This window comes from Thalia democratica, chromosome 4 (genome assembly GCF_965202585.1).
Source record: "Thalia democratica chromosome 4, ktThaDemo2.hap1.1, whole genome shotgun sequence".
In the NCBI taxonomy this organism is placed as follows: Eukaryota; Metazoa; Chordata; class Thaliacea; order Salpida; family Salpidae; genus Thalia; species Thalia democratica.
Window position 1 is genome coordinate 19,891,455 of NC_139168.1, and position 72,089 is coordinate 19,963,543.

The 72,089-nt window shown below is 26.2% G+C and overlaps 2 protein-coding genes across 4 annotated transcripts; both read right to left on the reverse strand.

Moving 5' to 3' along the window:
- Positions 1-1,904: 1,904 nt before the first annotated feature.
- Positions 1,905-17,337, reverse strand: LOC145835291 (poly(A) polymerase beta-like). 3 transcript variants are annotated; one of them, XM_082942862.1, is made up of 16 exons: positions 17,244-17,337; positions 15,872-16,023; positions 15,071-15,262; positions 14,092-14,145; positions 12,322-12,523; positions 10,928-11,066; positions 10,137-10,317; positions 9,561-9,721; positions 7,000-7,125; positions 5,634-5,799; positions 5,141-5,227; positions 4,736-4,900; positions 4,109-4,372; positions 3,646-3,783; positions 2,958-3,091; positions 1,905-2,363 (listed from the first exon to the last, which is right to left on the reverse strand). In XM_082942862.1, exons 1-16 carry the CDS (start codon positions 17,317-17,319, stop codon positions 2,333-2,335), a joined length of 2,268 nt encoding a protein of 755 aa, XP_082798988.1. In that variant the 5' UTR covers positions 17,320-17,337; the 3' UTR covers positions 1,905-2,332. The 3 variants fall into 3 exon arrangements, with proteins under 3 accessions (XP_082798988.1, XP_082798986.1, XP_082798989.1); XM_082942860.1 differs by having other exon boundaries at positions 2,958-3,097; XM_082942863.1 differs by having other exon boundaries at positions 1,951-1,982; positions 2,958-3,097.
- An 889-nt stretch (positions 17,338-18,226) lies between these two features.
- LOC145833929 (mitochondrial intermediate peptidase-like) lies at positions 18,227-20,832 on the reverse strand. Its single transcript, XM_082941204.1, has one exon. The coding sequence runs from the start codon at positions 20,818-20,820 to the stop codon at positions 18,703-18,705; it is 2,118 nt and encodes a 705-aa protein (XP_082797330.1). The 5' UTR covers positions 20,821-20,832; the 3' UTR covers positions 18,227-18,702.
- Between the last annotated feature and the right edge of the window lie 51,257 nt (positions 20,833-72,089).

Sequence of the window (72,089 nt, forward strand, 5' to 3'; positions counted from 1 at the left end):
CACTTTACATAAAATTGCAGTAAGTAATTTGAACAGCCGTTTTTCATAACTATTGTATTTCAAAACTTAATGTTTTTTATATAAAGACAGAAAATGCTTTATAAGTATTTTGTTTTACAACTAAATAAGAAACTTGGAGTATTTTTTTCAAACACATGAAAATAAATAGTACTTTATTTTAATATAGTATTTTATGTTTGCGAATTATTAACTTATAAATAGTGATCTACGGATCCACTATCTGGATCCGGCAGGATGTTGACTTGTTAACGAATATTAATTTTAAAAAATGGATTCTGTTCAGGCTAAATTTTAATTTTGTGTATCCGATAGGTTACTAGATTTGACATACGTTTTTCTACAGTATGTCTGGATTCAACTGTTCAAAACTAGCAAAAATATATTTTTTTTTAAATAGTCTTTAAACATAGAGACAACCTCACTAAGTTAAATAAAACCTTCTTTCATGACACAAAAACTTCTTAAACGAATTTATAGTATCGGTACTTATAAAAATCTTAATTGATAGATACACATATGTTGTAAATGTATAACTTATTTTTATGTTTTCCCGTAGCTATCGAAAAAAAAATGTTTGATAAAACAAGCAAAGGTAAACTTTTTAATTGCTCTTCATTGATAAACCAAACCATAGTTGTATCAATAAAAGAAAATTGATTGATAATTTATAATCATTTTGCTTCTTTTCTTACACTACAAACCAATTTTAGTTTTCTAAAATAAATTTAGACAATTTTGTTCGTCTGTGGACCCGATTTAGCATCATTTCGTAGACGAGATTTTTTGTATAAAACTTTTGCGGGACGCTTTACTTTATAAGTTAATTATATTTAGAAAAGATCTACTAGTAGAGTGCAAAAGATAGCAAAGCTCAGTTTCACACTTAAAATTTTCTTAAACACTGATTTTAGTATTACGTATTTTTAAAATAAATAACAGTAAAATTACCAAAAAAAAAACTATTTAACATATAGGATAACAAATTAAAATTAATCATGGTCAACTACTTATAATTAAGTTTTTTTCATTTATTTGGTGAGATCAGGTTCCATCCTTTTTCACTAATACCCAGATGCAAAATTTTTTAAATGAATCCAGATTTTAAAAATAGATCGGGATCCGGTAGTTTTAATGTTTTTACAACAAAACCACTAAAGGAACATCTAAAACTTTTGTCCAAAAGAATCTTTTTCAACGAACTATAAAAGGGACTTAACTAAATTCATTTTTAATCAATAATTAATTCAATACTCAAGTTACTTTATTTTTTTTTTTATTCGACATACATGAAGATAAATACTGCTTGGTAGGAGATATATATACCGTTGTGAAACATTTTGTTTTTCAATTTTATAAGCATAACTAGATTTCATGTTGTTCATTAAAACTTATAAATCATCGTTTAGGCTAAAAGTGAAGATGTTAAAAATAATGACAGAATTTAAGGGTATAAAGATTTCTGTTGTATATTTGACTTATAACTATTATGAGTATTATGATAACAAAAGTTTTACCATTCTTCATTTAACTTTATTATAAACTTTATATAACATATTGGTTTTTAAATGATAAACTAAATTTAAATAATATAATCAACTCAACACATAACTTAGCTTTATATTTTTAGAGATATTTTGTTTATTAAAACCTTAGTAGTTTATGCAACTTAGAATAAATACATGCTTAAACTTTTTATTATACCTTTAAGACTTATGTTTTACACAATTTCTGTAATTTAAATTTATGTATCCAAAACATGTTACAACTTCTAAAGAGCTTTCAGTGCTAATATATTAATCTATTTAAATTGTGAACAACTAAAATAACAACTTATATATTACATACAGCTATGTTACATAAAAAACAACAGATTTATTAAAATAAGTTTATTGCCTAAAACGAACGACGAAACATACACAAACTGAAATCCGGGCTGCGAGACGGTGTGAAATTATAAGGAGCTGAAAAATTAATAAAAACATTAAAGACAAAAAGCGCTCGTTTGATCGATCCGACAAAAAGCTATCTTAAACAAAAAAAGACACATTTTTACACTCGGTACTGAAGCGTTGCCTACTTTCAAAAAAAAAAAAAACTAAACGCTCCGGAGCGACTGGAAGTTTCGGCGCGAAAAAAATTGGCGCCAAATCGCCCATGCTCGTCACGCTTCGCTCGGTCTGCCCTCGAAAGAAGTGCGAGATTTGTAAAACTACTTACAACCCGCAATGTACATCTCTTTTTTATTTTCTTTTTATTTTTTCTTTGGTTTTTTGTTTTTTTTTTTCAATCGAAACGAATCAAAAAATTGGAATCAGCGTCTTCGCCTGCTGTGGTCATCGGACCTGTATGGAGTTGGTTGAAAAGTTCGCAGGTTAAATTTGAACTAAACAAGCAAATAAATTTAAAGATTCTTAAAATCTGCAGTTTGTACTTTTATACTATTTTAAACGCTAAATTTCTATATAAAAACTACAAAGAGCCTGCTGCTATAATTATTAAAAACTTTATATACAGATTTAATAAAGAGTATAAACGTTCTTTAGTGTCTTTTATCAAAATAAGAACCACTACAATAAGTACAAATACTGAAAGTGAAATTTACAAAATGACAAAGTAAAACGTTTTAAATGTTATATTAGTTACAAAAAACTTCAACATATTAGATAGAAGTATCAAGATATTAATTTTAACATTAAAGTAAAAGGTCATAAAACTTAAAGAGGAATCAAATAAACACTAAATTATTTAAATATTTTAAAAACATTTTTAGCGTGTTATGTTGATATCTAATTTAAAACTTATTCCTAGGATGTTTATTTAATTTCAAAAAAAAAAAAATATTAACAATCATTCTAAACTCTCAATAGTAACTCTAAACTGCTTGTAGATTACAAGCTAAATATAAATAAACTTATTTTAAACATAATACATCTCACCCTCTATTATTGTGATGGTGTCTTGAATTGTCGTAAGGTTGATACCTGCCCCCCTGGTGGTGGTTACCATGGTGATGTGACGTAGACGAACCGTTGTTGCCATGCATTTGGTTGCCATACCTCTGCTGAATGTTCTGTTGCTATGTTGATTATTTGTCAGTTAGCCGCCAGGGTTTGATTTCAAAAACAAATCGTTGAGAGTTTATTAATTAAGTTTGTCATATAAAAAATGTTAAAAAATATTTTTGGAGCAATTTTTAACGAGAAGATATAGTCTTTAAAAAAATTTTACAATTGTGAATTATTCAATATGTATTAAAAAAAATTTAAACAGCTTTTTAAGATCAAATTATTTTATATATGGCATTGAAACGATTTGCTTTTGAAATCACCCGTTACCAAGAATGACAAAATTTAATTAAACTAACAATCAATTTATCTCACCAATTGTGATGCTCTCAGTGTTTTCAGGTTATTCATTTTATTTTATTTAATATAATTATATATAATTTCAACATTTACGGTTGATAAACTACAGTAAAACTAAATCCAACTGTTTTTATAGGTCTAACCTTAACAAAAGTATACATCTTTTCAGTATTAGGAAAAATAAAATAAAATAACAAACATTTAACTCATGTAACTATTAATTTAAAATGAAATAAACCTAATTTAACTAATTTAAAACCTGGTGGTTGTTGATGTGGTTGATGAAGTTGAAGTGGTTGTACAAACTGTACTGGCTCACCGGAGGTTGGACCTGGTGGGGCTGGTACCTCAGGAAATTCTGGACCTGGTTGTTGAATCCCATCGGTGGGTAAAACCCCTGATTGAGAAAAACCTTACATGTATTGTTCCGTTAGTTAAATTTATACTTATTTATAAAATTTAAAACTTGTACTCACTTTAAATAAAAAAATAGTTGTTTTAGAAAAAAGAAGAATTAACATTGTGCTTGATTTAATTTTTATAGTATTAAGTGTTGAAAAGCATTTTATTTTTTTTTATATAACCAAACAAAGTAAATTATTTTGAAACTAAACGATTCAAATACAAGAACAAATACATTTGTGCTAATTGTTTTAGCAAGTAATAAACTAACATATTAAATGTTAAACAATAAAAAACTAATAGTAGTACAAAATACTAACATTGTTGTTGAAGTTGTGATAACTATTCTGCTGTTGTTGTTGTTGGTGTTGTTGGGGAGGTTTTATCAGGGGGGCCGATTTGAAACCTGCACCCTGGGAGTTGTAGTTGCTACTGACGACCGTCGGTATCATGGAGACCTCCTTCGGTTTTTGTTGTTGAGGGGACTTTATGGGGGATATTTTCAGCTGAGGTTTTTCCCCTCCGATGAGCTCGGTGGATTTTGATTGGCTGCTGGGAGGAGTTGAGGGTGAGACGATGGAATTCTGAAAATAAAAATATTTAAAATTGTCAAAAACATATTAATTAAGTTTATGAGGTAGAAATAAGACATACAATTAAAAAATGTATACAGATTAGTATGTTACTGAAAATTAGAAATGTTTTTTAGTATTTTATTTAAAGTGTATTTTGATAAAAACAGTTGAGGGTGAGACGATGGAATTCTGTAAACAAAAATAATTAAAACTAATTAAAATATTTTTTAATTAAGATTATAGGGTAAAAATAAGACACAAAATTAAAAACAAAGATAAATTAGTAAGTTACTGAAACCTAAAACTAATTTTGGGTATGTTATTAAAAATGCATTTTGATAAAAACAGTTTAACTGAGATAATAAAACAAACATTTTTGTAAGGATGGTATCTATTGTTCTCTGGTTTTTTAGGTTCCTCCTTCACAGGAGTCTCCTGTTTTATTTCGGGGGCTTTTTCTTGGGTTTGAGGGGACTCTTGCTTGACGACGGGTTTTTGGGGAGTTGTGTCGATTTTGTTGACCACATCCAACGAAATCTGTTTAAAAACAATTACTTAAATTATTAACAACATTAGGAAAAAATACCTCTTTTTCTTATTTTGTGGTGTCAAAAACAGTTATTCAGATGAAACAAACTTAAGAACTCTAACAAAATTGAAAAAGTATTATTTGTCTACATAATTTTTAAATAATCTTTTTTGTTAAACAACCAATTATTTTTGTTGGACACTTTTAAATAAATTCAACTCATTAGTAACTTGATACAACTATCAAACCTTTTTGTTGGACACTTTAATGTTTTTGGCGTCTTCTTCGGGCAAATGTTCCGCGATTCCAGTGTGACGACAATATTTGCATGCCAGCTGCAAATAATATATTTATTTAGTTAAATTAGTCGTCAATATTGTAAAAAACTTGTTGGGCAAAAATAAAAATTTTAGTAAGAGAAAACAGATTATATGGTAATAAATTTATGTTTTATGTAAAAATTGTAATATTGCAGCAATAGATTATTAAACTACCTGATAATATACAGGGATGTGTTACTTTATTTATCAGCCATCAATACTTATTTATTCACTATTGTAATTATTTCTTTAACGTGATAAAATCAGAGCTATTTGTGTACTTAATATTATTTTTAAACAACCTGATAAAATTCAGAATTTTGAATATCGTACTAATTCATAAATTTAATATTTTTCTGATAAAACACAGGATTCTTAATGTCATACTTATTAATAACCGTTTGTATTATTATTAATTTACCTGATAAAGTTCAGGGTTCTGAATATCGTACTGGGGGCAGTTGGTCGGATCCATCACGTGATCCTTGAACAACCTGATATCAGGAGTGAGGCAAACCTTTCTCCTCACCCCTTCCTGCTTCCTGAATTTCATGCCTATTATCCATTTCTTAACGTGCCACTCTTTACTGTTAAAATTGTATGAAAATATATTCAAATTCAACAGCTTTATTATTAAAATATTAAATTATAAACATTATTAATATTAATAATATATTACTTCTTAACTTGCCTTTACTTACTGTTAAGAAAATAAGTAAATACAATAAAATTATATAAAAAATTAATATCTTTACTATGTACATACTAGATAAATGAAAATAAATATTTTTTAGCATGCAGTTATTTACAATGAAACAAAATTTTGAAAAAATCTTATAAAGTGTATATTACTTACTAATAAAAAGAAAAACAACAAACTATTTTTTAGCATAAAAATACAAAAATTGCACAAATGTAGAATTTTATGTGATAATTTACAGTTGTACTTTTTAATTTTGCTAAATAAAAACAATCAAATCACTGTTTTAAATATTTTAAACACATGCCATATATTAATACTTATTTTCATTTTAAAGAAAAAATTATCAACTTATAACCAATATTAATATTTTGCAAAAATTGCTTTATAATTTCAACTCCCGAACTTAAAATATTTGCTTAAAAAACATTAAATCATTCATACATGATGTTTACATAAAAATTAACTCCTTTTTATTTCAATATCCACGCTGGCTTATGATAGTAAAGTAGTTTAAAACATTCTTTAAAAACAGTTTGCAGTTTTAGTAGTTACATAAATAACACTTGAAGCAAACGCAAAAACATGATGTTAGATAATTTCTACTTCAACATTGTTTATTACTTAATTATATGAAATCTTAGTTAATATATACTTTTAAACACACAAGGTAAATTTAATAAATTTATTAGAGTCTTGCAAGTAAGAAGCTCGTTATTAAAAATCTTGTAAAACTTTAAAATGTACAAATAAAGACTTTATAATACTTTTCGAGCTACTATTTAAGAAACCACAATACATTGAAAATCTTTTCTTGTTTGTATTTAAAAACTTTATTTTAAATTTAATTAATTAGCAAAAACAAAAAGTTTTATCATTTTTTTACCAAAACCAAAATAGGATGTTTAACTTTAGAAAAAAACCTAACATGTTACTATTTATGACAAAAACAAGAAGTTTAATTTCTTATTTAAACTTCTTTAAAGTTTACAAACTCGGTATCTTGGGAATGCGTTGTATAAGTTGAATTGTTGTGAAGACTAACATTACAAAATAGAAAAAATATATAAACAATAACTAAATTTACCCAGTTTCTTCAGAGTGAGTTGTAGATGTTGGATTGTTGTGCAGATTAACATGTGCCTCTTCTACAAAATCGTTCTGATCCAAGAACTTGATCAACTTTCTCACCTTCGATTCTACGTGGCCCGTCCTGTGTTAATGAAAAATAATGAAAACTTTTGTAAAAGTATTAAAATTATGTTAATAATTGTTGAAATTTATTATAATTTGTTGACAAAAGTTGCAAAAAATTTTAAGATATTGAAATTTGTTGTAGTACTTTTGAAAAGTTATGATGAAATTACTAAATTCGTTTGGTGAAATTGTTATTTTTACCATGGATAAAAAACTGTTCCAAGTAATTATTTTGTAATTTTAAAAAATCGTATGCAATAGATTAGTTCTAGGAGTTCAAACTCATTCAAACTCATTAACTTTTTTGACTATAACAAAAAATAAGATTCACTTTTTTAAAACTTGTTTGAAAACATATTACAAATTTTAACACATTACATAAATGTTACATAATACAAATTATTAGCAACTTATTTGTAAACAAAATCATTATTTTTACTACAGATACGTAAATAATGCGTACACATTACAAGTATGACTAAAAATTATTGTCAACTGACATAAATATGTAAAAGTATTGAACGTATATATTAGAGTTTCAAAGTGTAACTTCAATAACAATGTTTTTGTTGCATAAACAAACCATGGAACTAATGAGGCAATAAATGATTTCACATTTTACCACACAAATGCATAAAACATCAATTTTTAAAGACAACACAAGTCTGTTTACAATTTACACAAAACACAACATAACTGGAAAAATTTTTTTGAAACTAATAATTAACCTTTACTAAATAAATGGATAAATATTTTTTTTAAATTAAATCAACAAAAATTTATTAACTTTTTTTAAGTTAAGTAGATAAGTAAATACATATGAGTATTTCGTAAGTACCATAACAACAACTAAAGCATGTAGTTTTCACTAAACAGATATACACAAAGTAACATTAAACTAAGCTAGTGTTAATCTTTTTAAACTTAAATATTAAAACTATATGGTATTACAATTTAACTAATTTTGTTTAAAACTTGCTATAAAACATTTAAAAGTGATCAATATAAAAACCATATTTTTAAGAAATAAAAACGATCTAAAACAATAAATTCAAATAAAAATAAAAAGTCAATTGAAAGCAGGTAATAAAGTTTAATTAAAAAACAAACTGTTAGTGAACTTAGTACACTGAAAAACATGTGATTAGTTTATTGAGAATTTGCTTGTTACGATACTTTAGAACATTTTCTCTATAAGCACTACATAAACATGGTATGTTTCAAAGAAATAAAATAAAATTCCAACAACAAACTGTCAATTTTCTAACGTTTTAAAATGTTTGTAATTTAGTAAAACTTTCTTTAGAGAGAATTAAAAAACATATTTGTAGTTAAAAAAGAAATACAACTTCAAGTTAGTAAGGGCAAAGTTTAAATATTTCGAAAAAAGTAACTACATCGAACAAGTCTAAAAGTGCTATTTATAGATTTTCTTATTTGTTGATAAGTTCAACTTTAGATTATAAGTGAATATACTAGATAATTTGAAGTTTACAAAAAGTTACTAGTAAAATATTTAACAAGTGTTTACTAAAAACTTAACACTTTTTTAATGTTTTCAATACTAAATGTTCACTAAAAAAAAATAAAAAAATTCAATGAAACAATTTTAATCAGTAACTTTTTTGTGAGCACAAAATTATAATTAAAATAAGTAAGTCTTATTATATTATGAAGGCTTTGCACAAACATTGCGAAAAATTTAAGCACAAAGCTAGATTAGCTGTCTTATCAACAAAATGTATAACTTATTAAAGCTTAAGTTCTTAACACTTTATAAAATATAACTTAAGATCAAAAAAACAACAAAGTGTTTAATCTTAAAACTAAGAAACAAATAAAACTTATATTACTTTTTTAAACTACGTTTTATAAGCTAACAACTACGTTATTAACATTACAACACATATTTTGAACCGAAACAATTGATAGCTTTAAATATGTTACAATTTCTCTTAACTAGGTTGTGACTTTTTAAACTAATATTCAGATAAGTTGATAAAAATGCAGATAAACGTATTAAAAGTTGTTATTACGTTCACAGAACAAGTAAAAACATCTTTTATCAATAGCATTATACGACTTATGCTTAATTAGTATGTATAAGGGAAGTGTATTGGTAAATATACAGTATATAAAGAAAAAAATCACTTATAAAAATATTACCAACAGTGCTTTTAGTACTTAATAATAAAAATTATAATGCAAATGTATTTTTTTTATCTAAGTTTGTTAATTTGGTATCATTTATCTGGCTATTTGTTCTTAGCATAATTAGTCTCTAAATAGTCTACAGATAAAAACTACTTACAAAAAACTAGTACAGTGTACTTTTTTTGCAATAAAAACTACTACTTAGCAATTGTATATTATACAATGTGTACTCTACTGTACGGTAAATACAGCGTATAGTACTATCAGTAGATAAAAACTATAACAATGTCAACAAACCAGAACTCGAAATTTTCCTCATTGTTAGCTGATATGATGATGACAATGAAGTGCCTGTACTCGTTGAAGAAGTCGATCTTTTCAAAAAGCTTTCCCCAATCCGACTTCGTCCCCATCGTTTCGTAAATCTCCTTCGTTATTTCGTACGCTCTCTTGATTTCCTGCAATAGGGGGTTTTATATTGATGATTCATTTTTATTTACAACATTTTGAGCTTTGTTTAATACGGTAAATAAAGATTTTTTTCGAATTTTAAAAATTAGTAACAAGTAAAACTTGTATTAAACACTGGAATACAGTTTATTGTACTTGGTGAACTTTAATGATCTTAAAATCGAATAGCTTTAAACAAAACTTAAACAGGAATTTAATTTGGTGCCAAGAAATAATAGCATATATAAATAAAAACATATTTAAAAAACTGTATTTCTTTAGTTATTACAAAATAAAAATCATAGCATTATAGTTTCCATACGTACTTTATTTTAATTACTAAAAATAATTAAGAATTTCTATTTTTAGCCATTACAAAATAAAAATCTTAAATAATTTCCATAAAAAAACAATCTTACAAACCTTGCAAATGACTTGTCGTGAGGAGTGGGTGATGTTGTAGGTGGAGTTCTGCTGGGGGTAGGCGGGAGTGATGATGGGGAAGAGATCGTTCCGGTCCGAAAAGTTCTTCTTCGGATCCCAGATCTTGTGGCCCATGCCCTCGTCGTACACGTTCTTCAGCGTCACTGGTACCGGCCATTTCCTGATTATTTATTATTTTAAAGTAAACTAAAATGTAATAAGTATGTTATAACTTTGGCAGGTTCTAAGAATTTCCTATAAACAATAATTGCATTATTTGAAGAAAAAAATCTATTTATTCTTACAAATGGTCAAACTTTAATATTTACACCAGTTTTTACCAGCTTGTTAGGAACAAAATTACAAAAATTAATCAAAAAAAATCTATTTCATACAACTTTATTAAAATTGTAACTGAATTTGTATTTTTGTTATAACTTTTTTCTAAATGTTATTTATTCTTTATTGAGTTAGTTTTAATAGTTAAGTATCCTATCTCCAGAAAAAAATATTTGGATAGCAGAAATACTAATAACCATACTTTGCTTTAAAGTTGCTGTTATATACGATTAAAAAAACAAACAACCAATTAATCAAACATATATTTTCTAACATTGTTAATCAAACAAAACAACTAATACATATTTTACAATTATTTCTAAAAACTATCAAACAAACCAATTAATTACTTACTAAATAAAAATAATTAATCAAACATTTATTTTCTAACATTTTTATCAATCAAACAAACTAACTAATTAGTTATTTTTTCTAAAAACTATCAAACAAACCAAGTGCTCATGACCCAGAAGAAGCGGTGCATCAACGTGTTGCTGGAAGCGTTCGGGTAAAGCTGGCAGATCCTCACCACGAGCATGGCGCACTGCACACCTCCCAAGTATCCCATCATGTTGCTGTATATTCCCCTGTCTGTATGATAGTTGTTTATTTATATTTCTCTGTCTGAAATTAATTACACTATATTTCACTGTATAAATTTATTTGCCTATTTATGTTCCCTTTTATAAAGTTGATTATTTATTTATATTCCCCTGTCTAAAATTGATTGTTTTTTTTTATTCTCCTGTTTAAAATTAACTATTTATAATTTTTCATTGTCTAAAGTTATTAATTTATATTCCCCTGTCTGTTAAAATTATTTGTTATGTTCCTCTGTCTGAAATTAACTATTTATGATATTTTGTTATACTTATCATCTCCGTCTGTACTTAATCTTAAAATATTTCTATCAGAAGTTAACTATTTCTTATATCTTTTCTACACATATTAAATATAATTTTTGTTGAGTACATGCATTCAACAACTGTGAAAACCATTTCAATAGTCGAATAGATATTAACACGCATCTTTTGGCGTGCGACTAAAGCAAGTTAATGTATTAAAGATTTAAAACGAAACAAGCAAACCTTAATTCTGAGAAACTAGTAAACAGTAAAATGCGCAAATATTTGTTTTAGGCACACCGTTGATCTACAACTTGATTGTAAAAAAAGAATACAAACTGACAATATATTTTTAATAAATCAAAACAACCCTCAAGCCTAAAGCATTGTAAGAAGATAGAAAACAAGTAACAGTTATTTATTTATTAATAACAGTCAAATCATTTTAATTAAAATATAAAATCAAATTTTATATATTTATAAGCAATACTTATATTACTGAGTAATTCAAATTTATTTTGGGACTTTTTTAATGTAAGAGTATCAGTATTATTAAAAAACTTTAGCTATTTTATTTATTATGAAAGCCTGAAAAAAAGATAAAATTTCAAAACTTATACAGACCTTTAGCCCAAACATAATACATTATAACGGGTTCTTGTTATTATAAAACTTGGCACTGGTAACTAGTACAAATTAACTTTACAACACATTTACAGAAATAACATAATTTTGGCTCAAAATTTCTTAGTTCTCCTAGTATACTAAAGATATGTAGTACTCTAGAACCAAAAGAATACTTAAAAAATTACAATTCAATAGATCTCAAATACTAGTATGAAGTCCAAAATTTATTGCAAAGTAAATATAAACTACAAACTTTTAGCCCACAATTTGATGGTTTTCAATGTAGGCCTGAACTGCTTCTTGTTGGGTATCAGGTACGATATATTATCAAACATATAAAAACAAACATCTACATATAAAATATTAATACAAACTTTTAGCCCACAACTTGATGGCTCTCAACGTGGGTCTGAACTGCTTCTTGTTGGGAATGAGGTAGAGTATTTCCTCGGTGTTCCGCACTCCGTTCAGACTCCTCACGCACTTAAGATCGAGGTTCTTCAGGATCTTGTCGTTCCTGAGGTCGATGTTCTCGGGAACCCTGGAGTCCGCCACGCGCGCGAACAAGATGTCCAACTGTTGAGAAAAATAAAATATTGTACTTTAATGGCTTTTTGTTATAATAAAACTCGACTGGTAATTAAAACAAACAAACTTAAACAATTTACATATAAAACATTATATGCTTTTAGCTCACAATTTCCTGGTTTGAATATTAAATGTAATACTCAACAATACATATATATATAAAAGTATTTATTCAGATTTACCAAATAAGATGTCCAAGTGTGGAAATATTGTTTGATTGTAAACGTATACAAACTAGCTTTGCATAGATCTACAGGCTTTATTTAGATCAGCTTTCAACAATGTTTTCTCTTTTGGGGCTATTTTGGTTATCAGGGGGCAGCAAGTAAGGGGCAGAATATGTATTTATAAAAGGGAGTGATTATTTTTTAATATCTGCCAAGTGAGTGATTACGAAATTAAGTTAGGAAACCCTAATTTAGAGATATTGTTGGAATTTAAACGTGTACAAATTAGTTTTATAATTTATTTAAGTACAAAAGTTTTAAAGTGCAGAACATAGAGTATGCATAAAAATATGTTTATTAAAGCTTGCATATATAAGAAAAAATAAATTGATTATTAACAAAAACATATAAAAATATAAGATCTATCCCAAGTTTAACAAATAAAATCTCCATGTGTTAAACTAATGTTATATTACAACCATATACGCACACAAACCATATTTAAAGGTAGAGGATGTACTTGGAGTTACATGTTCGAGTGTTAAAATAAGCAGTATAAAACATATGTAAATGTATTTAATTGTGTTTAACTAACAAAACAACCGATTTTGAATATAATATAAAAAAAACATATTCTATTTACACAAAAGTTTGTTACACACTTTAAACGATTTTAAACCGCAAAAGTGACTTTTGAACTGTATTAAGGAAAACAAAAGTCACATTTATAGAAAAGTTGAAGGATTTCCTAGTTTGAATTATCAATTTAGTACATGATTATTAGACTTTAAAATTAACTTTTTTATTTACTTAAAAGGCAATTACAAACAAAATTCTATATAGCAAAAACTAAAAATTAAAACTTTTTTTTTCAGTTATATAATTTTTATCAATCAATCAATTTAATTGAGTGTAATATATGAGGAAAACTACATGAATTCAAAAAGTACTTGTTTATAGAAAATTACAGTTAATTTTAATGGAACGAAGTCAATAAACTTCTCAAGTTAAAATAAAACTTACAAGAAATTCACGTTTGCTTGGAATTTAATGAAGTATAAAAATCTTGTTTCAAAACAAAAACAATTTCTCATTACAAAATACCATGCCGTTTCGTGACATATTGTTTTTATTTACTTAATTAATTATTTGCGTTCTTGTAACTAAGTTGCCAGAAACTTTTTATGTTTTACAAGAATTTTACAAATTACAATTGATCTTTTTTCATGTATTGATTTAAACTACTTTAGTTGTATATTTTATTTTTTTTAGTTTTAAAAAGTGATAAAAAATAAATAGTAATTACATAAAAATATTTGTCTTATTCATTTTTAAATGTCTTTAAAAGGTTTGAAATATGCTATTGTGAAAAATAACTAAAACTCTTACCTCTATGTTGTCGAAGACGGTCTTGATGATTGGTACATATGCTTCACTTACAAGCTGAAAAAATAATTTTATTTTATTTGTTATTTACTAAAACCCTAAATCACATAAAGAAACATGAATGAAATTAAATCACAATTTATTGTGTGTTTGGAAAAAAAATCAAGTATATACATAACTATGTTTGCTTAAATGACAATTTAAAGTTTAAACCTGGACATTAGCTTAAAATTTAAACTTTTTTGTTTTACACTTTTATAAGTAAGTGCTACATTTATTTGAATAATAAAAGCTATTAGAATCCAGTCCTAGTATATAAGCTAAAGTTTCTAACAAGGTTTAAATTGAACTTTAGTAAGTTATTTACACGCAGTTGATGTGTTTAATAACATTTAATTTAAAAACAAATAAAAAACTACATTAAAATATTCATGAACCCTAACCAATATTTGCTTGTATGCAATAAAATAAAAACTAAAATACAGTTGGCAATTTTTTGTTTAAACTCTATCTTTGAAAACCTTTACAGTAGAAAAAATAGTTGGTTTCAAGTGAAAAAAAATAATTTTCTGCTGATTTACAAATAATAACTATTACATAAAAAATGACCATGTTTGAACAAAATAGACAAAATACTAAATTATTATAATAATTTCAGTGTAAATGTTTAATTAAAAAGTATACATCCACAACTCGCTGTATATTAGCAAAAACTAGTTATAGGCTTTTTTCGACAACAATAACATACTTTTAGAATATTTCGACACTAATTTTTAAAACTGCACTTACAAAAATATCTACCAACCATGTATATATCAAAGTAATGTATACAACAATTATTTTTAAAATAACCAACTAACCATTAACGTCTACTTTGAAACACCAACAAAACAACTAAAATCCAATTCAGCTCAATTAAATTAAATTTTTATTCAACTGTATAATAGTAATATATATATAGAAAATAAAAACATCAACCAACCACGCACGACGAGGTCTCGGGCCTCTCCTGCAGCATTTGCACGAACGTGGTGTTGAAGTGGTCGCGGTCCACGTGCCTGGGCACCACTATGAGCGTGTCGATGTCCGCGTTGGTGCCACTCACCCCCAGCCGGAACGACCCGAACGTGCACAGCTTGCCCCCCACGTGCTCTATCTCCTCCTCCGGCAAGTTCTGTTTTGTTTGTAATAAATTGTTTAAGATTTATTTTATTTTAAATAAGCTTAAAATATTATGGTTTAACTGGTTGTTAATTGCAAATATATACTAATTACATTATATACAGTATTTAACAAGTTAATTTAAATTTAAAACTATTCGAGCTACAAAATTGTTTAAAGTTTTAAATATTCCTAACCTGTGATGAAGACTAATCTTTAATTATCATAAAATAAAAGAGTAAGTGCAATTAAGTCAAATATATTAAAATTGTAGGACTATTTAAAACATCTCTTATTACAGTGTAATTTTATCTACATTCGCTCTTATTAAATACTAAAATTAAATTGTTAATGAGTAGAATATTATAATTCTAATAAACTTACTGTTAATGACAAGCACTTATTCTTGATAAACAACTTAATTCAAATAGTGAAAAAGGGAAACAAACTTTTTCTATTGACATTTATTACTAAAATTGTAGAAATATTTAACACGTCTAATATTACAGAGTAATTTTTATTTAAATTCGTTCTTATTACATACTTGTAATTGTTAATGAATAAGTGAACAACAACTGATTTTTCATAAACAACTTTATTCAAATATGATACAAAATCAAACTTTTTCAATCGACACGGTCTTGACAAACTCCTTCACCATGCCGTTCAGTTTCTTCAGCACAGCGATCCTGGTGTTCGTTGCTCGCTCGTCCTCGAACGCGGATGTCGACTGGATGAACTTGCACAGCTCCTCCGTCTGCTTCAAATCGAACTCTGCGATTGTTTGATTGTTTAAAATTGCTACTTAAGTGTAGGTAAGCATTTACATCAGCACTTTAATATTTTTGTATTGCATAAAGACTAGTACAGTTTGATTTAAGGGAGATTAATTTTTGTGGCTTTGATTTGAATATTAATTCAATTTCAAATTGAACTCTGCGAATATTTTGTAATTGTTTATACGAAATACCATTTGTTGCGGAACAGGATGAGTTATCGCAATTATATAGCCATGTTTATACAAATTTTTTTTAAAATCAAGTGCATTCACAATATCTAGGCTTACAAAAACTACTGTAGTAAAAAAACTTGAAGTTTTAATGCTTATAATTGCTAAGGTAATTAATAACTTGAAATTATTTACACAACCTCAATTAAGATTTTATAGGATTGTTGTCATTTACTGCTTACTCTTTAAAAATGGATAAAAATTAATGTGTATGAAATACAAACAGTATCTAAAACCTTAAAAGTAAATACACTTTGCTGTACTAATTTATCTTTTTTTCATAAAACTTTCATTGAATTAGTTTTTTAACATTAAATTTATTACACTTGTTTAATATTCAATTAAAGTTTAATAAGCAATAAACAGCTTATTCCTTGTAAGCCATACATATGAACAAGATATCAAAGTTACAGGTTTAAATTTATTTTTGTTACATTTTTACGTTTTATTTCAAAAAATTACTTTTGATTTTGTTATATTTAAACATTTTCTAACATTGCAATTGGACTTGCAAAATAAAAACTCAGTAGATATGATAAAATAAATAAAAACGTAATGTTATTTGTAACAACATTTTAATGTTTATTTTAAATAACTGTTTTCAAATACAAACCAAAAGCATTATTTAGAATAATATTAATAAAACGAACACATAGCTTTCATTTTAAAAATATTTAAGTATCTACTTAAGTTTTATTAAGTTTAAGTATAACTATTTTTTCTAACAGACTAATTATTTCACCTCTTCTAATTAAATTTACAATAATATTAATTATTAATTCAAATCCTTAGAGTCTCACAGAAACAGAAGAATAATTTTAGTATCATTAAGAAAGTATTTATTGCTTTAAGATATCTATATAAAAAAACTATTTGATATTGTTACAATTAAAAAAAACCTTTAGGCTTTTAACATAAAAAATTGCTAAAGCATAACATTAAAAAGTAACTTAATATAAAACAATTTATTAAATAACAAACAAACCATTTGGTTCAGCATATGAAATAGGTTCTGTGATTCCTTTATCGTAAACGTCGCTAACTTCTGGGTTGCTACTCATTATGTAAATTATTTTATGTTATCTGTTTTAAAAAATTAAAAAAAAATAAATAGAGCTTTGCATAAAAAAACAATTTAACTTACTTATAAATTAAAAAATATTAATACTCTAGTTATTTAATTTATTAACTAATAGAGTAAAAACTTGACTAAGTCATTTTTACCTAATCAGTTCTTTCTATTAAACTAATCAAATAAACTAAAAAACTTTTTTCGTGTTTTGTAAAAAAATTAAAGAGAGTAGTTTCAAAATTTAGTTTTAGTTTAAACTAAGTTTATAAAACAATATTTCAAATACTTAAAAAATATACTTAAAACTTAAACAACCATGAAAACAATTCCTAGCTTTGTAGTAAGTCATATAACCAACTAATTCCTATATTATTTAGTTGAAAAATTATAAGTACTTTTCTTCAGTTAGTTTTATTGTGATAATAATCAACACACTATTTGCAAACTTTATTAAGCTTTCAAATAATTCACTAAAAAATTACTTAGCAAAAAACATATAATTTAATAGAAAAACAAATGTATTAAAAAAACTTAAAACATAGCACAAATAGTAAGCTAAAAAATTTAAATACTTTAATCAATGTAACTTAAAAATACTTAACTTATAAATTTTTAAAACCATAAAGTAGTGATAATTAAATCTAATTTTACAACCTTTAAAACATTTTGGAAAAAAAAAGTAAAACGAACTTTTATGATGTATGAGTAAGACTAACATGCCAAAAATAATATTAACACAAAAACATTTTAGATATAGTTTAAACAAGTTCAAAATAATAAAGTTCAAGTTTTGCTGCAATTTATTGAAAGTATCTAAATGTTACAATAGTAAACATTTTCAAAATCAATTTAGTGTAAATAAAAGTTTACTAACACCATTGCAAAATAGCTTGAAATATATAAACTAAAATTTAATAAACGAATCTTAATAAGAGCACATATAAATGATGAATTGTTTAAAAACTTCAGTATAAAAACAAAAGTAGTTTTTTTTTACCATCTAAAAACTAGGTTATTACTATTTTAAATTGTAGTTATATTCAAACTACTCAAAATGAACAAGACGAACAGTATTAAGTGTTTAAGAGCAGCAATAAGAACATTTAACTGAACCATTCAAGTATCATTTATTTCAAGTAACTATTCAAAACTATGGATAATTCATAATATTTTGTAGACAAGTTCATCCCTAATGGATATTTATAAAAATATTATGATTATTTAAATTATTTGTCAAACTAATTAAAATATTCTACAGATGCTTTAGAGTTTGTAAAATTCATAATGTTAGGCCAACAATAAAGCAAAAAATATCTGTCTACAAAAACTTCAAATAGCCTATATTACTAATTTTTATATAATTTATTTTAATTCAATCACTGCAGATATCCTCAACAAGGGTGTCCACCAGCTTACCAACATCAAGCCTTTCTCCAAACATGTTCTCGTACATCTTCCTGGCGTTCCTACCCCCTCCCTGGCTCAGCATCTCCCTCCTGTACCTCTCTCCCTGCTTCCTACAAAAGGGGTTTTCCCTGAAACACTCCACCCACAAACGGCTGGCAATGGCCCTGGAAACCAGGTAGGCGTGGTACTTGGCCCCGTAGGCGGCAAAGTGGTTGAAGCGGTGCTGGTAGGATCCGTGGTGGACCGCGGGAACGCAGCTGTGGTCTTCTTCTATTTTAGCAAGTATCTCTGAGGTTGTTTTGCTGCCGTCAAAGTCACCGTGGAAGGCCTGGTCCATCAGGGAGTACTTGACCTGCACCTGAGCATCCAAGGCCTGCCCGTGCTTGTCAAAGTTTGCCATGTAGTCCAGCAACTTCTGGCTGATTGGTGTGCCTGTTTTGTAGTGACGGGCGAAAGTCTTTAAAACCCTGGGGTCTCTGGCAAAGTACTCCATGAGGATGGCAGGCACCTCAGCAAAGTCAGTGGCACACCTGGTACCAGTGACGTGCTGGTAAGTGGTTCTGGCCAGCATTGAGTGCATGGCATGGCCCATCTCATGAAACAAGTTGCTCAGTGAGTTAGGGGTCAGCAGGGTTGGCTTCAGCATTGATGGGGGACTCAGATTGAGGCATACAGCCACTTTTGGAAGCTGGTACGTCCCGTCCCTCAGCCTCCTGCCGCCTTGTATTGTGAACTGGCAGTCCTGATTGGGTTTGCCATTTCTGTCATACAGATCGCAGTAGATGTAGCCAATCACATCAGTGTCTTCATCCACAACAGCCAGCTTCACCACATCCTCACTCCACAGTTCACCCTTGCTCGCCTTCTGAGGCTGAAACTCCACCCCATATAGCGACTTGAACAGATTGCTCAGCCCCTGCATGCAGTGGCCCAGTGAAAAGTAGCTGGAAATGTGGCTGTTGTCCGTTGCAGAGGTGGCTGCTCTGAGCTTAGCGCTGTACATTGGCACGTCCCAAGCTTCAAGCTTGTTGGATTTGCTCCTTCTCCTGTGGAAGTCTTCCACTTTCAGATCTTCCAGCTGCTTGCACTCTTGCTCAGCAACCGGCTTCAGCTTTGAAGACAGAGTGAGTAAAAAGTTCATTACAGTCTTTGGATTGTCTACTGTTTGAAGCAACAAATTCCTTTCACTCCAGCTTTTGTAGCCAAGAAGCTTTGCAATCTTGTACCTTGTACTCAATATGCCTGACAAAAGCTGCTCGTTTTGGGGGTTGTCGTGGTGGAACACTTTGTAGGCAAACTCCCTGACTTCCTCGTTTGGGTTGCTGTAAAGAGGCGAGGTGACCAGCATCGTCTCATCTTCATAGTACTGGAAGTTGTGGCGCATTGATTCAGGCACCATGCTGCTTGGAATTAGCACTGGCTGGTTGCAGGTGTGCTGGAAATTTCCCAGCAGCTGAAGCAGCTTTTCATGATACCCGACCGCCTTCTCTCTTTTTGCACTCTCCAAATGAACTCCTGCAATCTTGAAATCAGCAAGCAAAAGTTCAGCAACAATCCTGGACTCTTCATCCAGCTTGCCCGAGGGTTCATCAACTGCTTTTTGCAGCTGCTTGAAAAGCTTTACGTTTGTGTTCAGCTGCTCCACCATGGTGGCAATGCTCAAGTGGGCCTCACCTGCTGCGTTTTGATACTTCTCTTCTGGGTGGCAAGTCCTTATAAAGTCTGCCAGGTCCGCCACCCTGCACAGGACATCTGACAGCTCGTCCACGAGCTTGATGGTCTCCACTCCAGGCTCCACCTTCTCAATGTCTTCCAGCAGCTCCTGGGCTTTTTTCAGAGCTTCCTTCTTGACAGTGTTGAAGCCGCCGGGGCTGGTCAGCTGGGGAACTTGGAAGAGGCCTGCGTTGTCGTTTGTGACAAAATCAGTGAACCTCTTGAGTGGGGAAACGGACACAGAAGCGGGGAGAGTGTTGAAGGAGGTCTTCACGAGCTCGTGGTTGAGCCGCCACTGCTGGTAGGTGGATCCTGCCAAGAACCTGCCACGCTTTGATAGGTGCTGCAGCAGCCTGCTTCCATTTTGCATTGTTTAAATTCAAAAGCTGTTTGTTTTATTTATATTAAAAAGTTTGTGGAATTAAGTACCATGACAAATTTAATATAATAAGATAATGTGAAAAATAAGTCAATTAGTTGAAAACTATTAAAATTGTAATTAATTTATATAAATATTTTAAATAATAAATAATTTATTATTTTTGAGAAAAACAACTGCTAAGTTTCACCGCAGAGCGAATTTCCTAATTGTAGATCTAGTAAAATAACAATGGTAAAAATGACATATAATTAAAAATTGGTTTGAATTAAGTTTTTTTTTTTAAACTATTAAAAAAATTAATAAATAAAATAATATTAAGTTAAGAATTATGTTGATGCTAAACAACCTTTAAATTAAAAACTATTAAATTATAGTCCATAAAAAATACAATTATCCATGGTATACAGTGGGGTATTGATACCTAATGGGATTAAAAAACAAAACTTTACAGAGTTAGAAACTATAGAGTTGTAAATTAATATTATTAAGCACATTTTTTTAAGTTAAAGGTTGTTTAGCATCAATATTATTCTTTTTTTTTTTGTTAAAAATCTTAATTCAAACCAATTTAATTTTACCATTATTATTTTACTAGATCTACAATTTGAAAATCCGCTCTGAGGTGAAACTTAGTAATTGTTTTTTCTCAAATATAATAAAATATTAATTATCAATCGCCCTTGTGGATAGATTACTGTGTATTATTTATTTGTTTTGAACTTAATAGTTAAATATTTTAAATAACCTATGACTATTCTTAAATTAAAAATTTATACAACTATGAAGTATGAGGTGAGTATTTAATATAAGTACAAGTAAATATCAAAATTCAAAACATATGAAATTTTACAATAAAAAGTAAGATGAATTAATACTTTTTATTAGAAAGTACATTCTACAGGGTTGCCACTTGTTTTTTCATAAAATTTTCTAGGTTTTCAACATTTCTTCCAGGTTTTTAAAAGTAAACCTTTTTGGGTCTATTTTTAGTTAAAAGTTAAGTCTAAGCTAAGAAACTGTGTTAAATAGTATAAAAACATTGAAAAGATAGTGTAAAGCTACTTTAAATAGTTTATCAATAAAAAAATTTTAGATGATGACAAACTTTTTTATTTATATGATAGATTTTTTGAGTCAAATTTGAGTTACTACTGAACATGTTGTAAAAAAAATTGTAAAAATTCCAGGTTTTTTTAGTGACTTTGTTCAAAATTCCAAGTTTTTCCAGGTTTTTTTCAAAATTTCTTAAGTTCCAGGTTTTTCAAGGTTTTTCCAGGTCTCCAGGTAAAGTGGCAACCACGATTCTGTTTAGAATGATTGAAGATGTAAACTTATAAGATTGAACTTTTTTGTAAAATTTAATAATTTTCACCTTAGTTATTGAGTACTGTTAACATAAATTCAAAACACCAAGCATCATAAGACCCAAAGGTTAAAACCCATGAGCTCTATACTAAAGGATTTTCTTTTTAGCTATAAAAGAAATGATTTCTTTGAAAAAAAAAACTTCACTAAAGCTTTAGCCTAAAAATAAAAAAGACTCTTTATATTTTTGAAGAATATATACTTTTAATTTAATAATTTACCTTTATTTTAAGGGTTATTTTAATCAGGATAGTCACTCACCCAGGAAATAAAACTAGCATTAGGTTATTAAAAAAATTAAAGAAATATTTGTGCATCTTTTGTGCAAGTTATGTATACATTAAGCTTTTTAGATTTTTTAATCTATAAGTATAAACAAATATTATATCTAAATATTCATCAAATAGTATATTTGTTTATTTGTATGAGTAAAATGGCAATATTAAGTACTGAGTTTGTTTAAACATTTTGAAATAAAATGAATGGTAACAAGCAAATATTAAAATTTTTTTAAGAAACATTAAAATTTAAACAAACTTACAGAAAAATACTCAATTTTTATTATGATTATCTACAACAAACTTGTAACAACAGCTCAAACTTCTTTCAATCTAAACTGTTTACTGGTGTACTATTTATATATTTTAAATAAATGAACTATTTTGGCTCAAAACCTGATTAGAATCAAAAACAAAGATATGAGGTCCTAAAAACAAATATTAGTATCAGTCTTTAAATAAAACTTTTTACTAAAATAGAGAAAGCCACAGGGTTGAAAATAATACCTTGTAATTCAAATCATAACAAAAGTTTAGAGTATTTAAAATATACTATTCAAGTAAATTTAAAATAACAAGTATTAAAAACTTAATGACAAAATATTATTAGGTTGAAACAAAAAACAACCTAAGTTTTACAAAATTCATACTAGCTGGAGTTTCAAAAAAAAAACCAAAGCCAGATTAAATTCTTAAGTAACTTTTTAAAAGTTCAAACTAAACTGAGTTTTTCAAAAAGTTCCTAACTAGTCTATATTAACCTGATGGAGTGGCAATCCTGTTTAATAGAATATTTTAACTTTTTTAATTCATTTTAGTTGTCAGAATGACAGTAGCTACTTTTGAAAAAAAAATTGTCCTAACTAGGTTAGTATAATCTATAAGTACACTTAGCTTGACAATTTCAATTAAAATACCTTGAAGCTATGAAAAACATATTAAGATAATTAAGGGCATAGGGGGGTAACACCTTTTTTTGAAACTTGATCTAATTTTACAGAGTTTTTAGTAAGCTACAAGATGCTTTTTACAGATTTTAAAACTTCACAATAATTTTTGAGATATAGCCGGTCAGAGTCGGAGGCAACAGTAGGATCCTTATGGCAGGCGCAAACTAAAATGGCAAATAACTAGAAATCACTAAAAATATATATTCTCCTACGTTTTTTGAGGTAGTTATCTTAAAAAAATGTAGAAGATAGATTTTTAGTGAAATAGCCTATTTTTGCCGTTTTAGCTTGCTCCTCCCATAAGGATCCTATTGCTGCCTCCGACTTTGACCAGCTATATCTCAAAAGTTATTTTGAATTTTTTAAATCTGTAAAAAGCATTTTGTAGCTTAGTAAAAACTATATAAAATAAGATCTTATTTTAAAAAAAAGGTGTTTTTTCCCCCTATGCCCTTAAATTTTTTCTTTATTATTGTAAACTTTACTACAATTTAAACATTTTAGAGTAAAAGATAACCTAATTCAGCATAAATTCATTGTTAAGCCATAAAAACTAACACCTTATATCATATTTTCTAAATATTAATTAGAAGGCTTAAACAACATTGATTTAAAAGAAATTAGAATCAAAAAATCATAAAAAGAGTTATTTAATCAAATTAAATATTGACTTTTAAAACTAAAAGTACATTTATCAATTATCTATGTTTCACAAAATATTTCTATTAAGAAATCAAAAACATTAACTTACCTTAACACCTTCTTCAAAAAAGATTTAGTACCTATAACTTTTACTTTAAAATTTATGTTATCATCATGTCTTAACATTAAAATTCATTGCTTTTTACAAACACTTTACTACTTTCACACATACAATGCTAAACTTTTTAAACTTCTTTAGTCATTTTCAAACTTATTTTAAATGTACTATTTTGGCTTAAAACCAGTTTAGAATCAAAAACATAGATATGAGGTCCTAAAAACTAACTTTTAAGCCTTTAAGGTTTTAGTGAATCTAATCCAATTAAAGGAAACTTAATAAGATTATAAAACCATTCATTATACATGATTAAGGCATAAGTAAATTGACACCATACATTGTTCTTTTAATTAAAGCAAAACTTTAGTATGCAAGAAGTAATATCTAAATTATAGTGAGAAAATATTTTAACTAGAAGCATAAAATTCTAAAAAAACTAGGAAGTATATTTGAAAAATTAACTGCTTTATCAAAAAGGTCAAAGAGATAGCAGATATCAGATAAAGGGTCAGCAAAACACATTCTAACACACAGAAAATCATGACCCTCAACACACTTTTTAAATTAAAAAAAACAACTTGAACTTGACATAACTGAAATTAAGTTTGTTTTATAAATAAAATGTGTCCTTATTTCAATCAGGAAAAAACCTTAATAACTAATAATAACTAATTATTTTGTTAAAATTTTGTTTTTAATCATTTTTATACTGGGTTACCCCTAAAATATTAAAATAAAACAAGAAAATTTTTCATAGGCACTCCATCTTATTTTTAGACACCCAAAATTTTAAAATATACACTTTTTATTACTGAAATAAACTTGGCTGAAGTCAGTAAAAAATATTCTTTAGTGAATAATAGAGAGATAAACACAGTTTTCTGTTTAAAAACAAATTTAGTGTTAAAAACACAATCAGAGTTGTCAGACCTTTAATCAAAGAACTGTCCTGAGTAACCTTAAACTGTCCTGAGTCATTTCAAGTTATTTTAAAATTCATAAAATTCAAGTTTTATAACAAATTAGTTACAAAAGAAGAAAATATTAATATTAATCAACTAAATCTCATTCAAAATCTAAAAAATTATGTCTTACAATTTCAAAAAAAAATCTTAAACTATTCTAAGTATGCCTAGGTTTGAAATAAAAATCAAAACATTCTGAATTATCTAGAGCCATCCTGAAATTAAAAAAAAAAAATATCCAAAGTGTGTGGCAACTCTTCAAAATTGTCAGTAAAAGTTTTTGTAAAAAGGTTTTTGAATAAAATAAATAAAAATAAACATATTTAGTTTCATGGTTTCTAAAAAGCCTTACCCTTTTCTTATGTATACAATTTTAAATTTCCAAATTTCCTTATCATTTATATTTTACAAAACAAAATGATATCTTAAAAAGCAAGGAAGTCCTATAAAATTCTTTAAGTCTAAAATAACTTTTTGTTCATGTTTAAATTCTCATTTTCTGTTTAAATTTGAACTTTTATAACTGATGAGCTCTTTTAATAAAACTTTGCACTATAACAAACACTTGAAAGTAGAACTCTAACCATAAACAGACATATTTAAAAGTATAATATATTGCAAATAAAGTTAACTTTATCAGAAACACTTGTATATCTAAATAGAAACTAATCAACACTAAGCAAAAAAAGTAAGTTCAAGGAAAAACTAAATGTTTTAAATATTTTATCAAATTAAATCAAAAAAACTTTAAAGTTTTAAAAATCAAGGAAAAACAAGAATAGTGGGAACACTGTTTATGGCAATTTTTTATTAGTGTTGCAAAAGAGTATTTTAAAGATTCCCTTTAATTTTAGGGTTATTGACCCCTGTTTTAAATTGAACTATAAAAACTTAATATTTCTCATAGTTACATCACATGCAATATTAGGTTATATTTGTTTATCTAATGATGCTTAGTTAGTCTTATATTACAAGGATATAAATAATAAAATAATATAAGAGTACAATATTATTAGAAACATATATACTTATCTAAACATTCATTTTTGTTTTTATTTTAAGTCATATATTTTATTACATGACTTAAAAATTTTTAAACATGTTTTCAACTTCTAGTACAAGTTGTAGCAAAAAAATGTTAAACATAAAACAAAATTTAAAAACTGTGATATTAATTGTGCTACTAAAGTTCTCATTCAGGTATTTAGTATTGCATATTATTGAACAGGTTAAAATATATTTCAATTTGTGTGGTAAACAAAATATTTTTTTGAATTTTTACACACAGAGATACTGATTCTGATAAATAGTCAAGTAAAGTTAAAAAGAAGACTTATGAAAAATATATTTGGAAGTTCTTTTGATTTGGCATATGCTTTTTTTTACTGTTTCACAGCACTTACTATCATTTGAACCAAAAAAAATCGAGGCCATAGAGGGATAACAACTAAGGATAAATTAGTTACAAATATTGGTTTTTGTTTTAAAGATTAAGTTAAGTACTGTGAAATACTTTTTTTAGACAAAAATATCAAACAAACTTTTGTGATATAGCCAGTTTACTTAAAAGATTTTGATATACATATATGAAATAATAATTTTATTGCCAGTTTTTTTAAAGTTAAAAACACTATTAAAAACAATATTTTTAAATTTTTAAGCAAATTAATTTAAATTAAAAAAAAAGTTTCTTGATTTATTTTTTTTCAATTAACATAAAATAAGAATTGGTACTTCAGAACAAAAAATTAAAAATAAAGTGTTTTAACATAAAAATAAAAGAATTTAACTGATAATTTTTAAAATCCCACACATGATTGTTATTATAAATTTAACAGCAGACTGAGAAAGTTTGAGAATAGCAACTGTAAGAAAAAGATAGATACTAGAAAGACTTTTTTCCCCATTTTTCATTTGATAAAGAACCTATTAAATACTTTTACTTTGTATCCTTTTATCTCAAAAACTAACTTGGATTTAACTTAGGCAAAAAGCAACTGCTAGAGCAAAATTTAAAAAATTTAAACTTGATTTACTTGTAAAAAAGTGCCTTAACCTCTTATGTGGCTTACAATTATTAGATACTCCAAAATATAAGACTAATATTCAGAAAAAAACACAATAATCCATATTCACAGATAGAGTTTTTAGCAAAAACTATACTTGCAATAACTAAAACTTACAACTTTGCAAGTAAAAAATTCACAAGCATACAAACTCTCTTTTTTTTTTAATTGTGAATTATTTGTTTTTAATTTAAAAACTTCAACTTTTAAATGCTTTTTTATGAATTAAAAAAAAATGTCACAATTGAAATATTTAAAACAAGGACCAATATTTGTAACAACATTGTTGTATCACTTTATCAGGATTGGAAACAATTTTACGTTGCTGTTGCAGTAAGCATTTAAAAAAACCAATGAATAAAGTATTTGGAATGATAGGAAAATAAATACCCTAATAGCACAGTATCATTTACTAAATCAAGTTTTAAATTTGTTTTATCTATTCATGTAGCTTGAGAAATTCAAAAATTACACTATTACATTCTAGATTTTCAAAAAATTAAATTATTATAAGTATTCATGATGTTCTGCTCCACCCTTGGTTTTATCACTAGTTATTACTACATGCTTAAAAATGTTTACTGGCACACTCAGCAATTCTAGATTCTATTTGTAATATTAAGCAATACTATAAGTATACAAACTTTAATCAAAATACCAATAGTTTAATTGCACATAAAATTTAATTTTCAAAATTTCCGTTATATATGTTTGTATTTTTAAAATTAACAAAAAGAAATTTAAAATTATAACTATACTAATTAGTTGGGAGTTACAATAATAACAATAACTAATTAAAATTATGAAACACAAACAACATTTTTAAATAACATTTTACCTTTAAAATTATTTAAAACTAAATAACATAGTTAATTTTTGAATTATTAACCTTCAAAAAATTAAGATGTTAGTATTATGATTAATAGCGTAAAAAGAATTTTACAAAATTAGGGTATTTTGTATAGACAAGTGTAAATTGATTAAAACAAAATACTGCACATAAGTTTAAAAAACTTTTTTATTTAGTTGATTTACCATATATTTCAATTTACTACTGACACTACAAATTTGTCATAAAAAATTTAAGTTTGTTTTTTTTTTTTAGTCAGTTTAAATAATTTATTTTTCAAATTTAAACATTAATTAAGTAAAGAATTTTAAATATTTAGCCATGTTGAATAAACAAATAAATACAACTTATACCAAAAATAATTTGTACAACATTGTTCATTTAAGCTAAAAAGCTTGTCTAGAGAAATTGAAATACTTGAATCATATTAAAATAAAAATTTCAAAAAAATAAAACAGATAGCATTTTTATTTTGTTAAAATATAAAACTTTAAATTTTTAATGAGTAGGAGAGTATTTTTGGTTAGACTGAACTTTTTTTTAAATTTTTACTTGCCATTGAACCAATGCTTCTTATATAAAATAAATTATTACTAAAATTTTCAATGATAAAAAATATTTTAACTGCATACTAGCTTCAATAAACTGTAATAGTATTACTTAGCAACTTTTTTAGTAAAGTTAAGTTTTTATTACTCTTTCATTTACATCAATAAGCAAGCAAATTACATTGTTGGCCTCATTTTAAAATTAAAACTTAATGATTTTTTTCAAAAGAAACCTTAAGTAATTTAGCAAACACTTACATGTACAAATATGTAACAATATATTTGTACTTACATGTACAGATATGTAATACAAGATGGGAAATTTTAAACTAGTTTACTAAAATTTGAACCCAAGCAAGTTTTCACTGACATTTAGACCAAAAAATGCATTAACATTAACAGACACTTTTAAGAAACATTAGGTTTAGGACAAATTGTTAAACTAAGATTTTAGTTTCAAATTATTTCGGGGTTGCCACTATTTGAGGCAAAAAAGTTAGCCTGAATGATCAAAAACTAGCCTGAGTTAATAAAAAAATTCAATTAATAAAATGAGAAACAAATGAAGAAAATTACTGTTAGTTAACCTCAATACCTAAAAATAATAATTAAATAACAACAGGATTTGATAACAAACACAATTTAAAAAAAACATAAAAGTTTAAGTCATAAACTAGCCATAGATTTTGGAAAAAATATAAAGTAGCCTAAGTTTAAAATAAACAAGTTTAAGTCTGCTACATTTTTTCATCAAATTCAAATTAGCCTAAACTGACCAAAGTTTTCCAGAATTTCAAACCTGAGTAATCATAAGTAGCCTGAAAGTGTAAGATGGCAACTTTTTTTTAATAAATTTAAATAAAATAATCAAACTAAATCAATGATTGTAAGAAACTAACACAAAAGAGTAATCTAAAAAATTAAATCTGAAGCTAAAAAAGTAAATACAAAAAAATAGAAGTCTACTTAATAAATACATGAAAAGTTATAGAAAAAATTAACAAATTCAAATAAAATACTTAACTATTAAATGTAAAATAATATGTACATTATTGATAGAGTAAACAATTGACTATATTGTACTATTTTCTGAGCAATTTATGTACTATTTTAAAAAACTAAAGACAATATAAAAAACAAATATTAAATAAAAACTAAGTAAATAAAAGTATGATTATATTTAAAAAAAATGTCATTATAAAACATCTTTTTTGTAATTTGTAAATTTGTTTTAAATATTAAATGTGTATGGTACTAATAACAACATGTACATTATTAAGACATTAAAATTACAAATTCAAACATTAAAAACTTTTTAAAAAGTTATTTTTTTAAATAAATGCTTTTTTAAAAGTGTAAATAGTAAATATTATTAAAATTTAAATATAAACCCAAATAGTTACAGTTAACTAAACTAACTTATTTAACCTAAACTAATTTAAAACAAGTATTATGAACAAAATTTATGTTTATTTAGTTCCTCCAAGTTTATTTATTTGTTCTATTCTTAGTAATATTTCTCAAAATCAGTGGCAACTAGCAAAATTTCAAGCAACAGAAAATAAACATTCTATGAAAATAGTTACAATTCAACTAAAACTTACTAACACTATTAGCACTAAAACACTGTACATAGTTTTATACATTATAGACTATGGGTCACAATCGGAGTTGAATTGAAGTACTAAAAGGACTATAATTCATATTACATTTTCTCCTAACTTAGCTAAAAAAGTTAAGCTCTTTTTTTGTTAAAAAAACTAAAAAATTACTCTTGGATAGACAGCTACAATTAGTGCAGTTTTATTTTTATCTATTGTATAGAAAGTCTGATTGGGTAATTTAATTTTAAATCCTAAATTAGAACTGACTCTCTAAGTGTATTTTAATAAGAATGGGAAAAAGTGTTAAAAACTTTAAAACAAGTCATTTATGTTTTATTTTTGTAGATTATTTAGTACTATGATATATTTCTAGACTTTTTGCTACAACCGAATTCGTACATATAAGTTATAATAATTAGAATAACTAGTATTTTTATGAAGTAAAAAAACAATAAAAATTATCATATTTCAAGTATTGAAAAAGCATATAAGTTTGAAAGCCTTAAGGGCTTACAAACTAATATGTTCATTCAATATTTATTTATATAATATATGTTTTAAGTTTTCAACAAAACAAACAAAACTATTACTCTAGTCAAATACAATAATTTACAGATTGTAGAAACAAATTACAATTTATTTTCAGGTTAAATAATTTTAAAATATAGAAAAAATAACTAAAAAAGTTTAAATAAGTAACTTAGAAACTAACTAAAACTTAACTTAGTTTGTAAGACTTATTACATAATTGTTTTTTTTTGTTAATAGGTCCTAGGACCAATTAACTTGAGCTCTTTTTTAATTTTCAATAAATAATGTTTTTAATACTTTCAGTTCTTTATCGTGATCGATACTTTAAAACTGTTAGATCCAGTCTTTACTCAATTATGATGTATATATAATTCGTTTTTTATAATTAATAGATAAATAAATAAAAAACTGATACTCATCTTGTAGGCAACTCCTATTGCAAATTTTAAAAGAATTGCACAATATAAGGCTGTTAAACTTAAGTTATTCGTGACCATAGTAGTCACTCATATTTGCTAAGTCAGCAAAAATAACATCTTTTTTAAATGTTTTGTTTTAATTTTAACTATTTAAACTTTGATTTTTTGCTTAATTTTTATTGTTTTCAAATAAGGTGGAATATAAAAAAATGAATAAAAGTTTCTTTTAAATAACTTTCTGAATCAGCAAAAATGCAAATCAGACTAATCTTTAGGTTTACTTACCCAATATATGTACAATATAGAAACTTAACATAGTTGTTCCTTTGTTTATTACAAAAAATGTTGCACTTCATTATATTTTTAAGAAATTTTACTTAGACAATCAAAGTTTTATCAAGACAGGAACACTGAAAAGTATTGCAACCCAAGTTTCACTATTTATTACAAAAAGTACTTGAACATAAATCGTTTGTTTGATAAAGGTGCTACTTATCTAGTATTTATATACAAACGAAACACAAACTTCTCAACACAAGTAGAGACCAAAATAAGGCAGAGTTTTAAAACAAACGTACGAAAATTTAAAAGAACTTATTGAGTGTCTCATACATGCTCCAAAATCAAAATAACAAGCTTAAAATGATGGACTACAAATCCAAAAATTTGAAACTACTTTTCCACATTATAATATTCTTACCCTTATAAATTTAATATTGCGCTTTTCGAAATTTACCCATTAAAGATGGTAAACTGTCCTTCCCCTGTCGCCGTTTCGTTTTGTTGGAGATCAAGTTAAGATACATACAAAATGTATTCCTACTATAAAGCCTTTAGTTATACCGTATAATTAATTAAATTAACATAAACGAACTAATGTTGTTATATTTTGAAAAGAATTTCCAGATTAAACCAGATTTATCAGTTTGAAAACAATTTTTGATACATAGCATCACAAATATAGTCAGCTAATATTAACAATGTCTAAAATTATACACATCTACTATGGATATAGGTGTTTTTTTATTACTTATATATGTACTAACTAAACGCAACTTTTCTACACAACTAAAAATCAAAATAAAGTAAAGCATTAACACGTACGTATGAAAATAATAAAAACCGAGTAAATGTTTTGCACAATTTCCAAACTCATAAAGAAAAAACGAAAAAATAATACAGAAAGAAACAGACTACAAATAAAAAATTGTTGATTATCGTACGTATAATCAAATCCTCATTTTTTTAGTTACTCTTCAACCATTCAAACCTCTTTCTTATTCATTTCTCAGCTGTACAATGTGGCGATTTCCGAAATTTACCCACTGGGGATGGTACACTGCACTTCCCCTGTCCCCGTCTTCTGCTACGTTGAAATAATACCTCCTTTAGATAATGAAATATATAGTAAATTATATTGAAATAATAATAAATTGAAATAAACAAGTATTTAGAAAATAAAAAAACTGACAATATAAGAAAGTTAAATATAAAACCTCTTCTCTCCGTGACCCGGATGTAGAGTGATAAAATAGATCTTTGTCACGTGACACGCCTTTTCTCCTTCGATCTCATTCATGGCGAACATGAAATTATACTCCTCCTCGTCGATCTCAAAATCCTCCTCATCTTCGTCCAACTCATCCATCTGGAAGGTCACTCCTCGGAGGGAGAAGGACAGTTCTCCCGGGATTTCCATTTCTATGTTTAAGATGCGGGCGGGGATATCGTTTTCGACGAGACCGCATCCGAGGTAGACAGCGTCGTAGACGATCTCCTTGCCTTTTTTGAAGGACTCGATGTGCTCGGTCATAATTTTAGACGCTGAAAAGATTAATACAAGTTTAGTTAGAGTCATATCAATTACCTTTAGTTACCATAAGACATTGTTTACACTTAATAGTAATTTTTTAGAGTAGATTTTCTAAATAAAACTTTATTTTTTATTATACTACTATATCTACAGTTACTATATTTTACTATTAGTTGATTAAACAGCTGCATTTGTACAGTACAAGCAAACTAAAATTTCAAAAAGCGAAACACAGTCATATTTAACCTATAATTCCCAACGTATATAAAAATTTAATATTGTCAACATCAAATCGAATCATTTGAAACAAATTTATCTTATACTAAACTTTGTTGTAACTGTGACACTTTTTGTTAAAAATTTAATCTTTCATGGTAAAGTTAGTTTTTATTTCAAACTGTTTTTATTAAAAGAATTTTTAATGTATATTGTTTGCATAGATCTACATCATAAAAGTGTTACTTATAAAATCTCATGATAGTTTGTTTTTCAGTCTATAAGCAGTATAAAAGAAAAAAAAGCCTATTTTGACCTCAAATACCTTTGAAAGCTATTAAAAATTAAACTATGCTGTATTTATGTACAGTTTTATGTAAAAAAATATTTTAATGTCATATGGTTCTTATAGTTTAATAAGTTATAAGTTAAACTAATATTTAGACTAGTCACAACAATTTCGTATAAATTTTCATTTAGTTTTTTGATTACTGATAAATCAAGTTAGTTATTGTATTTAACGGACGAAAATAAGCTTATTTATTTTATAATGTAAGTTAAGTTAACAAATTTTGTTTAAACCTGATAATAAATTATTTGAAAAAATTTTATGAATAAAGTTTTATATTTTTATAAAAATTTTAATTCAGTTACTATAAACAAATTATTAAAAGGCATTAATAACTTTAAGAAAAAAAAAAACAGTTTTCTAATATATAAAAACAAGCTATTTACATTAAAAACTCTATAAGTCAATATATGCTTCTTCAGTTAATCTATAAAAAAAAACTGATACTTAATTGTTAAAGTAAAACTAAATGTCATATGTACAAAACGTAATTTAATTTGAATATAATTTTAATTATTTTTTGAATAGTGAGTGTATTTCAAGCAACCAAATTTCTACTTTAAACTATACATATTGTGAGTATAATAAAAATAGTTATAGGTCGTAATTATGAGAGCCTCCAAAGACGACAAAAACAAATTTATATTCACAATTATTCAAACTAAATTTTTTAATGTAAAGTTCAGTTATTTTAATTTTTAGAATATTGTTTTTTGAATCAATTTCAAAGTTATTTCGAACAAACAATTAGTAATTCACTACTTTTTATATAAAACTATGAAGCTTACATTAAAAAATACAAATTAAATGAAGCTTAAACGTTTTTTAATTGGTCTAAAAATCTATATATTTTTTTTAAAGCAACATAGTTTTATCTATAATAACTTAAAATATAAAAGCTTGCATATTAAACAAAAAGTTTCTTTTGGGTTTCATTTCCAATTGTTAGAACTTTATTTATTAACTCAATTTTATACACTTTTACAAAAATAACTGAAAATTTACTGCTTAATTTATATTACTTCAAAGGTTCAAAAGTACTGATATTTTAAATAATTTTGGATAAGGTTGAAGCGTTTTTTTAAATTGGTCGAAAAGTCATTGTTTATTTCTTTTTACCCAACAGAGTTTTATCTAGTTAATTCAAAATATAAAAACTTGCAGTTTGAACAAAAGTAGGTACTCGGAAATTTCGAACAAAAGTGGAAGTTTTTTGGGTAAAAAATGCGTACTCGACGGGAAAAGCTCACCATAAAATGTGTTCTTGGAGAAAAGTGATTATTGTTAAAATTAAAGTATTCATAAAAGTAACTAGGAAATTTTAATGATACAGTTTTAGCTATCGATTTTAGTTTGTAATAAGTACTATTCTATTTTTGGTATCACTATGAAGTAGTTTTGTTTATGATTTTTAAGTTTAAGAATTTTTCGTTGTATTTAAAACCGGGTTTCCCAAACTGAATCATAAAGGTTCAGTCAGGTGTATTCACATAAGGAAATTTAGATGACCACGCGAAGTAAAGGGGCTACAGGGGGCAACTAGACCATAACTTGAAACTCGCACTTGATATTCTTGACTTGATGGTGGAGAGCAATATAAAAAGGAATGGTGTCATTAAGGGAAGTTTTGTAACTCATACTAAAAATTATGCAGTTGATAGTATAGCAAAACAAAAAGTTTTCAAATGAATTTAAGGGTAGTTTTTTGAGAAGTATTTTTGGAGGGGCCATAGCTTTTTGATTTCTTTAAAGGGGCCTTATGAAAAAAAAGTTGAAAACTGTGATTAAAAATATTTAAAGATTTTTCTATTTAATTTTATCACTAATGCTTACTTTTAAAAACATTAACCTTTATAACACTTTAAATTAATCGAAGGTTAAGCTTTAACATCAAAAAAGTAGTAATAATTTCAAGTTATTCTAAAACTAATTAACACTTATTTACTAAAAACCGTATAAAATTAAACAAACTTAAGACTAATGTTTAATTGTGTATAGTTAAAACATATTTAGTCTTTTTATAGAAAAAACTTTATATGAAAAACAAACTACATTAAATATATTGTATTAAAACAATGACTAATTTTTCAAAAAACATATTTCTGCAAAAAATATATTGGAATTTTTTAATTAAGTAACTAGTTGTGTTTAAATAAACTTAGAGCATGATAAAAAAAGCTTTACATACAAACTAAGTATTTTTAAATAGAAATAGAAATTAGGAAAAAAATACTACTTTTGTAAATATACTTCTTTACTTATTTATTAATAACATTGATTTAAAAAGTTAAAAAAAAGAAAAAAACAGATAAAAAGTGTGTATGGTTTTTTCTTTACTTTTAAAATATAGTTCTTTAACGTACGTTTTAAACCATTGGGTTATATGAAAAAATTAGATTTCAAAATACTTAAACAAATGCTTTATTTTTTTATTATCTTTACTCTGTTGTAGCTATTAAAAGTATAAACATCATAATGTCGCCACAATAACAAGTTATGTCGTATAATTGAAAACCCATTAGTTTGAATTATCACACGTGACAAGACGACTTAGCTGATCAGTAAATATTTCAAATAGAAATTTTTAAGCAACAAAACCTCAGATTTTCAGTAATACTTGAACTACGAATTGTTACAAACTTTTTTTTTATTACTTTATAAAAAAACATATAAGTGTGTTCTAACAAAGTTCAAATTGTATTTATCAAATTAATTATGCAAATAGCTTTTGAAATATTTAGAGAGTTGATTAATTTTCATAACATTAAACATTTAATGTTACTAATAAAATAGTATTTATACTTTCCGGGACAAAACGTTTAACTGTGTCCGAGTAGTGGAAGACCGGATATAAAAAATATTTCTCGAATATTTTATTTTACTAAGACCAAATCTTTTTGAACGTTATGTTTTGCCGATCAATAAACTATCGCAAGTGTACATTTATCAATTAAGAAATTACAACATATGCTTAATAAACTAATTAAAAAGAGACTCCTTCAAAATAAGACAGTTTATTGAAGCATAACAAAACTAAACACATCAACTTATACTCACTATGTCAATTATCGTACACAATAACAAGACGTTTCAACAAAACAAATAATACATACTGATGCAACCGAGGTTTACTTAATACACAATACAATACGATTCCGTTTTCAGCCTGACACTGAAACAGATTCAAATTTTCATCTAGCAAATTCCCATTGTTATCTTGTTTGGACAAGCCATTTACTTGTAACCTTGAATCATTAATAATACGCTGCTTGACCGCAGCAATCAAATCAAACCTGATAGAAGATAGTTTGCAAGCACATCTTCTTCCATCACGATCGGAAGGCAAAATGACGTAGAAATGCGCCCAAGTAGAAAATTCCCCTGTTGTGAGAATGAGTTCGGCCTTCGGGGTGCCCTGAACAAAACGGTGATTATCTTCGCACAAACTCAAACCAAAACCCTGTTGTAGCTTGTCAGGATAATAAAACAAACGTTGGTCTATAACTGGTACGCCGACAGTATCACAAAACCTTTGTTTGATTTCACGCACAGTGATGGGCAAACTGATGACGTTACATGTAACTGTTTTAACTTCTAAATGTATTACCAATTGCATCTTAACAAACCTTCAAAAATTATAAATGTTTACCGATACTGATTAAAAACTTGATTTACACTTAACTTTATTTACCCTATATGACCTAGATGATAAATATTATAACTTTTTAACTGACATAACTATTAAGTTTATTTAAAATTAAAAGTGTTAACTCAAAAGATGTTATAAAAACTGCTAAAATTTACAAAAACCGTCATTAATACATTACCTAGATTCCACATAATAATTTTGATACTTTTTAAATAAAAATAGTTTTAGGCCATTCAATACGTGATTAGTACTAGTTTTAAGTTTTTTTTCTAAAAATTGTAGATCAAAGCTTCAATAAATAAATAAAAGTAAGGTTTAAGTAGTAGTTTAACTAAGTTAAGATAGTTTTTTTTTCTTTAAAGTAAAAACAAAATTATTATATATTTTAAAAATTATGCTCGAAAAAAAGGTAATAAATAGATCTTGTATTAAAATTATGTTAAATTTTAATATTAATGGAAATATTGTAAATTGTAAGAAATTTCAACAAGATATCTAAATAACTTAGCTGATACAATACAAAGTTAATTTGTGCCAGTTTATTAAAAATTAATAAACGAATGTGTCGTTTGACATATTTTAATCTTAAAACTGTCACTAATGCATAATTTGTTTATACAATAACTATTACCACATTTAAAGTATAAATTATAAGCAAAACAAATTAACAAAAAAATATGTAACAAAATTCTTTTTTTTCAGGATATTTCTTTGACTTTGCTTCTCTAAAAATCCTGTTGATATTTCAAAATTAAAAATTTTCGTTAGAATATATATATATAATTTATAGCAGTTTTGTTTATTTAAAGTCAACTATCGTTTACGTAAAACTTTCATAACTATTTTCTACATGTTATAACATTTTATATAAAAATAATTAATCACATTATTGTTTATTAAACATCGATTTTGAATAAAAGAAAAAATAAAACAAAAACTTTTATTTTGAAAATTTAGTTTTTTAGTTGTGAAATGTAAATTGGTTGATATATTATTACACAGTCTTCTGGCTAAAATATATTTTTGTTTAATTTGTTTGGTATAAAGTTTATAGTTTCTTATTATTGGAACAGTTCTAACATGCACGAAGACATTTTTGCACGAAGGGTCAATTATGCACGAAAACAATTTAACACGAGCAATTTATGTTGCTATGATTCAACAAACTGTTTTGATTATCGAAAATCTTCATAAAATATAACAAAAACTCCATAATATCTAATATAAGTTTATAAACTACCCTTAAGTACACCTGAGAAAATCATGTTTTTAACGAGAGCAAAAATCTCTTAAACTAAATATCATGAACAAAACTACTTACAAAAAATGAAATAGTACTTTAAATTATCTAAAACCGAACACTAAAACTGTGCTATTAAGTACATCCTACTTGCTTCACTAAGTAATTTAATTTTAACAATAATAACCTTTATCTTGAGTACAAATGAAGCTTGATTAAATTATTTAAAGTAAAGTTTAAGTACTAGGTTACTTGATTAAATTATTTAAATTAAAGTATAATTTTAAAAGATTAAACTAAACTATATATATATACTACTTAGTTGTTAAAGTAAAAAAAAAACTTCTTAACTATAAAACGCTCTAAATTATTATTAATATTATTTAAATTTAATTAGTTTTGAATAGTGATTGTAATTCAAGCAACCATTTTTCTATCTTTAGCTATACTTATTATGAGTATAATAATATAGTTGAATATCAAAGTTATGAGTGCCTTAATAAACGAAAAAAAAAAAGAGTTTATACTCACAGTTATTTACAATATATTTTTTAAATGTAAAGTTCAAACATTTTAAAAGTTAGTATAATACTTATTACTTCAATATTAAAAAGTTCTTACAAAAATAACTAAAAATAAATTAACTTATTTCTTATTACTATGAAGCTTCAAAAAGTGTTGAATTTGAAAATAATATAAATCAAAAGGGTTTAAACGTTTTTAAAATTGGTTTAAAATTGATCGTTTATTGTTCTTACTAAAAGCGTTTTATTTAGTTTTTACTTAAGAAAAAAGCTATTATTGTTAAAACTAAATTTTCTAGTGAAGCAACTAAGATTTTTTAATGATATAGTTTTAGCGTTCGGTTTAAGTTTATATGAAGTACTGTTTGATTTTTGGTATCACTGTGAAGTAGTTATGTTTATGATTTTTAAGTTTCTGAATATTTTTGCTCGTCTCTAAAACAGTTTTTTCAAAATTGAATCATTTATAATCAGTCAGGTTTAGTCGTATTACAGAAGTTTAGGGGCCATTAATAATAAAGAGGCCACATGGGGGTTATGATACCATAGTTTGAAACTTACACTAGATAGGTTTGACGGTGAACAGCAAAAAACAAAGGTCTCAGGTGTATACAAGGGTATTTTTTTATAGAAATCGTTCCGGAGATGGCAGTAGCTTATTTTATTTCTTTAAAAAAGTCCTTATGGAAATAAAGTTAGGTAGATTCTAATTTAAAACATTTAAATTTGTTTTCCAACTCTATTTTACTAGTGATGTGCCGGACTTACTATCCGGATCCGGCTGGATATTTCCATTTTTGTCTGATTTCCGGATCCGGCCGTATTCCAATTTGATAAAAAAGTCCGGATCCGGTTTCGGCCGGATTCTAATTTGAAAAAAAGTCCAGATCCGGTTCCGGCCGGATCTTAACATAGATCCGGCCGATTCGGATCTAGTTAGTAAAAAAGAGCATACAAAAAAGTATTTTTTTAAAAACAAATTCTTTGTAAATTAAAAAGAGTCATTTTCGTCTGTTAAAATTAAACACCTACCATGATTGGCTAGATTTGAACACATGACTAATTTACATTTGTTTACATTTAAACTATGAAATAAAAATTTAAGAAATGCAACTCTTTACCTATGTTGTATAATTAAAAACTTTACTACCAAATTGTTAGGCTAGTTTTAAGATTTTTTGAAAAACTCAGGCTAGTTTTCTTTTAGATTTTAAATGAGTTTAAGCTGATCCAGTTTTCAATATTTTGTGATTTTCTAGTTAATTTTGTTCAAGAACTTGATTTTAATTGATTTTAAATTGGTAAGGCTATAGGGGGAGGGGGGGGTCCTCCTTGATTTTTACAAGTTGATCTTATCTTATAGATTTTAATCTTAGCTACCAGATATTGTTCCTGTGATGTACTTTATCTCTCTATCAGTTTTCCTTATACTAAATTTAAAGTTATTCATAGTTTTTTTAGCTTTTATAGAAATGAAATTTTGAAACTACAAATGTAAGCTCTACTTTTTATGTGAAAACTAGTAATGTGCCGGACTCACTATCCGGGTCCGGATCCGGCCGGATATTGCCATTTTTGTCTGATATCCGGATCCGGCCAGATCTTGATATGAAAAAAAAATCCGGATCTGGTTCCAGCCGGATTCTAATTTGAAAAAAAAGTCTGAATCCGGTTCCGGCCGGATCCTAATTTGAAAAAAAAAGTCCGGATCTGGTTCCGGCCGGATTCTAATTTGAAAAATAAAGTCCAGATCCGGTTCCGGCCGGATACAAATTTGAAAAAAAAAGTCCGGTTCCGGATCTGGTACATCAATATTTTTTACTAATGCTTACTTTTAGAAACATTAATCTTAATCATTATTTTAAGGGGTTGAAAGTCAAGCTTTACTACTAAAATAAAAATATAAAAATTTAAGTTTATTTTAAAACTAATTATAATTTAATAAAATTAATACTAAAATGTAGGGACACGTTCAAAATCAACTCGCGATTAAAATCCACCCTCGTGTAAATTCTATCCAATCAAAATCCACCCAGTCTAAACTCGATAACCACTTACTGATCAAACAATACTTTATATCGAATTGTTTTAAACTTTGTATATTTTTTTAGGTTACTTTGAAAAAATCATTTAGTATTATTTGTATTAAATTAAATTAAAATAGTATAGCGTTTAGTAAATGGACTTTATATAGAATTTTCTTAATTTAAAGTCATTAGTTTTTCATGACGTTGGAAATGTAATATTTCCAAACAAAAGTATTTTTACTATCCTGGTAATGACGCTAAGATGTATCCAAGTTGTGTAAGCCTTGATATAAAGAATACTTATCAAAATATATATTATTCCCAGGATCAAATACTTTTGACCACTTTGTTTTGTCAATCAATTAACAATTGAAACTATTATTTAAAGTGTATTTTTATCACTTAACAAACTACAACACAATATATACTTTAATTAATTAAAAAAAGACTCCTCGTAAAAAAAATAGTTTATTACAACAACACAAATACGTCAACTTATACTCACTATGTCAGTTATTAAACACAATAACAAGACATTTCAACAAAACAAAAAATACATACTGGTGCAACCGAAGTTCACTTTATACACAATGCAATATGGCTCCGTTTCCTACCTTACTTTGAAACAGATTCGTATTTTCAACCAGCAAATTCCCATTGCATTCTTGTTTAGACAAGTCATATACTTGTAACTTTAAATCATTTATGACACGCTGCTTGACCATAGCAATCGAATCAAACCTGTTAGAAGATATTTTGCAAACACATCTTCTTCCGTCAGGATCACGTGGAAAAATGACGTAGAAATGCGCCCAAAAAGAAAATTCCCCTGATGTGAGAACAAGCTCGACTTTCGGGGTACCCTGAACAAAACTTTCATCATCTTTGCACAAACGCAGACCAGGACCCTGTTGTGGCTCATGTGGATTCTCAGGATAATATAACAAACGTTGGTGTCTGACTGGCACATCAAAACATTTAAATAATCTCTGTTTGATTTCAAGAACAGTAATGGGCACACTGATTTTGTTAAATTTAAATTTTCTAGCTTGTAAATGTATTACCACTTGCATCTTAACAAACCTTCTAAAATATTAAACGTTTACTAATAATGATCAAAAAATAGCTTCGATTTAATAAAGATAAATTAACTCATAAGTTTTTTATGCCTTTTAGTTAAGAGCAAAGTATATAAGTAAAGAACACTTTTGTAATTTAAAAAAATCTGTTTACATTAAAAGTTCTAAAAAAATCTTTACTTTTTCAGTTAATCTAGAAATAAAACTGACACTTAGTTGATAAAGTAAAACGAAATCTCTTATATATAAAACGCTCCTAATTGTTTCAATGTTGTATAACTTTAACTAGTTTTGAATAGTGATTGTAATTGAAGTAATCAAACTTCTACCTTTGGCTATACTTATTATGACAATAATAAAATAGTTGTATATCATAGTTAGGAGTGCCTTAATAAACGAAAAAATAAACAGGTTATACTCACAGCTGTTTAAATTATATTTTTTTAATGTAAAGTTCCTCGAAAAACATTTTATTATTAGTATAATACTTATTACTTAAATATTAAACAATATTTACAAAAGTAATAGAAAATTTTTGACTTATTTATTATTACTATAAAGCTACAAAAAGTTTTGAAATTTAAAAACAATATAAATTAAAAGGTTTTAAGCGTTTTTAAAATTGGTCTAAAAATTATTGTTTAATTTTTTACAAAAACCGTTTTATTTAGTTTTTATTTAAGAGAAAAGTTATTATCGTTAAAACTAAATTTTTCAGTGAAACAACTAACACAATTAGTGATATAGTTTCAGCGTTCGGTTTTAGTTTATATAACGTACTGTTTAATTTTTGTAAAAATGTCTATGAGTATGACTTCTAAATTTGTTTATGATTTTTAAGTTTCTGAATTTTTTTGCTTGTATCTAAAACAGGGTTTTCAAAAGTGCTTCTAAAAGGGTCAGTCAGGTATAGTCGCATTACAGAAATTTAGGGGCTGTGAATAGTAAAGGGGCCCACAGGCGGCTAAGAGACCACCATAGTATAAAACATACACTAAATATTCTGGATTTGACTGTGAACAGAAAAAATAAAACAAGGTCTCAGGTGTATTTAAAGGTATTTTTTCAAGAAGTCTTTCCGGAAGTGGCAATAGCTTATCTTATTTTAAAGTTCAATGAAAAACATTGGGCAAATTATAATTTAAATTATTTAAAGATAATGTCTAACTTTTTTTTTACTAATGCTTACTTTTGAAAACACTTATCTTAATCTTTTTTTTTTAACTGGTTGAAGGTTAAGCCTTAACATTAAAATGAAAATATAACAACTTAAAGTTTTTCTATAACTAATTACAACTTTAATATAATTAATACCGAAACGTAGGGACACGTTCAAAATCAACCCGTGAATAAAATTCAATCGCGATCAAAATGTACCCATCCTATTAAAACCCATCTAGTCAAATTCGAGAACCGCTTACTGATCAAGGTTAAGGATTAGGAGTAACAGTGATAGTGAAAAATATATTAAAATAAATAAAAAAAATGCAAGAAAATTATTAAATAAGTTTATAAATAAACAAAATGTAAAAAAATATCGGGTTGATTTTGAACGCGGGTAGATTTTGAACGCGGGTGGATTTAAATAGTATACCGAAATGAAAATGCGTATAATTAAAAAGTATCAAGTGTTTGTTGAACAATTTTTTTAATAAAAAACAAATTACACTAAGTCTAATCAATAGAAGCAATAATTAATTTTTCGAATATATATACATCTGTGTTAAAAAAATATGGGAATTTTTAGTTTAACAATTTATGCAGAGTAACTAACCGTATTCTTATTTTTTAATAGAAGTGAATATAAAAGCTAAACCATGGTGAAAAAACGTTATATACTAGATACGTTTTTAAAGGTATAAGTAAAAATAACAACAAATATACTTTTTTATAAATACTTTACTAAATTTATAATTTAAAAGCATCATTTAAAAAGCTTAAATAAAAAAAAGTGTTTAAAGCAAAGAAAAATAAAACATAGTAGTTGAAAATAAATTTAAAGCCATATTGTTATACAAAAAAAAAATGTTTTTAAAATATGTTTGCTAATGACTTACTTTTTATTTTCTTTAAATTGTTGTAATTACTAAATGTACTAACATTCTAATGTCGCCACCAAAGAAAGTATTTTGTTTAAGTAAAGACCTTTTGGTTTTAATTATTATTAGTGACAAAACCATTTAACTGATTAAAGAATATTTCAAATTAAAACTTTTAACCAATGAAGCATAACGTCAATAATATTACTTAAACTTCGAATTGTTTCAATTTTTTTATATTTTTGCTAGAATAATTTGAAAAATTAAACATTTAGTATTATTTGTATTAAATTAAATTAAAATTATAGTATAGCTTTTAGTAAATGGACTTTATATAGAATTTTTTTATTTTTGAAAAGTTATATATCTTTCATGACGTTGGAAATGAAATGTTACCTACTGAAAAGTATTTTTACTGTCTGGTAAAGACGTTAAGATGTATCTAAGTAGTGCAAGCTTGGATATAAAATTTTTTTACCAAACTATATATTGATCCTAGGATCAAATACTTTTATCCGATTTGCTTTGTCAATCAATTAATTATTGAAACTATTATTAAAAGTATACTTTTTATCAATTAACAAATAATAATATATATTATACTTTAAATAATTAAAAAAAGACTCATCTAAAACAAACAGTTTATAAAAACATAACAACACAAACACATCAACTTATACTCACTATGTTACTTATTATACACATTAACAAGACATTTCAACGAAATAAATAACACATACTAGTGCAACCGAGGTTCACTTCATACACAATACAATACGATTCCGTTTTCAGCCTGACACTGAAACAGATTCAAATTTTCATCCAGCAAATTCTCATTGTTATCTTGTTTAGAAAAGCCATTTACTTGCAACCCTGTATCGTCAATAATACGCTGCTTGACCGCAGCAATCGAATCAAACCTGTTAGAAGATGTCTTATGAACAATTCTTCTCATAGGATCAAGCTGAGAAATGACGTAGAAATGTGCCCAATAAGAAAATTCCCCTGATGTTAGAACGAGTTCGACCTTCGGAATGTCATGAACAAAACTGTGACAATCTTTGCATAAACGCAGACCAGGACCCCGTTGTGGCTCATCAAAGTAATATAACAAACGTTGGTTAATGAATGGCACGCTTAACCATTGAAAAATTATCTGTTTAATCTCAGGAACAGTAATTGGCACAATGATGTCGTTAAATGTAAATTTTCTAGATTCTAAATGTATTACCAGTTGCATCCTAACAAACCCTGAAAAATATTGAACGTTTACTAATAATGATCAAAAACTAGCTGGATTTACACTTTATTTTAGTGTATTGAGTTTTAAAAAGTATTAAGTATATTTCAACTTAAAAAGTGCTAACTCAAGTGTCATTTTACTCTACGTACCTACATTATTTTGACAATATTATAATTACTAATTAATTTTTTTACAACAAATTTGAGATGAAAGAATGTTAAACTTTATGTGTTTTTATTTTTATCAGCTTTTTTGTTTTAAGTTTAATTTCACTAAAACAAATAATTTTAACGAATAACAGTTTTCATTTAATGAGTTAGTTAAATTAATTGCTAAGTTGTTTTACAAAGTTAATCTAAATTTATAGTTTTTATTCTTGTTGGACTGAATTTTAATAACTTGTAATTTTTAAAGCGTTTTGTTTAAGCAACTTCGAGATTTCAAGTCTTAAATAATGTTTTTTTTTTTTAAATTAAGAATATCTTATTGTCATAACAACAACTTTAATCACAAGTATGAATAATAGTTAGGAGCTTTAAAAATGAAGAAAAGCTCTTTTAAAATAGAAATATAAACTAGCTTTTGAATCACTTTTCATTACATATTCGAAAAACTGCTAAAATTTACAACCAAATCTCAATAACAACATACTTATATTTCACATAATACTTCTGTAAATTTCAAATTAGATTAACATTAGACCTTTCAATATATGATAAATTATGCATTTAAGTTTTTTTTTTCCATTTCAATAGATAACTTAAAGTAAAATCTAAGATCTAGGTAATTTTAAGTGAAAAATTTTTAAATAAGAACATAACTGAAATATATTTTTAAAATTGTACACGGAAAATAGTTCCGAATATAATTGTAGTTTAAATTTTGTAAACTGTAAGAATTTTAAACAAGACAATTTTGTAACTAAGCTCATACAATACAAAGTTAATTTGAGCTGATTTATTAAAAACTAATAAACGAATGTGTCGTTTAACATGTTTTAATCTTAAAATTGTCACTAATGCATAATTTGTGTATATAATAACTTTATTTATACGAAAAAACAACTTTGACTAAATATAACCTAGTATGTACTTGAATTCTACTCAAAGTTATTTATTGAAACTTTATTCAGTAAGTTTTTGATAGTTTTTACAAAAAAAACTTACAAGCATAATGCAGTATATATTAAAAATCAAAAAGTTTATTTAATCTAAAAATTTACAAAAGCATTTATTGAAATATAAGTAAGGTTTTATGGATATGTTGTTGTATTTGATTTTATAAAATATTATTAGGTTTTTTCTAATTATAAAAAATTTAAGCAGCTTTTGTTACATCTAGTTTAAAACGGTTAAAAAGCTAGTTTATATTTTTTATTGAATTAAGCAAACTTTATAAACTTAAATACTGTTATTCATTTTTAAAGCCCTAAATCAGTGTTATTTGTGATCAAATTATTGTAGCAAAAATAGAATGTTATTACATAGAATAATAGCATTTCATATTTAAAATAATGAAGTTACTTAGTTAAAATGCTTTAAAAAATTTCAAATTGTTCAAATTTCATCAAATGAGTATTAAAATATGAAGTTAGTCTAATTCATTAAAACATTCTAGCAATTTCCTTAACTTATTCATTAAACAAAAGCTATTAGTTAAAAGTAATGATCTTAGTGAAAGTTTGAAATAAAATTTTTAAAAGTGGATTTAGTTGATTACAAATGAAGTTAATCACATCATCTGAAGTCTGTAATAAGAAAATCTAAACAGTAATTACAGTATTGACAATGAGGAGAAACTTTATGTACTGACGCTCTGGTTGTATTTTCAAACTTAAAACAACTTTTAATCATATTCAAACATTAAACTTAATTCATTTGAAATTAATTTTCTTCTAGGTCGCAAAGTAGTAAAAAAAATAATAAGAAAATAAAATTAAGTGTAAATCAAGCTTGTTTTTATTGAGTGTCACTAAACATTTAATGTTTTTGAAGGTTTATTAAGATGCAAGTGGTAGTACATCTAGATGCGCACAGCACATGTTTAACGACATAAAAGTACCCATCACTGTGCTTCAATTCAAACAATCATTTTATCTTATGTTCGGCGTACCAGTAAGACAACAAAGTTTATTTTATTATCCTGACATGCCACAACAGGATCCTGGGCTGCATTTGTTCGAATATCATCACAGCTTTGTTCAGGACATCCCGAAAGTCGAACTCGTTCTCACATCAGGGAAGTTTCTAGTTGGGCACGTTTCTGCGTCATTTTTCTTCCTGGTCCTGATAAAAGAAGAGTTTTTAGCAAGCTATCTTCTAACAGTTTTCATTCTATTGCTGATATCAAGCAGACAACTTTTGATGATCAAGAGTTACAAGTCAATGGCTTCTCTAAACAAAAACATATTGGAAGTTTGCTGGATGAAAATTTGAACATGTTTCAATGTCAATTAGAAAACGCAACCATATTGTATTTTAAGTATAAAGTAAACCTCAGTTGTACTAGCATTTATTTTTGTTTCGTTGATACGTATTTTTTACGTGTATAATAATTGACAATGTGTGTATAGGTTGATTTATTTTTTGTTCTATTGTTTTAATAGACTCTTTAATTTTCGAGTAATCTTTTTTTATTTATTAATTAAACTATAATATTTAAAAGTATAACGTTGTCTAATTTGACCTATAATTCCCAATCAATAAAAAATTAATATTTTTCAATAAGCTTTTGTTTATTTTATACTACACTTTGTTAAACTCTGACATTGTTTTGTTAAAAATTTGATCAATTATGGTTAGGTATGTATTTATTTCTAATTATTTATATCCGAAAACTGTCTAGCTTATTTTATTTACATTGATCTTCAACAAAAATATATTTAAAAAAAAACTCATGATAGTTTAGAAGAAAGCTAGTAAAAAATAAACTAAGCGTTAATTTTTGTAAAAACAAGTTCAGATCTATTTAGATACATTTAGACTTCAAGTAACTAGTTTTTATTGTATAATTTTTAATATTTCAAATTTATTAATAGTATTTAAAAACTTTTAGACAACTCATGACAATTTTATATAAGTTTTATTTTTTACTCACAAAACAATTAAACTAGTTTTTGTATTTAAGTGACGAAATAAGCATATTTATTTATCAAATTCAAATTATTATATTATAATGTTTTCACATGATGAGAATTTATTTATTAAAGTTAGGTGGTAGAAAATTAGTAATCTTTACTATTTTAGCTCCTTACTGGGAACAAAATTCGTAAGATGTTAAACACTTATTCTAAAATCAAATTATATAAAAACAAATGTTTTTCTAATATAAAACCAACTAAGGATCTCTAAGTTCTTAACTACAATCTACACTTTTTGATTTAAATTAAAAGAAAAAATTGATTGTTGAATTACAACTAAGTTTGATATATTTAATATAAAAGTAGAAAATAAATATACTATTTGATGTATTTTTTTTATTTAATAAAGTAAAACTACTAAGTAAAAAAATTTAAAAAAAAATATTATAAAATACGATTAGTTTTTTTTTTAAATAAAGAAATAAAAGTTTGAATGATAACCTTAAATAAAAAAAAATCTTTTACTTTTTACTATCTTTACAATGTTGTAGTTATTAAATGTAGTAACGACGTAATGTCGCAACCAAAAAAAGTTTTATCGTTTAAGTGAGGACATATTAGTTCAAATATTATTACAAGTGGCAAAACCACTTAATTAAATAGAATATATCTCAAATAAAAACTTATGTCCAATGAAACCAAACGTCACTAAAAATATTTAAACCAACAATTAGTTTAAATTTATCTGTTTGTTAAATTAGTTTGAAAAAAAAAAACAATTAAATTTTTTGTCATCTGTATTAGTTTTTTAGTATTTCTGTAGAGTTTTTGGTTAGTAGAAAATTTAAAAATGTTTTTATAAAATTTAGAAATCTTTTAACTTTTCATAACATTGTAATCGAAATATTGTATATAATAACAATATAAGTATTCCTACTATCCTAGTCATGAAGATAAACTGTATCCGAAGGTAAGACTAAATAACAGAAGTATTGTTCGAAATATATAAAAGAACTTTTTCTTAAGAAAAAATCCTTCTAAGCGCTTTGTTTTGTCCATCAATAAAATATTGCATCTATCATTCAAAGTGTATTTGTAACAATCTACAAATAAAATATTTATTGTACTGAAATTAGTCACAAAAAAGACTCCAAGAAAACAAAATAGTTTATTGAAACATAAAAACACAAATACGTCAACTTATACTCACTATGTCAGTTGTTATACACATTGATAATACATTTCAACGAAACAAAAAATACATGCTGGTGCAACTGAGATTCACTTTATACAAAATACAATATGGTTCCGTTTTCAACTTGACATTGATACAGATTCGAGTCATCCTCCAGCAAATGCCCGTGGGGTTCTTGTTTAGACAAGGCGTGAGTTCTCAACTCGTCATGATCAGCAAAAATCCGATGCTTTATCTCATGAATTAAATTAAACCTGTTGAAAAAAACCTTGAGAACTCGTCTTTCATCGCCAGGATAACGTGGAAAACAGACGTAGAAATGCGCCCAATTTGAAACTTCCCCTAGTGTGAGAATAAGATCGACGTTCGGGTTGCCCTGAACAAAACTTTCATCATCTTGGCATAAACGCGGACCAGGACCTCGATGTGGCTGGTCAGGATAAGAAAACAAACGTTGGTGTCTGACTGGAACTCCGAACTTAAGATAAAACATTTGTTTAATTCGAAGCACAGTAATGGGCCCAATGATGTTGGTGAATGTAAACTCTTTTGTTTCAAATTTTATTACCACATTCATCTTGACAAACCTTCAAAAATATTAATACTTACTGGTATTGATTAAAATTTAGCTTGATCTACTATACATTAGTTCTTTTTTATGATATAAAATGAAATTGATTTCGACAGTTTTAAGTCAAATGTTTTAATATGACTAAACGTGGTTTTAAGCTTGAAAAGTGTTACTAAAATGTCGTATACTGTACGTACCTACATTTTTAGTTATTGTCAATATTATATTTACTACTTACTTATTCTTATAACAAATTTTAGATGAAAAAGGTGATTAACTTCACATTTAATTAAGTTAATCCGCTTTTAGAACCTTTTTTCTTAGTTTAGCTTCCCTAAGTTCAATAGTTATAATCAACAGTAGTTTTTATTTTAAAAATAAGTTAAATTGCTAGTTTATTTTAGTTAACTCGCTTAACTTTTAGTTTTTATACTTATCGGACTGAATTCGAAAAATATGTGACTTTAAAAAGTTTTTGATAAATAAACTTTTTAATTTCAAATATGAAATGTAATCATTTTAATGTAATAACATCCTATTGTGGCTACAAGAAGTTTGATCACAATTAACACTAGTTCAGGGCTTTTATAATTTTTGTTTGCAATCAACTAGAAGTATAAACTAGCTTTTGAAACACTCTAAATGAGATGTTATAAAAACAGCTTAAGTATTTAACACATATATAAAAAAAAATATTTATTTGCCTCAAAATATTTTTGTAATATTTAAAATGAAAACAACTTCAGGCCATCTTTATATGCAAATTATGAATTTAGTTTTGTTTTAAATGGATTTAAACTAAGAGAATAAAGCTTCAGTAAATAAGTAAATAAATTGAAATAAAATTAATGTACTAGTTGATTTAAAGTTAGTGACCTTTTTGCAAGTAAGTACAAATCTATAATACAATTTATAAATTGTGCACAAAATAAAAGTATAAATAGAACTTAAATCAATAATAAATAAATATGCTGTAAATTAAAATAAATTTAACAAGACAATCAAGTAATTTAGCTCATACAATATAAAGTTAATTTGGGCTGAATTATTAAAAACTAATAAACAAAAGTGTCGTTTAACATATTCTAATCTTAATATTGTCACTAAAGTATGACCTGATTAAACAAAACAATTATCATAGTTAAGGGCAGGAATCTAATATGCACGAAGGGACACTTTTGCAAGAAGACACTTTTGTACGGGTTGATTTTTTTTTTTTTTTATAGTTTAAGTTAATTATTTTTTTACTATCACTACCGACCCTAACCTTACCCGCGGTCTTATTTTAATTTACTCGTTTTTGTCATCTAGAAAAACTCTATTAAGTTTTTTTTATATTTTCTTAACTGTTACTCCTAACTCTTATCCTTGATTGGTAACTTTTTTTCTTTTTTTGATTTTTTAGTATATATTTTATTTATTTATTTTTTAAGTTATTGTATTTTTTTTCTATTTTTCTTTTACTATAGTTTTTATCTCTAACCCTTACCCACGTGCATTTTTTTTTAATATACTTTTATCTGCTTTATTTCTTTTTTAATTAATTTGTTTATTTTCTTATTCTCGGGCAAAAATGACCTTCCGTGCAAAATAGTCGTCGTGCAAAAGTGACCGCTCGTGCAAAAGAGTTTTTGTACAAAGTTGTTCCTCCATGAAAAAAAGACTTCGTTCAAAAGTGTTAATTCGTGCAAAAATATATATGTGCCTATTAGAACCGTTACTCATAATTAAACGCTATAATCTTTAAGCCAAATAAGTTAAACAAAGATATATTTTAGCTGAAAGACTGTATGATAATACTTAAGCTAGTATTTCAATTAAAAGTGCTGTAAAGGTAAAATAAATTTATGTAGTAAATTTGGATCTTAATTAGCTTTTATGATAGTTTATCGTTAAAAATAAAAGAACTATGAATAAATATCTGTAATTTTAGGATGTTTTTAGACTTTGGTACTTCTGAAAAGCCTGTTAATATTTAAAATTTATTTAGCATTTTTAAAATATATATTTAAATTATAGGAGTTTTGTTTATTTAAAGTCAATTATCTATTACGTAAAAATTTCTTAATAGTTGTCTACATGTTATATTAAAGTTATTAATCAATAAACATTTAGTTAAGTATTAATTTTTTTAAATATTGGAGAACAATAAAACGTAAATAATTTTTCTAAATATACAAGTTTTATGTAATATATTTTCATATAGAGGTTTTTTTTTTCTTTTTTTTTTCATTTTTAGCTCGTTATAAACTTTATTAATTTTGGTATGCAACTCGATGACCGAGAGGTCTTTTTGCGTATCTAGGTCGTTCAACCAAAAAAAATTAAGTAATTTTTTGTTTTTGTTTAATAAACCACTAAAAGTTTTTAAATAGAACTAAACGTTTTTTTTTCAAAACATTTACATCAATAACGAATAGTTTATTAGCTTTTTGTCTAAAGTATCATGAACTTTTAAAAATAATATGTTTTTATTGTAGATCTATGTAAATAAAATAAATTATACAATCTTTTGATACAAACAGTTTGAAATAAAAATAATTTGAAAGATTTAGTTTTTTAAGAAAACAGTGTCAGAGTAACAACTAAGTTCAGTATAAAATAAATAAAAGGTTAATAAAAAAACAACTCGATTATATGTTGACAATAATAATTTTTATATATTGGAATTATAGGTTAAATAAGACAGCGTTACACTTTTCAATATTATAAGCTATTAAATTAAAAATAAAGACCTCGAAAATAAAAGAGTCTATTGAAACATATAAAAAGAAAATAAACCAACCTATACTCACAATGTCAATTATCATACACGTTAACACGACACTTCAAGGAAACTAAAAATACATGTATAATATGCACGAAGGTACATTTTTGCACGAAGACACTTTTGCATGAAAACACTTTTGCACGAAGGGTAAAGAAAATTAGTTTATACTCACACTTATTTAAATTATTTTTTTTTAAAGTGAAGTTGAAACATTTTAATTGTTAGAATAGAACTTTTTACTTCAATATTTAAGGATTTTTATAAAAATAATAGAAAATTGTAACTTATTTCTTATTACTATGAAGCTTCAAAATATGTTAGAAATTAGAAAAAAAAAAAAAGGGTTTAAGCGTTTAAAAAATCGGTCTAAAAGTAATTGCTTATGTTTTTACTAAAAGCGTTTTATTAAGTTTGTACTTGAGAAAAAGTTATTACTGTTAAAACTAAATTATTTAGAAAAACAACCGAGATTTTTTAATGATATAGTTTTAGCGTTCGGTTATAATTAATATAAAGTATTATTTAGTTTTTGGTATCACTATGAAGTAGTTTTGTTTATGATTTTTAATTTTCTTAAAATTTTTGCTTGTATTTCATCTACAGTGATGGGTAGATTGATGTTGTTCAATGTAAATTTATTAGTTTTTAAATGTATTACCACTTTCATCTTAACAAACCTTCAAAAATATTTAACTTTAACTTAATTTATACTGATTAAATACTAGCTTATTTTACACTATACTTTCGTTTTTTAGTTTTTGTTTGCTTTATAAAATGAAATTTATTATGAAAAATTTATATCAAATGTTTAGATATGACTAAATGTTGTTTCTAGCTTGATAAGTGTTACTCAAATGTCGCTTTACTGTACATACCTACATTTTTAGTTATTGTCAATATTACAATTACTACTTAATTAGGCTGCATGAATAGTAAAGGGTCCCAAAGGGGGCTATGAGACCATAGTTTTAAATTTACACTAGATATTCTGAATTAGACGGTGAAGAGCATAAAATAAGGTCTTAGGTGTATTCAAAAGTAATTTTTCAAGAAGTCTTTTCGAAGCTTGCCATAGCTTATTTTATTTATTTAAAATAGGCTTTATGAAAAAAAGTTATGGATAATCTAATTTAAAAACAAAAATTTAAAGATATTCTCTAACTATTTTCTTAGCTAATGCTTACTTATGATAACATTAGTCTAAATATACTATATTTTTAAGGGTTGATAAGCTGAGCTTTAATATTAAGATAAAAGTATAAAAATTTAAAGTTATTCTAAAAATAATTAGAACTTTAATACAATTAATACTAAAATGCAAATAAGTATAATCGAAAAACATTTAGTGAATGTTTAACAAATTTTTTAATGATAAACAAACTATACTAAGTTTATTGCATAGAAATAATCATTAATTTTTTGAATATATGTATTTCTAATAAAAGTATACGAGAAGTTTTTACTTATCAATTTATGATAATAATTTAATGAATACTTATATTTGTTTTAATGTTTAACAGAAAATAAATTGGTATAATAATAATATTTAATTACTATTCTTAAAAATTACAAAAAATATACTTTCTCTTAATTATTTACCTAACTATGTTTGGTTTTTCTTTACTTTTAAAATATAGGAATTTAAAATAAGTAGTAAAAGCCTGGATATTAGAAATACTTTTCAAAATATATATATATTATTCCTAGGATTAAATCCTTTTGAGCGCTTTGTTTTGTCGATCAATTAACTATTAAAAAATTCTATTAAAAGTGTATTTTCACCAATTAACAACTTACAACATATGTTATACTTTATATAATTAAAAAAAGACTTCTCGAAAACAAAACAGTTTATTGAAACACAAAAACAGAAATACGTCAACTTATACTCACTATGTCAGCTATTATACACATTAACAAGACATTTCAACAAAACAAAAAATGCATACTGGTGCAACCAAGGTTCACTTTATATACAATACAATTTGGTTCCGTTTTCAACTTGACACTGAAACATGTTCAAATTTTCATCCAGCAAAATTCCATTGTGCTCTTGTTTAGACAAGCCATTTACTTGTGACCCTGAAACATTAATAATACACTGCTTGACATCAGCAATCAATTCAAACCTATTAGCACTTACCTTGGAAACACGTCTTCTTCCGTCAGAATCAGGAGGAAGACAGACGTAGAAATGCGCCCAAATAGAAACTTCCCCTAGTGCGAGAACAAGCTCGGTTTTTGGGGTGCCCTGAACAAATCTGTCATAATCTTTGCACAATCGCAGACCAGTATCCTGTTGTGGCTCGTCAGGATAATAAAACAAACGTTGGTGTCTAACTAGAACGCCTAACTCATCATGAAACATTTGTTTGATTTTAAGCACAGTGGTGGGTAAATCTATGTCGTTTATTGATATAAACGCTTTAGTTCCAAATTTTATTACCAATTGCATCTTAACAAACCTTCAAAAATATTAAATACTTACTGATACTGATTAAAAAAATCTTAATCTACTTTAGGTTTTAGTGACTCACTTCTAGTTTTTATTCTTAATTGACTAAATTTGAACAATTTGTAATTTTCAAAGCGTTTTGATTAAGCAACTTTTAAAATCAATTCTGAAACGTAATAGTTTTAATGTAATAGCACCCTATTGTCGATACAATATTTTATATCACAATTGACACTGATTAAGGGATTCAAAAATGAGGAAAAGATTTATAAAGTTTTCTTCAATCAAATAGAAACACGAAATAGCTTTTGAAACACTTTTAATTAGATGTTGTAAAGACTAATGAAATTAACAACAAAATATCCACAACCCCTTACTTAAATTCCACATAAGACTTTTGCAAATTTTTAGGTTAAACAACCTTTAGAATTTCGAAAGATGCTAAACTATGAATTTAAGTTTTTTTTTAATTATTCTAAACTGAGAGAATAAGCTTGATAAATAAATCAAAGTAAACTTTAAGTACTACCTTATATCAAACAATTTTTTTTTATTAATTGAACTAAACTGTAATACATTTTATTTTTAACACTGTGTACAAAAATGTTTAAACATAATTTATATCATAATAGAAATATACATATTGTAAACTATAAAAAATTTAAACAAGATAGTTAAGTAATTTAGCTTATACAAAATTAGTTCTGCTAATTTATTAAAATATAATAAACGAAAATGTCGTTTAAAATATTCAAATCTCAAAATTGATACTAATGATGTATCACTTGGTTTTAAAACTATTATCATAGTTAAGGGTAGGAGGCTAATATGCACGTAAGGACACTTTTGCACGGGATGAAATTGTTTTTTTTTTTTTGTTTTTAACAGTTTAAATTTACTATATTTTATACCATCATTCACTACCATCCCTAACCCTTACCAGCGGTCTTATTTTTTTACTCGTTTTTTTATTGATTTTACTTATTTATTGAGTTTTGTTTTTTACTTTTACCCATAACTCTTATTCTCGATTGGTAACTTTTTTTTTCGATTTTTCAGTATATTTTACTTTTTTTTCAATTGTTTTTTATTTTTCAATTTTTCATTTTTCTTTTCTATAACTTTTATCCCTAACCTTTACCCTCGGTCGGTAACTTTTTTTTCGTTTTTTGTTTATTTATTTAAGTTTTGTTAATTTTTTATTCTCATGCAAAAATGACCTTCCGTGCAAAAGAGTCGTTTGTGCAAAAGTGACCCCTTGTGCTAAAGTGTTTTCGTACTATTTAGATGGTTTCAAAACTTCAAAGCTAACGCCTTACTTATTTATTATTTATTAAATAATATTATTACTGTTATTATTGTTCGAGTTCAACGTTCGATAGCCCATAGCCCATAATCAGTCGTGACCATAACAGTCACTCATATTTGCTAAATCAGTAAAAATAACATCTTATTTTGTTGTTGTTTTTAATTTTAAGTGTTTAAATTTTAAATTTTTCGCTAAAATTTTATTATTTTTGAGTAAGGTGGAATATGAATAAATAAAAACTTCATTTAAAAAATTTCCTGACTCATCAAAAATGCAAATAAGACTGACTTTTTAGTTTACATACCCAAGGTATGTACAACATAAAAACTTATATTCATAGAAAGTTTGGTTTTATTTCAAAATCAACATATAAATGTTCAAAATAATTGCCACTCTAAAACTTTATATAAACATAGTTGTCCTTCGTGTATTACAAAATTTAGTTTAAACTTTTGTTAGTTATTAGCAGCAAAAGCAACTAGAAGGAGTAAACTATCAAATTGAATATACTTTACTGAACAAAACAAAAGTTTTTGAGAATTTTCACTTTGATAATCAAAATTTTATTAAAACTTAAGTTAAATTTTGTAGGAACACTGTTACAGTTTTGCAACCCAAGTTTTACTACCAAAGCATATACAACAAATTTTCCAAACAAAAGGAAATTTGTAGTCCTCAAGGGCCCTGGTAGGAACTACCTTTAATTGGGGGAGAGCGTTTAGCTTTAAAGACTTTTACTGAATTTACCTTACTAATTAGGTTTAACTTAGTAATTAATAAGTATGTAATAAACTTAGTATAAACAATTTCTATAGTAAAGTGAGTTTATTGAATATGTTATTTAAATGTAAATGAAAGTAGAAGTGACAAAGCAGCCAATTTATCAGTAGAATAGACCCGCAAATATAAACACAACAAATAAAAACAAAATTCTACAAATTAAAATGTGTTAATAATGTTCTTAAAATTTTGAATGTCACAATCTTAAATACAAAATAGGTCTTACTAATAAAACTACTAATAATACAGAGTCTTTATATATGTCGTGCTTCATGCACAACGATGGCTAAACTAAGCACAACATAATACGATAATGTAAATAAACATCAAGATCTTACAAAAAGAAAATAATAAAAAAGTTCTTATAATCAAATCGTGTGCCTCTCGCACGGTCTTATGGCTTAACTGTGCCATTTAATAAACGTTGTTAAAGTTTTATTGTGTGTTGATTTAATAAACAATCGTCTAATGCCCTCTGGCGGTCATTTAAAAATATTAAAATATTCATTTTTGTTACAAACTAAGAAGAGGCTCACAAAAAATAGTGATCAAACAGTAATTGAAAACAAGTTTTAAGTAGTGATGTACCGGACCTGGATCCAGACTTTTTTTTGAAATTAGGATCCGGCCAGACCCGGATCCGGATAGTTTTTTCAAAATTAGAACCCGCCTGAAGGCCGTATCCGGAACCGGATATATAATATTCTAAGTTATTTGTAATGTAAATAGGAATAAAAACTACTATATTCGATAATGCAATTTTATTTAACTAACAACTAACTAAGTATAGTTGTGAAATGTTTATCTTTTATATTTTATATCTAATTATATCATTTTGAATTTTGAAAAAATATAGTTTAAAAAAAATTTAGACTAAAAAATATTAATGTGCTGCTAAAATAAATAAAAAATCAGAAAGTTTATAATATGTTATTAAGGTCTAGTTAATATTAACAGTTAAAAATAGTAGCTGGTATGTTTGCTAATTTAAACTTTTTAATTTGTTTATGAAAAAATTCTTTTTTGTATGCTCTTTTTTACTTACTAGATCCGAATCGGCCGGATCTCTGTTAGGATCCGGCCGGAACTGGATCTGAATCTTTTTTTCATATCGAGATCGGACCGGATCCGGATATCAGACAAAAATAGCAATATCCGGCCGGATCCGGACCCGGACAGTGAGTCCGGTACATCACTAGTTTTAAGCCATATCGTTATATTTAAAAGATATGAGATTTTAAAATATGTTTGTAAATGAATTACTTTTTATTTTCTTTACTTTTTTGTAGTTATTAAAAAGTATTAACATACCATTGTCGCTACAATAATAGATTTTGTCGTAAAACTAAGGACCTATTAGCTTAAACTTTCACGAATTAAAAAATTAACTGATTAAAGCATACCTCAAATGAAAACTTTTTAAGCAAGGAAACCTGAGGTTACTAAGAATACTTGTAATACTATTTAGTTTAAACTTTTTATATTAACTTTAACTCTAAACTTTAACAACTTTGGAAAAATAAATTAGTCAAAAGAAATAAAAAAATAAAATAGTTTATAGCCCATGGAATTAAACTAGAGTTTGTAAAATGTCTAGAAAGCTAAAAAAATTTTCATAAAATTAAAAATAATATGTTACATATTCAAAAACATTCCTACCAGGAGAGTCGTGTGGAGTGTTGGACTGCCGCAATTGCACCACCTTAAAATTTAGTAAGTAAATTAAGTACCTGCAACGTTTTAGTAATTTTTTAGAACTAAATTTCTTGTAAGACTCCAATTCAGACAACGACCATTTTACTCACTACACTACGGCAAACTTTCAGCTGACTGCGAATGAAATCAAAAAGCAAAAATTTTTTAAGAATTACCTTAAAGTCAATATGAGCGTGAACTTAGCTTAACAGCGTTTTTAGGTACTTTATAAAAATGTCTAGTTTTAAGACCCAATTATTTTCCTTATCTTAATAGCAAATTAAAAACTTCTTTTTTTATACTAGAGAACGGTCTTTTGTCTTTAATTGAAAAAAATCCATTGAACTAGGGTTTGACTTTCTGAGTTGGGCCCCTTTAAAATTTTACCCGTTATGACTTTTTTTGATGCTTTGATATGCTTTTCCCAGTTAATTATTGCTTTTAGAATATATGACCCATACAAGCTTTACCTAAATTCTTAGAAAATCTATTTAAGAGATTTTTTTGAAGAGTTTAGGTAAAACTTGTATGGGACATATATTTTAAAACAAAAATTAACTGGGTATAACATATCACAACAACATTAAAAATAATTTTACAAATCTGTTAAAAATGAAAGTTGTTAGAAAAATATTTTATTTTGCAAAAAAAGCTGTAAATGAAGCCGAAGCAACTCCATTAGGGACAACTGGAGCGGAGGCAACTCGAGCAAGGATAACTCGAGTAGTAATTAACGGAAATTAAAGCACCTCTGATTTTTTTCTTCACCATCAAAGAAAATACCAGACGGTGCCACTGCTTCCTACTATCCTCAGAAAGACTTTAAGTTATCCAAGTAGAGTAAATTGGTTCACACAAATATTTTCGAAATATTTAACGGGATCTTTTCCTAGAACCAAATCCTTTCAAGCGCTTTGTTTTGTCGGTCAATAATCTATTGCATCAACTAATATAAATGAATTTTTATCACTTAATAAGTTAAAATGTATTTTATACTCTAGTTAATACAAAAAAAACTTCTAGAAGAGAAAACAGTTTATTGAAACATATAAAAACACAAATACTTACAATGTCAGTTAATATACATATAACGAGACACTTCAACGAAACAGAAAATAAATACTGATTACAACCGAGATTCACTTAATACACAATACAATATAGTTCCGTTTTCGACCTGACACTGAAACAGATTCAAATTTTCATCCAGCAAATTTCCATTGTTGTCTTGTTTAGACAAACCCTTTACTTGCAGCCCTTCATCAGCAACAATTCGCTGCTTGACCACAGCAATCGAATCCAACTTGTTAGAAAATGCCTTACGAAGATTTCTACTTCCATCAAGAAAACGAGGAAAAATGACGTAGAAATACGCCCAAGTAGAAACTCTACCGAGTGTGAGAACGAGTTCAGTATTTGGGATGTCCTGAACAAATCTCTCATAATTTTTGCACGATCGCAGACCGGATACTTGCTGTGGCTTCTCAGGATAATAAAACAAACATTGGTTTATAACTGGTACGCCGACAGTATCACAAAACCTTTGTTTGATTTCACGCACAGTGATGGGCACTTTGATGTCCTTACATGTAACTGTTTTACCTTCTAAATGTATTACCACTTGCATGTTAACAAACCTTCAATAGTATTAAATGTTTAGTCATAATGGTTAAAATCTACCCTGATTTACACTTAATTTTACAGTTTGAATTCTTTTTTGCGAGCTTAAAGGAAATTTATTGTAGATGATTTTAGTGAAATGTTTAAACATGATTAAAAGTTGTTTTAAGTTTGAAAATGAAACCAGAACATCACTACAAAAAGCTTTTACTTATTGTCAGTACTGTAATTACTATTAATTTTTCCATATTACAGACTTGAGATGAAAAGGTGATTTGTTTCATTTGTAATCAACTTGATCTGCTTTGAAAAGTTTTGCTCCAAGTTTATTTTCACTAAGATAATTACTTTTAAGTGATAGTTTTTATTTAATGAACAATTTAAATAAATTGCTAGTTTGTTTTAATGAATTAGACTAACTTAAGATTTTTATTCTTCTTGGACTAAATTTGAACAATTTGTAATTAAAAGCGTTTTGATTAAGTAACTTCTTTATTTCAAATATGAAATGCAATTATTTCAGTAACAACATTCTATTGTTCCTACAATAATTTGATCACAAATAACACTCATTAAGGGATTTAAAAATGAAAAACAGTATTTAAACTTATAAATTTTTCTTAATTCAATGACAAATATAAACTAGCTTTTGAATCGTTTTAAATTAGAGTTAAAAAACTGCTTAAATTTTCTGTAATTTTCAAAAACGTAAGAATATTATATAAAATAAATTAAAACAAAATATCCATAACACCTTACTTATATTTAAACAAATGCTTTTTTTAATTTTTAAGTTAAATAAATAGTTGGCCTTCTAGTACATGCTGCTATATGGTTCAAAATCTTCTTGTAAAAATTTTCAAAAACTTACTGAATAAAGTTAAAATAAACATCTTTAAGTATACACTATGTTAAATTTAGTTAAAGTTATTTTTTATAGAAATTAATAAAAAAATATTACATTTTTGAAATTGTGCACAAAAAAATGTTTTAAATAAATTTTATAAGTTAAGTTTAAATAAAAATGGAAATGTTCTAAAGTATGAGAAACTTTAACAAGATAACAAAGAAGGTTAACTCATTCAATTAAAAGTTATTAAAAATTAATAAACGAAAGTGACGTTTGACATATTTTAATCTTGAAATCGTTAGTAATTCATAATTTGTTTGTACAAAAGTTATTACAACATTTCAAACCATTAGTATAAAGAAAAAAAAGAAAGTATTTATTAGCTTTAACACTGTGTAATAATATCTATGTTAATATTATAAATATAAAGTAATGATTAATTGTTTGTTTTAGTTTGTTTTCATAAGATTTTAACGCTAAATATAAAAAATAAATGTAGTAAAGATTTGTACTTCTATGTTTCTTTTTACTTTGCTATTTCTAAATAGGCTGTTGGTTTTCTTTAACTTAATTATTTTTTCAAGAATTTTTAGTTAGTATATAGAAGTTTTGTTTGTTTAAAGCCAACTATCATTCATGTAAAAAAATTATAACAGTCGTCTACGTGTTAAAACATTATTTATCAAAGTTATTTAGAGTTTCAGAGTTGATTACAAAATTTAAAACTAAAATAATCATTTTTGTCTGTGCAATATTTTATCGTTCATTCTTTACAGTGCAATAAATATTTTCTTATATCATTTTCTAACTTTTTAATGTATAAAGGAATTTACATTTAACAAATAAAGATGTGAATATGAAAAACAAAAATATTCATATTTTATTGTTTCCTTTTATTTAATGAAAATCAGTATTTAGCTAAGTTTTGATGTCATTAATAACTTTAAATAAAATGTTCTTATATGTAGATAAATATTATTAAATATATGTAAACGATAGTTATTGTAAATAAACAAAAGTGCTATAAATTAACTAAATATTCTAAAAAATCTAACTAAATTAAAAAAAAATCAACAGCTTTTTTAGAACAAGCAAAGTCAAAAAAAAATACTGAAAGTACAGATTTTAATTTTATAGTTTATTTATGTTTGAGCTTTAACATATCATAAAAACAAAGTCTGATTTAAACTACCTACATAATAATATTAATGTATAATGATATATACAATAATGTTGTTTTAACTTTACATTACTATATATTTAGAATACTAGCTTAAATATTATTATAGTGTTCCAGATAAAATGTATATTTTTGGTTAATTTGTTTTGGTTTAGATTTTACAATTTTTAATTATGATAATAGTTAATGTATAAACAAATTATGCATTAGTGACAATTTTAAGATTAAAACATGTCAAACGACATTTTCGTTTATTAGTTTTATATAAATCAACACAAATTAATTATAGTTTGTATGAGCTAAATTACATAATTGTCTCATTCATATTTCTATTAGCTTACAACATTTACATTTTAATTTGATATAAATTATATTTATAACATTTTTTAGGGCATAATTTTAAAAATATTTTACAGTCACATTAAAATATATATTTTAATTTAAAATACCGTACTACTTAAATTGAAGCTTTATTCTCTCAGCTAAAAAAATAAAACTTAAATCCATAGTTTCGCACATATTAAAAGGCCTAATGTTTTTCTAATTTAAAATTTACAGAAGTGTTATGTGGATTATAAGTATGGTGGTTTTGATATTTTGTTGTAAATTTTAGCAGTTTTTCAATTATCTAATCAAAAGTGTTTAAAAACTTAGTTTATATTTCTATTTTTATAAAAATTTCGTCATTTAAAAAGCTTCTAATTATTATTACTTGTGATCAAACTTCTTGTAGTGACAATAAGATATTTTTACATTTAAAAGTATAGTTTCAGACTCGATATCAAAAAGATTCTTAACCAAAACGATTTAAAAAATTACATGTTATTCAAGTTCTGTTAAATAAGTGTGAAAACTAAAAGTTTAGAGTAACTTTGTTAAACAAACTAGCAATTAATTTAGCTAATTCATTCAATAAAAACTATTATTAGTTAAAAAGAATTATTTTAGTGAAATTAATATAAACTTAAACAAAACTTTTAAAAGCGGATAAAAATGATGACATATGAAGTTAATCACCCTTCCATCTCAAATTTGTTTAAAAACAATTAAGTAGTAATTACAATATTGACAATATAAAAAATGTAGGTACGTAGAGTAAAGTGACACTCGAGTTAGCACTTTTTAAGTTGAAATATACTTAATAGTTATGTGAACTTACTGAGTATATCTAATTATATTTATAAAAAATAACCTTTTTAAAACTCAAAACACTAAAATAAAGTGTAAATCTAGCTAGTTTTTGACCATTATTAGTAAACGTTCAATATTTTTGAAGGTTTGTTTAGATGCAAGTGGTAATACATTTAGAATCTAGAAAATTTATATTTAAAGACATCAGTGTGTCCATTACTGTTCTTCAAATCAAACAGAGATTATTTCAATGTTTTGATGTGCCAGTCAGACACCAACGTTTGTTGTATTACTATCCTGAGAAGCCACAACGGGGTCCTGGTCTGCGTTTGTGCAAAGATGATGAAAGTTTTGTCCAGGGCACCCCGAAAGTCGAGCTCGTTCTCACATCAGGGAAATTTTCTTATTGGGCGCATTTCTACGTCATTTTTCCACGTGATCTTGACGGAAGAAGATGTGTTTGCAAAATATCTTCTAACAGATTTGATTCGATTGCTGATAACAAGCAGCGTATTATTGACGATACAGGGTTACAAGTATACGGCTTTTCTAAACAAGGACACAATGGAAATTTGCTGGATGAAAATTTGAATCTGTTTCAGTGTCAAGTTGAAAATTGAACCATATTGTATTGTGTATGAAGTGAACTTCGGTTGTATCGGCATGTATTTTTAGTTTTGTTGAAATGTCTTGTTATGTGTACAATAACTGACATTGTGAGTATAAGTTGACATAGTTTTGTTTTTATGTTTCAATAAAATGTTTTGTTTTCGAGGAGTTTTAAAACTTCAATTTTTTGCTTAATTTTTAATTACTTTTAAGTAAGGTGGAATATGAATAAATGAATAAAAATTTATTTAAAAAATAATCCTGACTCAGCAAATATGCAAATCAGACTGACCTTTAGGTTCACTTACATTATATATGTACAACAAAAATTTTATATTCATAGAAAGTCTGGTTTTATTCCACGATTAATATATAAATTTTCAAAATAATTGCTTCTCAAACATTTAAAAAAAACATAATTGTTCCTTCGTTTATTACAAAATTTATTACAAAATTTTTGTACATGACTGTATTTTCAAGAAATTTTACTTCGATAATCAAAATTTTATTAAGACTTAGTTTAATTATTTTAGGAACACAAAAACGGTATTACAGCCCAAGTTTCACTAAATATTACATAAAGTACTTCAATATAAATCAGACTGAAATAAGGTAAAGTTTTAAAACAAATGTATGAAAATAAAAAAGAACTTGATGATTGTCTCATACAAGCTTTAAACTCAAAATAACAAGCTCAAAATGATGGACTATAAATCAAAAATTTTATAATTACTTATACTCATTCTAACGTTTTCGACCTTATCAATTCAATATGAATCGGCACATTTCAAAATTTAACCATTGGAGATGATAAACTGTCCTTCCACTGTCGACGTTCCGTTTTATTGGAGATAAAGTTAAGATACATACAAGATGTATACCTACTAAAAACATTTACTTATTACCGTATAATAAATTTGTTTAACACTAATAAACGAACAAATATTGTTATATTTTGAAAAAATTTCCAAATTAAACCAGATTTATCATTTTGAAAACAATTTTTTTAAACATAACACATAAATTGCGTCAACTAATATTTACAATGTAAGAAATTATACATTTTTATTACTTATTTATATATAAACTAAACGCAACTTTTCAACACAACTAAAAATCAAAATAAAGTAAAGTATTAACACGAACGTATGAAATTAATAAAAATCGAATAAATGTTTTACACAAGTTCCAAACTCATGAAGAAATAACGAAACAATAATACAAAAAGAAACAGGCTACAAATAAAAAATGTTGATTATCTTACGTATAATCAAAACCTCATTTTTCTAGTTACTTCTCAACCGTCCAAATCTCTTCTTTATTCATTTCTCAGCTGTACATTGTGGCGCTTTCCGAAATTTACCCACTGGGGATGGTACACTGCACTTCCCCTGTCCCCATCTTCTGCTACGTTGAAATAATACCTCCTTCAGATAATGAAATATGTAGTGAGTTAAAATGAAATAAACAAGTATTTAGAAAATTATTTATAATAACGATAAAATAAATAAACAAATAAATAATAAATGGTAATAAAATAATAAAACTGTAATAAAAACAAAAAAACCTCTTCTCTCCGTGACCCGGATGTAGAGTGATTAAATAGATCTTTGTCACGTGACACGCCTTTTCTCCCTCGATCTCGTTCATGGCATGAAATTGAACTCCTCCTCGTCGATCTCATCTTCGTCCAATTCATCTGGAAGGTGACTCCTCGGAGGGAGAAGGACAATTCTCCCGGGATTTCCATGTTTAAGATGCGGGCGGGGATTTCGTTTCCGACGGGACCGCATCCGAGGTAGACAGCGTCGTAGACGATCTCCTTGCCTTTTTTGAAGGAAACGATGTGCTCGGTCATAGTTTTAAACGCTGAAAAAATTAATAATTGATTATATTTACTAATTATATTAATAATAAACAAACGAGATTAATTTTAACTGCTTTTATACATTATTTTGATAAAAATATACTATTTATTATAAATATAAAGGTTAATTTAGACCTCAAGTTAAACGAACTATGAGATACCTAATAATCAAGTATCACAAAGTATACTTGAAATTTGAATTAAATTTTAAACGAAGTTCATTAAAAATGCTTTAAGTACCTTATTTTGATAAAAATATACTAATCATTATATATACAAAGTTTAATTTAGACCTCAAGTTAAACGAATTACGAGAAGCCAATAATCAAGCATCAAGATAAAATATACTTGAAATTCGAATTAAGTTACAAATGAGATTCATTTAAACTGCTTAAGCACATTTTTTTAATAAAAATATACTATTTATTAAAAATTTAAAGTTTCATTTATACCTGAAGTTAAACAAATTGTGAGATACCCCATAATCAAGTATCACATAATATATTTTAATTTAAATCAAATTACAAACGAGATTCATTAAAATTGCTTTAAGCACATTCTTTGATAAAAATATACTAATCATTATAAACTAATCATTTTAAAACTTTTAGACGTTTAATGTTTTCTATTAAGGCTTTTAAACAATTTTTATTAATACAATACATCTTCAGTTACAAAACAACGTTTAAGTGCGTATAACTTAATTAGTTTATTATATTATCAAATTGTTCACAAATTTAAAGTGCTTATGCCTAAAATTAAACATAAACACTCTATCAATGCAACTATCAATGAAACTCGAACCCAAAATATTTTATTGGAATAAGCACAATGGAGTTAATTTGAAGCCTTATCAAAAAGTAGTGTTTAAATACAACATTAAACAAACTTTGATGCTTTTTATACCTTTCAAAGACAGTTTTATTGTTATCGCACTTTTGCACAGTTATTTAATTTTACTATTAGTGTTATCCCCAACCCTTACCCTTGGTCGGTAACTTTTTTTCTTAACATATTCGAAAAAAAGTTTTCTTGTATCATTTCTCGTTTTTTGAAAAAAAAATGGAGGTTCAAGAAAACTTACAAAAAGTGATAAAAATTACATAAAAGAAATTCCACAACAATACTTCATTTGAGTCGTTTCAAATTTTTAACATGTGTTTGTGTGTAGCCACATTAAAAAAAAATCAGCTTAAAACTCCAAGGTCGCATTTTTTGAATCCCATACATTTTGCATTGGGGTGGTAATTAGAAAGTCGGTTTGAGGTAAGGTGAAAGTTTCTTCAAATCATAAAAGTCAACACAGAAGAATTAACACCAAGGCATAACTTTTCTAACAATTTTTTTAACCATATTTCAGTTTTTTGTGTTTGTTTTTAATGACATTAGAACTATTTTATTCAATGTATGTTTTTTGAATTAAGTTTATTCTGTTCGTTGATATTTATAAAAACATTCTGGTACGGAAGTATAACTGTAAGAACGCAATTTTTAAAATTAAATCGTTTATAATTTATTCATATCTCTTCTACAACCTACTTTTTTACATAAAAAGGTTAAGGAATAATTTAAGATACTGACAAATTAAACCTAAAATATTGATAAAACTTTGCAACAAAAAGTGCTAATCACTGGAGTCGATCTTGCTATCTTAGGCTCTCAGATCGGGTTGACAATCGCTGAACCACACAACCACTTGCAAATTGCCTTCCATGCTGGTATATAAACTTAATAAAATAGTATATGGTTAGATTTATACAAAACAATTAAAGAGATCTCAATTACTAGAGGAAATACATTATATTTTATTCTTTCAAGACTCTATGATGCAAACTATGATTCGGTAAAAGACCTCGTAAGTGCTTAATTAAGTATAGAATACTTTAATTTTGAATAAGTTTATTTAGATTTTATTTTTTTACTTTACTATAAATGGTTATTATACTTTTTATTTGAAATATTCTTACACACATAAAACTGTTTGTTTTACACAAAACTTTTACGTGCATTTTAATATTTCAAAGTTTTCCATTCAAAAGCTGCAATAGCAGAGCAAGTGTAGTTATTAAAGGCAGTTTTGATTTTTGTTGCTTATGTCTAAATATATACTGTTAGGCTATATTTGCATCGGTCTTGTTATAATAGCTAGAAAAATTTGAACTTTCTATAATTTAAAAAGTTTTAATACTTTAAACGTACAAAAGAAAGTTTTTGCACGCTCAATTTTTCTAGTTATCAAAGCATTTAATAAGTTTTGTTCTTTTTTGTTGCTTATGTCTAAATGAAAAGAACAAAACTTATTAAATGCTTTGATAACTAGAAAAATTGAGCGTGCAAAAACTTTCTTTTGTACGTTTAAAGTATTAAAACTTTTTAAATTATAGAAAGTTCAAATTTTTCTAGCTATTATAACAAGACAGATGCAAATATAGCCTAACAGTTTATATATTATATATTACCAAAAACCAGAACTAAAGCAAAAGAGTTATATTTCAAAACTAAAATCAACATTAAAATAGCATTTATATCACAAAATAAAAACAAAATTTTAAGTTTGATAAACATCACCAGCATTTACGTTATTGTTTTGACATTTTGTTGAAATATTTATCAGTAATTCTACCAAATTTACTGGTTAATAATTTGTTTACCTCTCTTCTTTATATTCACACAAGGAAATTTCCTTTTAAATGCACTTTATGGTTACAAAAAAAAATAATGAACCAACTTTTTACAAAGCTTTGTTTAAATCTTAGGCACCTTATTACATAATACATTGGTTTGCTTAGTACTTATTAATACAACAATACTTCAATCTAGTATTAGATAGAACCTTTAGTAGTAAGTATGTAAAAAAATGTTTATTCAGACACTAAGGTTTAGCTTAAGTTTACAAACTATAACAAAATATATCAAAACACTAATGAAACTGTTAGGCAAAGTAAACTTTAGAATAACTACTTAAATTAATAGAGTTGAGGAAAAAGTAGCATTCATCTGATGGCCAAACCAAATGTAGTCATTCAAATTTATGCAAATTTTTATGCAACAAAATCGAATGAAAAAGAACAAGTATAACTTTTTTTTTATATTTGCCAATACTTAAAAATAAACATCTCCATCGTTTCTGGCAGAAAATTTCATGCGAAAAAACTGCAAAAAAATATTAAAACGATGAAAAATAAGTTTTATTTAATTTTCTTTTCATGGTTCTGTCTTATGGCAAGTTTAAAGAGGAAAATTTATTTTATCACGTGGTATCTATTCTCTTCTTTTAAAAACTTTAATCTGCTTTTAAACTTTTCGCTATATTTTGCTTAAACCTTGCTTTTTTCAAAAACTAATTTTACCTGCATAGAAAGTTTATTTAGAAAGCAAATTTCGAGTGGCTCTCAAAAGTCGCTGTTTTTATTACAAGGGTGTTTTTGTTAAACTTGTTCAAATATTTTTTCAAGGAAATATCCTGTTAACTTGAGTTTAAATCTATTTATTTATAGTAAAGTCGTTATAAAGCTGATATGGTATGTCTGAATATCAACTATTTATACAGAAGTAGACAGCAGTGGTGATCTACATCATTTTATAAATGAAGATTCACAAACACATTAAATATTCAAAATGCGATTAATACTTAACTGATTTACCTATGAAAATATATTTAAAATCACATATACTTTCTCGTTATTTGTCATTAACTTGAAAAAAAAAACATTAACAATCTGGCCTCACACTGTACGAAGCAGAAAATGACTGAGCTATTTTTGTAAGCCTGTGCAACAATAGTATTAGATAAAACGAATTGTTCTGTAAAAGTTGAATTGTGTTTAGTTGTTTAATAGCAGATCAAAAAATGAGAATGCAATTACTCTAATAGAGACAAGTGTAGTCAAACTCAGAGGTTTATCGTAAGGAAAACTGGTGAAAGATGTTGGATAAACTGTTGTATGAAATTCTATTTAGTCTTTACTTCACTAAGCTTAAACTAAGCAACTCGTTTGAACAAGTATGTTGCAGAAATTTTAAAACCAAAAACTAAATTAAATATCTTCAGTCTTTGGCAGCGATTCTTAACCTGGAGTAAATTTGTCCCTTGTTTAAGGAAATAAATTTTCTTTATTTCAAGTTATGTAAATTAATGTTTATAAATTTTCTTTTTAGTTGGTCTTTTTAGAAGCTAAATAAAGTCTTAAAAATTTACGGTTTTTTATATTTATTTGATAAGCGTGAATTTCAGAAAAGTTTTTATTTTACTCAAACTTTTGTAAATTGGGATTAAATTGGTAATTGCCTTCAAAAAACGGGTAAAACATGAAAAAAGGTTAAGAACCACTGGTCTACATTATAACTAAATACTAAACAAACAATTTATTTGCTATTTATGAGACTTATTATTAAGTTTAATTAAATAATATAACTATTTGAATTGCAATAGAATTAAAAAAGAAACTAAGTTTATGTAAGAAAACATAACAATAGAGTTAAACATGTTTAAATGATAACACGAATTAGATAGAAAACTTTTATAAGTAAACGAACTGGTATGTAGAACTAGTAAATTTATTAGACGAAATACAATACAATGATATTAATAAATCAAATTACAATAAGTAAAGTGTTATATATAGAATAATAGATTGATTGTCTACTCCAAAACCATACCATTTGGAGTACTACATCAATGTTATATACTATAACACATAAAAATTTACTGTAATTCGAATATGTTTAATACCAAACATACATATGGACACTTGAAAGGATATACAACTAAAATTAAGAGAAAAATACTAATCAAGACTGTATGATGACGTAGTGGGTAAATTAAATTTCAACTAAAACACTTAAATTAAATGAATAAAAAAAGACATTTTGCGACTATGATAATGCATACAATTTGTAGAATTTTATGTGGACAATTTAAGACGTTTTTCATTTGAAATTCTAACTTAGTTGGTGGTTAGGAAGAAATTATTCTCACTTAAAATACATGAGTAGTTACTCGTACATCAAACAAATAACTAATATGATACCAAACAGCAGAGTGACGGGGCCTAATGAACAGAAATAAAAAATAGAGCAAAGTAGTGGAAGTGAGTTGGCCTAGCGAAAAGCAGCCAACGAAGACAAACGAAAGAAGAAAACTGAAGACAAAACGAAAATCTTTAATTTATTCTAAACCCAAATAAGTAAATAAATAATATTTGCAAGTAGCATGAATTGTTTTGTCTAACTTTGTTTAACTAAAGCAGTGCCATAACTAACTTTTAATTGACCGTTATACACAAATAAACTAAGGTGTAATTTATTTAAGAGATATACTTAGTATTCAATACTATGTAACAATATATTTAGTTAAAATAACAAGTAAATGATATGGATAAATAAGATTACAAAGTAAGTTGAAGTGTTTATTATAGAATAATACCAGGCTGTCTACTACAAAACTGTATTATTGGTAGTACGACACCAAAGATACATACTATAAAACATAAAACTTTACTTGTAATTTAAATATGTTAGTATTGAATTTAAAGGAAAAATAACATACTAAAAAATTGTGCGTAACTACTCGTACATCAAACAAAAAACTAATTAGGTGCCGACCAGCATAAGGACACGGCCTAAAGGACG

What these genes read in the sequence shown, in the direction of transcription:
- LOC145835291 (XM_082942860.1), bottom strand. Translation starts at nt 17,319, where the DNA reads ATGAGTAGCAACCCAGAAGTTAGCGACGTTTACGATAAAGGAATCACA. An exon ending in CACGACAAGTCATTTGCAAG is followed by an intron (nt 9,722 to 10,136) that starts GTTTGTAAGATT and finishes CCCCTATTGCAG; the next exon opens with GAAATCAAGAGAGCGTACGA. An exon ending in GATACCATCCTTACAAAAAT is followed by an intron (nt 4,373 to 4,735) that starts GTTTGTTTTATT and finishes TTTTATTTTCAG; the next exon opens with AATTCCATCGTCTCACCCTC.
- LOC145833929 (XM_082941204.1), bottom strand. Translation starts at nt 20,820, where the DNA reads ATGCAAAATGGAAGCAGGCTGCTGCAGCACCTATCAAAGCGTGGCAGG.